At 38.6% G+C, this 66,386-nt stretch overlaps 2 protein-coding genes across 3 annotated transcripts; both read left to right on the top strand.

Moving 5' to 3' along the window:
- The first annotated feature begins 8,785 nt into the window (after positions 1-8,785).
- ccn1l2 (cellular communication network factor 1, like 2) lies at positions 8,786-20,871 on the top strand. Of its 2 annotated transcripts, XR_010897343.1 has the most exons (6): positions 8,786-9,737; positions 11,489-11,702; positions 12,444-12,758; positions 17,701-17,900; positions 20,105-20,219; positions 20,299-20,432. XR_010897343.1 is itself a non-coding variant. In XM_067412441.1 (5 exons), exons 1-5 carry the CDS (start codon positions 9,663-9,665, stop codon positions 20,602-20,604), a joined length of 1,110 nt encoding a protein of 369 aa, XP_067268542.1. In that variant the 5' UTR covers positions 8,801-9,662; the 3' UTR covers positions 20,605-20,871. The 2 variants fall into 2 exon arrangements, 1 of the variants encoding a protein (XP_067268542.1); XM_067412441.1 differs by lacking the exon at positions 20,105-20,219 and having other exon boundaries at positions 8,801-9,737; positions 20,299-20,871.
- A 14,082-nt stretch (positions 20,872-34,953) lies between these two features.
- Positions 34,954-46,688, top strand: si:dkey-90l8.3 (LIM domain transcription factor LMO4). Its single transcript, XM_067412440.1, has 5 exons — positions 34,954-35,255; positions 38,048-38,270; positions 41,590-41,686; positions 44,155-44,304; positions 46,277-46,688. Exons 2-5 carry the CDS (start codon positions 38,056-38,058, stop codon positions 46,283-46,285), a joined length of 471 nt encoding a protein of 156 aa, XP_067268541.1. The 5' UTR covers positions 34,954-35,255; positions 38,048-38,055; the 3' UTR covers positions 46,286-46,688.
- Positions 46,689-66,386: the final 19,698 nt, after the last annotated feature.

Below are 66,386 nucleotides of genomic sequence, written 5' to 3'. Positions count from 1 at the left end.
GAGCGAATCACTTTCCTCACAGAGCGACTCACTTTCCTCACTGCAGCGCGCTGCTGCACACGTCATTATTTAGCTCCGCTCACATGACACCGAATAGCTCGCTCGCACCCGCTCGGCTTTTTTCGGAAAGACTCGGAACAGCGCATCTTTCTTATATAATTATAAAAAAAATAAAGACTTTTCAGAGATATGCAGGATGCAATGCTACTCTATAGGTACTCAAGATTGACATGACACTGACTGAAACTGAGTGTTTCACCCCCCCTTTAAGGAAGAGGATTAGGGCCAAGCTAAAAAAAAAAAAAAAAAAGCACCTTGAGATTAAAGTCATTATAATGCGAGATTAAACTCGTTAAATTTCGAGAAAAAAAGTAGAGATACAATCTCGAGAATAAACTCATTAAATATAGAGAATAAAGTCGTGTTTTGAGAAAAAAGTCATTATATTTCGAAAAAAAAGTCGAAATAAAATCTTGAGAATAAACTTATTAAATATTGAGAATAAAGTCGTTGTGTTACGAGCAGGGGCGTGGGACTGGGGGGATAAAGGGTACTGAGTAACCAGGGCCCGAGGCAGGGGGGGGGGCCTTAGAAGTCAGTTTTCTATATATACACATACATGGTACGGGGGCCCAGCAAGATGGTTTGTACCCAGGGCCCAAAATTTGGTGCTACGCCCCTGGTTACGAGAAAAAAAAACTCGTTCAATTTCGAGAAAATAAAGTTTAAAATGAAATTTGGAGTATAAAGAAATCGATCAGTGTATATTGCCTCTTTAAAGTTTGAATGCTAATTATAGCCTAATTCTGTCATAATTAGCAAATGTTGAGAGTATTTCTTTGTTACTGAAAGAAAGTCTGAATAGCTTGACTAAGTGATTCAACTCTGCCATGTCCTATTATATATAGGCTATGCAATGAACACTGATCAAATTTGTTAGTCTCAAGATTTTATTTTGACTTTTTTTCTTGAAATTTAATGCGTTTTTTCTCAATATTTAATGAGTTTATTCTCGAGATTGTATCTTGAAATTTAATCTCAGATTATAATGACTTGAATCTCGAGATGTTTTTTTTAAAATTATTATTATTGCTTGACCCTAATCCTATTTTGTAATTCATTGATTCTAGAAAACACTCTGAAGCGTCAGGTTCTCTTTAAAGTGCACTTAAATGGCCTTTTATTTCTGTTAACTGCAAGGACAGTTTTAAAAAAATATTATTATTTTATGATTTGAAGTTCACTTCAAGTGCACATTCAATACAATTAAGCACAAGGGATCTTTAAATATAAAGGTTGCCCTCACGATAAAGATCCTTTAGTAAAGACTGGTCTAAGGTTTCTGAGGTGGCTATATTTGGTTCCTCAGATCATTGTTTTGGTTTCTGGGCTCTTTACTGCACTATAGCACAGATATTTTCTTAAGAACTAGACAATAGAGAGCATATTATTTAACCCGTGGAGGTGTGCACTACATAACCTTGTCCACCTTTGGAAATGTTTGTCTGGTCCAGGAACAATGGCTGGGATTGGGCCAGACTGTCCAATAGCAAATGTTCACAACACCCTCCCTCTCTCCAACCCTGGTTTTAATGTCCTCTTCTCTCCGTCATCATACAGCGTGAGAGGGCCAGTGCACATATCCTGCTTTTGTGGGACAGGAATCTCCGGAATTCTGACCACCTCCTTCTCTCTTTCTTCTTCTTCTTCTTTTCTCTAGGCTGACACACAGCTTTCCCAAATAGTGGAAGAATTACTGAGCTGACCCTCCTTTCCTCCATTCTTGCTATGTCTGGGTATTTGCGTAAAGGGCTGCATGTGCAGTGCATACCACACACACACACACACATACACACACACACACACACACACACACACACACACACACACACACACACACACACACACACACACACACACATGTTGGTCTATGTGGTTTACAGGGACTCTCCATAGGCGTAATGGTTTTTATACTGTACAAACCATATTTTCTATCCCCTTACACTGCCCCTACCCCTAAACCTACCCATCACACACACACACACACACACACACAGCCCCTAAACCTACCCATCACAGGAAACATTCTGCATTTTTACTTTCTCAAAAAAACATAATTTAGTATGTTTTTAAGGCCATTTGAATTATGAGGACATTTTATATGTCCTCATAAACCACATTTATAGTGTAATACCCATGTAGTTATACAAATGTAATACCCATGTAGTTGTACACACACACACACACACACACACACAGATCATGTTTGGCTTCACTCCTCAGCTGTCTCTCAAAGTTACTCACTCACATTTCTCGCCCTCTCATGATTAATTCCAGAGTATCCAAACCCCACCACATTGAATTCAGCTGGTGACTAGTATTTATTTATTTAATTATAAAGTATGGTAACAGCTATGATGCCAAGCACCTGTTTAGTTAGTGCAAACCTATAGTAGAGGCCAACTATTAACCTTAGTGTACAAGATTAACCCTCAAATGCATGAATACTTCACCAAACATTATTACACAATCGGGTCTTTAGCGACCCGGATCTATCTCTAACACACATGGATCTTTATCTGCTCCAGTGGTATAAAACACTCCTGATATTTAAAAAACAATTACAAAATAATTAAATAAAGCACATTTTATTACCTTTTTGATTTTCAAAGGCAAGGGAAGGCAAGGCAAGTTTATTTGTATAGCACATTTCATACCCAATGGCAATTCAAAGTGCTTTACATAGAAATGATTTAAAATAGTGGTAACATATGCATGAGTGTAAATTAAAAACAAGGATAGTTAACACAGTTGTAAAGATAATTTAAAAAATAAATAAAATAAAATGGTCAGATCCACAATAGTTGTCTGAAATAAAAATAAAACATCCTTCAGTTTACATCCTACAAATATGTACCATCTCAATTAAAACACCTCTCCTTCATTTCTTTCTCAAACACGTTCATAACATCCATTCTAATCACCATTCCCTGATTTTTACTGAAGGACCTTCAAAGGGTTCAATTTGAGCAGATGCTTTTTTACCATCATCACTGTCATCGTCAGAGTTCATTTTTCTGGTACATACAGCATCTGGCTCATATTTGCAATCTCAGAAATATTCTCAAAAATATAAATTTTCAATGTTTTTAAAATCAGTATTCTATTGTTAGTAAAATGTAGCAACATTTTTGAGTTGTGGTGCTTCTAAAGAATTGATTCATCCAAGGGAATCAAGAGTTGACTCATACGTATGAATCGATTCCACAAGACGGGTTCGTTCAAAGTTCCTTGGTAAACAAACTTCTACATATCCAAGCGAAGTCGAAACAGCACTTTTTAAATGTACACTATTTTGCCAAAAGTTTTGGGACGCTTGCCTTTACATGCACATGAACTTTAGTGACATCCCATTCTTAATCCGTAGGGTTTAATATGGAGTCGGCCCACCCTTTGCAGCTCTAACAGCTTCAGCTCTTCTGGGAAGGCTTTCCTCAAGGTTTAGGAGTGTGTTTATGGGGATTTTTGCCCATTCTTCTAGAAGCTCATTTGTGAGGTCAGGCACTGATGTTGGACGAGAAGGCCTGGCTCTCAGTCTCCGCTCGAATTCATCCCAAAGCTGTTCTATCGGGATGAGCTCAGGACTCTGTGCAGGACAGTCAAGTTCCTCCACACCAAACTCCTCATCCATGTCTTTATGGACCGACGCTTTATGCACTGGAGCGCAGTCATGTTGGGACAGGAAGGGGCCGTCCCCAAACTGTTCCCTTTAAGTCGAAAGGATTAAATTGTCCAAAATGTATTGGTAAGCTGAAGCATTAAGAGTTCCTTTCACTGGAACTAAGGGACCAAGCCCAACCCCTGAAAAACAACCCCCCACCATAAACTTTACACTTGGCACAATGCAGTCAGGCAAGTCATGGGAACCCCCAGACCCAGACTCGTCCACGGGATTGTCAGACTGAAGCGTGATTGGTCACTCAGAGAACACGTCTCACTGCTCTAGAGTCCAGTGGCGGCTGCTTTACTCCACTGCATCCCACGCTTTGCATTGCTCTTGGTGATGTAAGGCTTGGATGAGCTGCTCGGCCAAGAAAACCCATTCCATGAAGCTCTCTACACTGTTCTTGAGCTCATCTGAAGGCCACAGAAGTTTGGAGTTCTGGAGCTGTTGACTCCGCAGAAAGTTGGCGACTTCTGCGCACTGTGACCCTCAGCATGCGCTGACCCCGCTCTGGGATTTTATGTGGCCTATCACTTCGTGGCTGAGTTGCTGTTGTTCCCAATGGCTTCCTCTTTGTTATAATCCCACTAACAGTTGAGCGTGGAATATTTAGTAGTGAGGAAATGTCAGGAATGGATTTATTGCACAGGTGTCAGCCTATCACGGCCCCACGCTTGAGTTCACTGAGCTCCTGAGAGCGACCCATTCCTTCACTAATGTGTGTCGAAGCGTCTGCATTGCTTGATTTTAGTTCTCATTCTGTCGGTTCACTCAGTGCAACACAGGACTATGGGATACTGTGTTCTTGCTGCACCCGCTGAAGACATTATTCACAAGTGAAAGGCCAATGACACATGTTGACTTAAGTGGATCTACCCATCCACACCCACACCATTTAAATACGGCAATATGCGTAATTGCCCTCGTTCTTCAGCTCTTCACTTTTTCAGCCCAAGTTTAGCACAGCTAACACAGTAATACAATTATTTTGTGAAAAAAGAATTGCCCCTGTGAGTGTTTATTTTCAGACGAGCATTAAATATCTAGTTCACCCGTGAAACTCTACATGGGACAGACTAATAGGTCTTTATATGAAATTTGCAATCACATCATTACTGCATTGCACAAGCTGATTGGCCTCTGCTAATCCTGCAGCCAAGGAGATTGCTTGCTAAACATTTAAAAACTCTAGTATGGGTTTTGCTGTAAGCTAGTTCCTCTGAACCCCTCCTCCTCCCCAGCTCCACCCGCCTAGATCTTCTACAGGATGTAATTCTGTCTATTCATGCAGCAGCAACATATATCCTGCATGCTCACATCAGTGTGTCAGTGCATCTAGCAGTAGCAAGTTCATACTTTCTCTGCAGCAGCGGTATGTGTAGCAGATCTGGTGTTAAGACCAAATTCCTAACACTTTTTAAATGATATGAAAGCATGAACTGCAAAAAAAGATAATCATTTTAGTGATAAAAGACCTTAAAGGTGGGGTGTTATTTCAAAAACTGTTTTACAAAACGGACTCCGGCCGAGTCCAATAACAAACTTGTGGCCAATCAGCAGTAAGGGGCGTGTCTACTAATGATGGTGACAAGAGCGCGCTCAGTGCACTTCATTATTAAAAACACACGACGGACATTAGCCGAGAACTAATATATGCTGCTTTTGCTTGACTATGCTCGTGTGTCATGTTCGCTTGTTTTGTCCATTTGCGATCGTATTGTGTCTCACTTCAGCGATGATGAAGACCCGTTCATTTCCACACCGTATGGAGCATCTCACTGTCTGTTTCAAGATTAGCTCACTAAATGTGTCCGACAGGTAAGATACTATACTCCTAATATATGTTTGTTTCCTCTTTTCATGATCTATATAACCCTTATCCGGTCATAATTGTAATATGTCGTTAGCTGGACTGTCGCTCGTGTACTATTGAGTTGTTCATGAGAACGGTTTGTGTTTTTGTGATCGCTATAACTCTAATCTGGTCATAATTGCAATATGTCGTTAGCTGGACTCGTGCTTGTGTACTATCGAGTTGTTCATGAGACTGGTTTGTGTTTTTGTGATGGAAGAAGTGACTTTTTCATTGAATATTCGACCTGGATTAGTAACACACAGATTCTGCCGTAGTCGTTGCCTGGGTTACGTATGTGTGGAGCGGAGCGACCCTTTTGGGGGAGGGGCATGTTTGTTTTGGTGATTTGAAATATTAACAACAGTTACCAGAAAACACTTACCTCACCTTTAAAAATGCCATGGTGAAAACCTGTTAATTTATCAATGGTAAGTTAATATATATGGTGAAAAACTGTAATGTATGGGGCATTATACAGTAAAATACTGTTAAATGTACCTTTTTTGGAAGTGAAAAGGACATCTTATAATTTACAGGGAACAGCATAAATTGACATTCCCTGTGTGATATTTGATGGTTTTTCATTGACATAATAATGATGTTTCTTCTTAATTTCTCTATTTCTTGGGTTTTATGTTACATCTTATGTTGATAAATAAATGTACAGGGAGTGCAGAATTATTAGGCAAGTTGTATTTTTGAGGATTCATTTTATTATTGAACAACAACCATGTTCTCAATGAACACAAAAAACTCATTAATATCAAAGCTGAATATTTTTGGAAGTTTTAGTTTTTAGTTTGAGCTATTTTAGGGGGATATCTGTGTGTGCAGGTGACTATTACTGTGCATAATTATTAGGCAACTTAACAAAAAACAAACTTATACCCATTTCAATTATTTATTTTTACCAGTGAAACAAATATAACATCTCAACATTCACAAATATACATTTCTGATATTCAAAAACCAAACAAAAACAAATCAGTGACCAATATAGCCACCTTTCTTTGCAAGGGCACTCAAAAGCCTGCCATCCATGGATTCTGTCAGTGTTTTGATCTGTTCACCATCAACATTGCGTGCAGCAGCAACCACAGCCTCCCAGACACTGTTCAGAGAGGTGTACTGTTTTCCCTCCTTGTAAATCGCACATTTGATGATGGACCACAGGTTCTCAATGGGGTTCAGATCAGGTGAACAAGGAGGCCATATCATTAGATTTTCTTCTTTTATACCCTTTCTTGCCAGCCACGCTGTGGAGTACTTGGACGCGTGTGATGGAGCATTGTCCTGCATGAAAATCATGTTTTTCTTGAAGGATGCAGACTTCTTCCTGTACCACTGCTTGAAGAAGGCGTCTCCCAGAAACTGGCAGTAGGACTGGGAGTTGAGCTTGACTCCATCCTCAACCCGAAAAGGCCCCACAAGCTCATCTTTGATGATACTAGCCCAAACCAGTACTTCACCTCCACCTTGCTGTCGTCTGAGTCGGACTGGAGCTCTCTGCCCTTTACCAATCCAGCCACGGGCCCATCCATCTGGCCCATCAAGACTCACTCTCATTTCATCAGTCCATAAAACCTTAGAAAAATCAGTCTTGAGATATTTCTTGGCCCAGTCTTGACGTTTCAGCTTGTGTGTCTTGTTCAGTGGTGGTCGACTTTCTGCCTTTCTTACCTTGGCCATGTCTCTGAGTATTGCACACCTTGTGCTTTTGGGCACTCCAGTGATGTTGCAGCTCTGAAATATGGCCAAACTGGTGGCAAGTGGCATCTTGGCAGCTGCACGCTTGACTTTTCTCAGTTCACGGGCAGTTATTTTGCGCCTTGGTTTTTCCACACGCTTCTTGCGACCCTGTTGACTATTTTGGATGAAACGCTTGATTGTTCGATGATCACGCTTCAGAAGCTTGGCTATTTTAAGACTGCTGCATCCCTCTGCAATATATCTCACTATTTTTAACTTTTCTGAGCCTGTCAAGTCCTTCTTTTGACCCATTTTGCCAAAGGAAAGGAAGTTGCCTAATAATTATGCACACCTGATATAGGGTGTTGATGTCATTAGACCACACCCCTTCTCATTACAGAGATGCACATCACCTAATATGCTTAATTGGTAGTAGGCTTTCCAGCCTATACAGCTTGGAGTAAGACAACATGCATAACGAGGAAGATGTGGTCAAAATACTCATTTGCCTAATAATTCTGCACTCCCTGTATATTGCATTATTATCTTTTGGGAAAAGTATGATAAAAATGAAAATGTTAATATTAACCAGGTACAATTTGTAGGTTTTATGGCTTTTCAATTTGTAGGTTTTAAGGCTTGACAGTACAGTATATATACTCATACCGGTAAATATAAATATAATTATTATTTTATTTTAAACTGTAAATCCATAAAACCTACACTGTAAACTCGAATAAATTGGCAAACCTCAAATCTGAGGCAATCTGTAATATAATTAAAGGGGTGATGAATTGAGAAATCAACTTTCTCTTGAGCTTTTGATATATAAAAGGTCATAGTAATATAAGAATATCCTGCAAGTTTCGGAGCTGAAAATGTCCTTGTTAGTCAAAGAAAAGCTTTTATAGACACCAGGCCCAGAAAGCGAGAGCTCTGAAATCAGTGACGCATTAGAAGGGAAACGCCGCCTCTACAGAGAATGTAGCAAGATAACTATAATTAAAAATGAATTCAAAACCATTTACATATTACTTAATCAATTAGTTAATAGTCATGTGCCCCAACAAGTAAAGTCATAACATAACGATACCTTTATAAATCATTAGCTAATGATGAATTAAAGCAGACGACTGGAAGTTGTAATGCATGGCTTTGACCCGTTGTGGTAATTAACACATTAATTTACGCTATTAAGGAATTAATACATTATGACTTATTTAACTAATAACAATATAATGATAACTTAATCTATTAATCATGTATAATCTTCATTAGTTGCTGATGCAGTTAATAAATGGGTTAGTTCACCATTAGACTCATGATTATCTGTGCATTAATTAAGTATGAATTAATGCATATTAGTGCACCCGTATTGTAAAGTGTTACCGAAAGATCTCTACAGAAATGGCACAGAAGTTCTCGGGCGGTTGTATGAATTCTGTGAAAGCAATCTCTGGAGATCATCCTGCCTTCCCATGTTTCTCTTCCTGGGTTTCATAACACAGACCCGAGGCCCAGCGGAGAGCTCTTCCTGCCACTCAATAGAAAACACTTTTCATGTCCTTACAGGATGACAATGAGAATGTTTCGTTTTTCCTACAAAAACACTGGGACCTGTGTGAACGGCCGGCTTTCCTGAACTGTAGGAAACGCTTGGAGGGAGTGAGGAAAGTGCAGCAGGAAGCACTCGGAGCAGGGGATAGTAGAAAGTGTTCGGATACGTGTGTGTGAGCGGAGTTGTTTATGGGGATTTTCCTTCGCATCTGCATCAGGACTTCCCATCCAAACGGAAAACGGCTGGAGTTCCCTTTCTCAATTGTTCCACTATTTTAGCAATATTTTTATGCCCTCCAGTATGGCTTTCGCAATTAAATTGTGTGGTCAGGTGAACACCCTACATGAATGTGTTTGTTAGTTGTATTAAGTGTCTTTGTGGTTTCGTTTCATTTCATTGTCATTTGTAATGTACACTACTGAGACTTGCAGTCTCGTTTTGCAGCTTTGCATTCACACCCTGGTCCCTAGAGGCCCCGCAACACAAATAAGGGACCCCCTCATTATAAAGACACACTCCCACTGCTCTGATGTCAGAGACCAGCTCTCTCTCTCTCTCTCTCTCTCTCTCTCTCTCTCTCTCTATAAGGTGTCCTGCCTCTTTGGAAAAGCTCTGTAAAACTGACAAGCATCTGAGTTTGAGTCCTGCTGTACCTTTAGTAACTAGTTCGACTGATGCGCTCTGTAGCTGCTTGAATCGCTCACTTAAACAAATAGACAAGCTGACACCCTCTGAGATCTTCGGAGTTCATTAGAAAGTGGATAAACCTGCTTTTTGCATTGGGGATTTAAAAAAAAAAACTTTTTTTGGTATTGATTTTTGGGGAGAGCTTGGAAATGTGTTCTGGCAGGAATCAAAGGACAGTTATTTGCATCGTCTTCTTGTTTGTTTTATGCTCATCTAAAGGAGATGTGAGTAGATTTGATCAATTCACAGATATTGCATAAGAAATCTGTTCATCTTTGATGGTTGTGTGATCCCAAAAATGTGTCTTTGGGAAATTACAAACAGTCTATTATTGTTGTAGTTGTCCTCTGATACGTCCTAATGCTCGTTTATTTCTCTGTATTGAGCATAAAAATGTGACCCTGAGCACTTCAGCAGTCGTGCGTCTCACGGGTATATCTGTGGCAATAGCCAACAATACATTGTATGGGTCAAAATTATCCATTTTTCTTTCATGCGAAAAATCAAAAATTGTTCTATGAAGATATTTTGTAAATTTCCTACCGTCAATATATATCCAAAGTGTATTATAGTTGTAATCTGCATTGCAAAGCACTTCATTTGGACAACTTTAAATAAAGGAGATTTTCTCAATATTTTGATTTTTTTGCACCCTTAGATTCCAGATTTTCAAAAAGTTGCATCTTGACCAAATATTGTCCTATGCTAACAAACCATACGTCAATGGAAATATTATTTATTCAGCTTCCAGATGATGTATAAATCGCCCTTATGTCTAGGGTCACAAATTACTGAACAAATATTTTAGCGAGTCAGTCTATTTGCTCTATTCTCAGACATCCTAAAAATATATATATGAATATATACGAGTCCAAAAGAATGCATTTCATGTGGTACAGCTACATTTTATGTGATTCTATTTTTTATGCTTTTAGATATTTAAAGTAAAAGAAAATATACACTTCTGTTAAAAAGTTTGGGGTCAGAAAGACAGAAAATTAATTCATGCTTTTATTCGGCAAGGATGCATTAAATTGATCATAAGTGACATTTCTATTGATACAAAATATTTCTATCTCAGATAAATGCTGTTCTTGAAGAACTTGAATAATCCTGAAAAAAGCATCACAGTTTCAACGAAAATATGAAGCAGCAGAACTGTTTTTATCATTGATAATAATCATCATAAATCTTGTTTAGCAAATTCTCAAATGATAATGATTTCTACCCTTACGAAACAAAAATATATTGCAGTATATTGGAAAATATCATGCAATACATTAGGCAATATATTCACATATATGGGATTTAATATTTATATTTTCCAATATATTGCAATATATTGAAAGCGGCAATTATTTTTATATTTTGCAATATATTACATGAATATATATTATATTTTATAATACCATCAATATATTATTCCATATATTTACAATATATTAAAATATATTTCAGGTAAAATATTGGTAAATATATTTTCCTTTCGTAAGGGTGAAGGGTCATGTGACACTAAAGACTGGAGAATTGATGTTAAGTTCAGCTTTGATCACAGGAATAAATTACATTTTACATTTATATTTACAATAGAAAATGGTTCTTTTAAATTGCAATAATATTTCACAATATTACTTGGTGTGCAGGCTATACTCAAAAACCTTATTAAAATATAAAAATTTCAAACTTTTTTAAGTATAAGCATGACCTTTTGACTTTAGGCTGCATCAGGAGAATATTTCTATGGAGATCACATCAGAAATAGCTCCTAATGGTAACAACGGCTCAGTTTATCTTACACTGTATATTTATGATTCGATTCTTTAGTCACATTTCAAACACAGACACCTAAGCGAGCGTATCTTATAAACACAGGCTGACCCACTCATACAAACTCACGAAAACATTGGCCTGACAACACTTTCTGCTGAAGTGAGTGTGTGTGGCTGAGTCTCTCATCTCATGCTCGTTCCCGCAGCGCTCCCGCGGCTGCTCCCGTCCGTGCTCGTGCCCGCCGTCTGCGCCGTCCTGTCCGCGCGGGGTCAGCTGGGTCCTGGATGAGTGCGGTTGCTGTAAATTGTGCGCGCAGCAGTTTAACCAGGACTGCGGCCCTGAGCGACCCTGTGACCACATCAAGGGCCTGCACTGCCACCTAGGGGCCGGAGGGGACCCTCGACGGGGACTCTGTAGAGGTACATTTACATTATATCATTTAGCAGACGCTTTTATCCAAAGCGACTTGCAAAAAGAGGAGAGCAATAGAAGCAACGGTCACTTGTTGTGTCTATTTTGCACTCTTGATATTATAGTGTCACCCCTACATTGCTATCCCCTTTTTTTGTGGTTCATGGCTGATTTGTGGTTTGTATCACCAAAAGATTCCCTGAGATTTTGTGTTTTTGCGTATTTCCCGTACCTTTCCTATGCCGGTCATTTTTGACCGCGAGGGAGACAAGTGTGACTATTTTTTTTACGACCATTTAACATATTCGAATCACCTTCAAAATATCTTCCCTTGTGTTCAGCTGAAGAAAGAAATTCATACAGGTTTGAAACAACTTGAGTTCGAGTAAAGGATGACAGAATTATCATTTTAAAGTGAACTATCCATTTAATTGAGCTTTGTAAATAAACTTGCCCTGCCTATCACTTACCTAGCTATTGTCATGTATTATGAAAATGTAAATGTGTGCATTGAGAAGCTAAACTGATTAAAGTGTGATGGTAAAGCTGATTCCATCATCATCACCCAGGCTTTTAAACTTAAAAATTAAAGAGAACTATCCCTTTAAAATAAAATGGAATCCAAAAGTGATTCACTTATTTTTATGTGATATTAAATAATTTGCACAGAGTAACTCCATCCGAGACTCTTGACTAAATGACTCATGAGCGCTGTTGTGTGTGTGTGTGTGTGTGTGTGTGTGTGTCAGCTGAGGCTCAGGGCCGTCCGTGTGAGTTTGGTGGGCGTGTGTATCAGCACGGAGAGGACTTCCAGCCCAGCTGCCAGCACCAGTGCAGCTGTATGGACGGTGTGGTGGGCTGCATGCCTCTGTGCCCACACAACATCCCTCTGCCCGGCACACACTGCGCCAATCCCCGGCTGGAGACGCCGCCGGGCCGCTGCTGTGAGGAGTGGCTGTGTGACCACGACAACAGCATTAGGGAGGAGCCGCCGGACCCCCGTCCCAAACACAGCCCGTCCAACCGCATCAGCAGACTCCTGCCCAGGACCGGCTCCTTTCAAGGTATTATATTCACGTCCGAGATGTAGGTGTGTTTGTTTCTTCAGGAGAACACAAATGAAGGTTTTTAACTCAACCGTTGCTCGTATAATGCGTGTCAATGGGATGTATTTCTATGAGAGTAAAAAACACACAGACATACAAATCCATATTAAACCCTGCGGCTCGTGGAGACACATTGATCTCTTAAGACACGAAACTATCGCTTTCTGTGAGAAACACAACAGTATTTGTGTTATTTTTTACCTCATATCAGACGAATCTCATTTAGTGTTCCCAGCGGCATTACTTCCCCCGGAAGAAGGTAAAATACTGGCGCGGTCATAGATACAGTATTGTTCAAAATAATAGCAGTACAATGTGACTAACCAGAATAATCAAGGTTTTTAGTATATTTTTTATTGCTACGTGGCAAACAAGTTACCAGTAGGTTCAGTAGATTGTCAGAAAACAAACAAGACCCAGCATTCATGATATGCACGCTCTTAAGGCTGTGCAATTGGGCAATTAGTTGAATTAGTTGAAAGGGGTGTGTTCAAAAAAATAGCAGTGTGGCATTCAATCACTGAGGTCATCAATTTTGTGAAGAAACAGGTGTGAATCAGGTGGCCCCTATTTAAGGATGAAGCCAACACTTGTTGAACATGCATTTGAAAGCTGAGGAAAATGGGTCGTTCAAGACATTGTTCAGAAGAACAGCGTACTTTGATTAAAAAGTTGATTAGAGAGGGGAAAACCTATAAAGAGGTGCAAAAAATGATAGGCTGTTCAGCTAAAATGATCTCCAATGCCTTAAAATGGAGAGCAAAACCAGAGAGACGTGGAAGAAAACGGAAGACAACCATCAAAATGGATAGAAGAATAACCAGAATGGCAAAGGCTCAGCCAATGATCACCTCCAGGATGATCAAAGACAGTCTGGAGTTACCTGTAAGTACTGTGACAGTTAGAAGACGTCTGTGTGAAGCTAATCTATTTTCAAGAATCCCCCGCAAAGTCCCTCTGTTAAAAAAAAGGCATGTGCAGAAGAGGTTACAATTTGCCAAAGAACACATCAACTGGCCTAAAGAGAAATGGAGGAACATTTTGTGGACTGATGAGAGTAAAATTGTTCTTTTTGGGTCCAAGGGCCACAGGCAGTTTGTGAGACGACCCCCAAACTCTGAATTCAAGCCACAGTACACAGTGAAGACAGTGAAGCATGGAGGTGCAAGCATCATGATATGGGCATGTTTCTCCTAATATGGTGTTGGGCCTATTTATCGCATACCAGGGATCATGGATCAGTTTGCATATGTTAAAATACTTGAAGAGGTCATGTTGCCCTATGCTGAAGAGGACATGCCCTTGAAACGGTTGTTTCAACAAGACAATGACCCAAAACACACTAGTAAACGGGCAAAGTCTTGGTTCCAAACCAACAAAATTAATGTTATGGAGTGGCCAGCCCAATCTCCAGACCTTAATCCAATTGAGAACTTGTGGGGTGATATCAAAAATGCTGTTTCTGAAGCAAAACCAAGAAATGTGAATGAATTGTGGAATGTTGTTAAAGAATCATGGAGTGGAATAACAGCTGAGAGGTGCCACAAGTTGGTTGACTCCATGCCACACAGATGTCAAGCAGTTTTAAAAAACTGTGGTCATACAACTAAATATTAGTTTAGCGATTCACAGGATTGCTAAATCCCAGAAAAAAAAAATGTTTGTACAAAATAGTTTTGAGTTTGTACAGTCAAAGGTAGACACTGCTATTTTTTTGAACACACCCCTTTCAACTAATTGCCCAATTGCACAGCCTTAAGAGCGTGCATATCATGAATGCTGGGTCTCATTTGTTTTCTGAGAATCTACTGAACCTACTGGTAACTTGTTTGCCACGTAGCAATAAAAATATACTAAAAACCTTGATTATTCTGGTTAGTCACATTGTACTGCTATTATTTTGAACAATACTGTATATATTTACATCCGATCCGCGCAGGCACTAATGAGGATAAGCAGATAAACATCACATTCTCATTTTTGGGTGAACTATCCCGTTTAACAAGACACACCTGAAATCAATGAACCAATGAGAACGCGACCCATAGAACAGGGAACCAATCAGAACATGACACATGAGGCCAGAGGAGCAAATGACAGGATCACATGATGGGATAAGCGAATCACATGACAAAAAGGAACCATGACTATGAAAACTACGAAAATAAAAGACATGAAAACAAACATGAACCAAAACCAAACGTGACAAATAATAATTTAATGATTATTTTGTTTCAAGTAAGTGAATAGTTTTTATGATTATGGTTTTAGTTTTAGTTAAAGCTGGGGTAAGTGCTATCTTGAAACCGTTGTTGATATTTCAAATCACCAAAACAAACACGGCCCTCCCCCAAAAGGGTCGCTCCGCCCCACACATACGTAACCCAGGCAACGACTACGGCAGAATCTGTGTGTAACTTATACAGGTCGAATATTCAATGAAAAAGTCACTTCTTTAATGACAAAAACACAAACCGTTCTCATGAACAACTCGATAGTACACAAGCACGAGTCCAGCTAATGACATATTGCAATTATGACCAGATTAGAGTTATAGCGATCACAAAAACACAAACCGTTCTCATGAACAACTCGATAGTACACGAGCGACAGTCCGACTAACGACATATTACAATTATGACCAGATAAGGGTTATATAGATCATGAAAAGAGGAAACAAACATATATTAGGAGTATAGTATCTTACCTGTCGGACACATTTAGTGAGCTGATCTTGAAACAGACAGTAAGATGCTCCATACGGTGTGGAAATGAACGGGTCTTCATCATCGCTGAAGTGAGACACAATACGATCGCAAATGGACTAACAAGCGAACATGACACACAAGCATAGTCAAGCAAAAGCAGCATATATTAGTTCTCGGCTAATGTCCGTCGTGTGTGTCATGTGTTTTTAATAATGACGTGCCCTGAGCCTCTCTTCTCACCATCATTAGTAGACACGCCCCTTACTGCTGATTGGCCACAAGTTTGTTATTGGACTCAGCCGGAGTCCGTTTTGTAAAACGGTTTTGAAATAACACTTACCCCACCTTTAACTATATAGCCCTGGTTCATAACCCTCATGTTCTCTTGAGATTAAATTTACTGAGAATAAATTCAAGTAAAGATTTAATAGTGGAAAAATAAAAGATTATTATATATTATAACATTATAAAATCATTTATAAAAAAAAGACTTAATTATTTATTACCTATAACAAAAAACAGAACAATGTCTAAAAGCTGATATGTGATGGTGTACAGCAAACAAGCTAAAAAAACACAGAAGTAAGTTTTTATAAGCTGCCGTCCCCAAAAAACGAGCATTTAAGGAGACAAAAGTGCATACAGGCAATTAGACGTGAAGCTACAGCAAGAAGAATGGGTCAATTTTGGGATCCTGACACTCAGTATGTCTCAGTATGCCTACATGTGCAGTAAACATGCTGTAAAATATCCAAATGTCAGTTTTATATATGATATTTCTTGTTGCTGGTTACGTTCCCCTCCAGTGTGTGTAGTTCTCAGAGTAATATAACATGCAGCGCTCTGTCTCAATCACCTGTATCCACTTTTGTGTCCTTAAACGCTCGTTTTTTGGGTTGTTGGGTTGTCGAAAAAAACAAAGTTCTGTGTTTTTTTAGCTTGTTTGCTGTACATCTTGTCACATATCAGCTTTAAGACATTGTTGTGTTTTTTATAAACAACAATGACAAAGAGGCCGCTTCATGAAATACAAAGTCAATGGAGAGCGTTTGCTTGTCCAACACCCGGGCGGGCGTTGTTTTCAGATTATGACGCATGTTGCTCTGTCTCTATCCCAATTTGCATACTTATGCACTTTTCTGTGTCGTTTTGTAGTGTAAATAGTGTGAGTTGTGTGTTCACACTGAAAGTCCAACAAAAAAAATGGCAGTAAATGGCTAGCCACCTGTAACCACGCCCTTAATTATGCAGAACTTCAAGGCTTTATATAACGTAAAATAATGAGTTATAAAAAAATCACCCCCCTCACAGTTGTCATGAAGGTCAAAATTAGCCGTATAGGCCAAAACCACAATTTGTACCAGGCTATAAACATGTTTTTTTCTGCTGTAAAGTTGAGAATTTTAACATGGGGCTCAATGAGATTCTGCTCCTTCTGGAGCCTGTGTCTAGTGGCCAGTCGAGGAATTGCAGTTTACATTACTTCTGTATTGGCTTCAAGAGAGATCGCCGGAGGTTGCCGCTTGTGTATAACCAGTGTTGCCACAGTTACTTTGAAAAAGTAATCTGATTACTGATTACTTAGTTAAAGTAACTTAGTTACTTTACTTAGTAACTTAGTTACTTAGTTTACTTAATACTTAGTTAAAGTTAAAGTAACTTAGTTACTTTACAGATTACTTGATTTTAAAAGTAACTAAGTAAGATTACAAGTTACTTTATTAGTTACATTCAGCAGTTGCCGACAGCACCCCTGCCGCCTCAACACAGAAATGACAACCGGTTTTGGCAACACTCACTTTATTGGAAGTGCATTTTTAACAGTAACGTCAACAATGTATCTCCTGACATTTTAAGTTTAAATTAAAAAATATTTCCTGAAAAAATACTCTCCCCGAGACACAAGAAGAAAGCAAAAATATATATTTTTATTTTTTACTAGGGAAAATGACTAAAATAATAACTCACAGTGACTTGGATAAGTTGTTTTAATCTGATTACTGGTTTGGAAATAGTAACGCATTAGATTACTCATGCTGGAAAATAGTAGTCAGATTAGAGTAATGCGTTATTAAGTAACTAAGTTGCTGGCATCACTGTGTATAACACCGTACACTTAAGCAACATTTAATCTAGAAACCACAAAGGTGAAATGCTTTCTTTATGGTTGTCTTTTTCCATTAACCCTGCAGAGTGGGCGTCTGTGCCGGTGTCTATGGTTCCTTTCCCATCTTCCGAATGTTTCCCACAGACCACCGACTGGTCAGAATGCTCCACTTCCTGCGGGTTTGGCATCTCAAGTCGTGTGACCAATAGCAATGCACAGTGCAAGCTGGTTAAAGAGACACGCCTTTGCCAGATCCGAGAATGTGACATAACTCCAGCTGTGAAGGTGAGATATATGTAATGAGTACACATACTGTACATTCAATCATCTATACGTACAGTTTATACCTATATGGTCCTAAGACTTCCACAGAAGATATATGTGACCATGGACCACAAAACCAGTCACAGGGGTCAATTTGTGAGATTTAGACATCATCTGAAAGCTGAACAAATTAGTTTTCCATTGATGTGTGGTTTGTTAGGATAGGACAATATTTGAAAATCTGAGGGTGGATAGATGATTGAGGCGCCATCTTCTGCTCAGACGCATTCGCCAAACAGTGCATTATGGGTATTCATTAAGTGTACATCAGTTGTAGATGTTATTGCAGTGCATTGTGGGATTGATTGAGTGCACTCAATAACGCCCCTTAAGGTTTTGGACATAACTACTAATGCACTGTAAAGTGCATTAGTAAACTATTAAACTAATTAGTAAACTAACACTGTAAAGTTGGCAAAACTCAAAAAAAAAAATTTCAAAAAAGAAAAAGAAAAAAAAGAGAGCAATCAGTTAGATACTCACGGAACTCATCTCTTCCGTGAGCATTTAATCTTACATTAATAATAAAAAAAAAAAAAAAATTTCCCCCTCTATTTCTCCTTTCTTCTTTCCTTTTCTGGTCTTTGCTACTCTGAGTAGTATACAAATCTTGGTATTTAGGGCACTTTTTGTGTTTCGTTGCCTCTTCTTGACGGATCGCTTCCTGTTCTCCTAAGTTGTAAGTCGCTTTGGATAAAAGCGTCTGCTAAATGCATAAATGTAAATGTAGATAAAATTTAGGTTAAAGGGCTTAACTAAGCAGACCTTGCAGATGTTTATTCTGTACTCATACCCCCCCCCCCCCCCCCCCCCCCCATATAACCCAACATAACAGAAGCTCTTCTAAACTAATGAAACAAAACATCAAACACTACAATATCTCCACCTCAACTCTAATCATGCACAAAAAAAGCATGCTGGGAAATCGAAATCCCAGCCCAGTTTCGGTTAAATTAAAGTTTATAAAACTCAAACAAACAGTTCAGATTACTTGAAATGTGTCAGTTTTGAGAGAAAAAGAAGAAGTACTCAAAAATTGAACTAATTTGTTTAATTTGAGTTTTGAGTTGGCTCGACTCAAACCAATTCTTTATTTTAAGCGTAAGAGTTTATAGTGTGGCTGTTCCCTCAAATAGTGCCCTTTTTAGGGGGCATAGGGGGCAATTTCGGACAGTGTTCGCATTGGCTGATCTAGCCTGAAATTGCTTTTTAACACTATTTGAGAAGAAGATGTGAGCAGTTTTTATGATTACAGGATTTCTCCATTCAAGTCGATATGGCTTGAATGACCGAAATTACTGTCAAGGAGGCGTAGCAAATACGGCCGCCGAGAGAACAGACTTTCCTTGGCAAAACCCACTCCAAACTATCTTACATTTACATTTATGCATTTGGCAGACGCTTTAATCCAAAGCGACTTACATAGCATTCAATGTACACATTTTTTTTTTTTTACATTATTGTAAGTTCTTACTTTCCCTGGGAATCGAACCCATGACCTTGGCATTGCTAGCGCCATGCTCTACTGGTTGAGCTACAGGAAAGCTAGGAAATGCATCTTTGAGCATGAGAAATTGGTGTACCTTAAACCGTGATTACATATTTGTATGAATGTATTATTAAAGTGATACTTCACCCAAAAATGAGAATGTGATGTTTATCTGCTGACCCCCAGTGCATCCAACATGTAGGTGTGTTTGTTTCTTCAGGAGAACACAAATAAAGATTTTTAACTCAACCGTTGCTGTGTGTCAGTCATATAATGGGGTGAATGGGTAACAATTCTATGAGAGCAAAACAAACATGCTTAGACAACAAGCACAAAGAGCTCTGTGGCTCATGACGACACATTGATATCTTAAGACACAAAGCGATCAGTTTGTGTGAGAAATCGAGCCGTATTTATATATTTTTTTACCTCAAATAGAACGCTTTGGCTCGTATATCCGCTCGAGCAAGAGCATGGATATTGACCTTACCGGAAGTGTGTGCGTTCCAGGCTGTTGGATATAGCGTTGTATTCGAGGTAAAAATAAATATATATATATAAATACGGCTCGATTTCTCATTTCTGATCGTTTTGTGTCTTAAGATATCAATGTGTCGTCATGAGCCACAGGGCTCTTTGTGCATGTTGTCTAAGCATGTTTTTTTTGCTCTCATAGAATTGTTACCCATTCACCCTATTATATGACTGACACACAGCAACGGTTGAGTTAAAAATCTTCATTTATGTCCTACTGAAGAAACAAACACACCTACATGTTGGATGCACTGGGGGTAAGCAGATAAACATCACATTCTCATTTTTGGGTGAACTATCCCTTTAAGCTTATTAATGGTTTCTTATGTCGTTCAGAGAGGAAAGAAGTGTCGACGGACAGTGAGGTCTCGGGAAGCAGAGCAGATGACGTTTGCCGGCTGCTCGACGGCTCGCCGTTACCGGCCTCGCTCGTGTGGCTCGTGTGTGGATGGCCGGTGCTGTCAGCCCTCCACGGCCCGAACGGTGCGTCTGCGGTTCAGCTGCCCCGACGGCGAAGACATCACACGAAACGTCATGTGGATCCAGCGCTGCCGGTGCAGCAAGAGCTTGTGCAGGGTTCAGAGAGAGCGCTCCTCGCCCACCGTCAGCCTTCATAACGACATACACACCTTTTCCCACTGAACACACAACGCGCCATCATTGCATAATGGCTAAAACTCACTTATTTGACACTCAAAGGACGTTCCCCGTTCTCAGGACTGTAGAATAGTAATCTTCCCTTCTCTCAGCTGCCGCATTTCTGTTCTAGATTTGTATACAGTTATTGCACTTTATGTATTTCTCTTTTGCTTTGGCCTGTTTTCGTGTGAATCTCACACTGCAAAAAATGCTTTTCTTACTTAGTATTTTTGTCTTTAGTCCAAACATCTAAAAATTCTTAAATCAAGAATAATTACTAGACAAGCAATATTAATAGTCTTGTTTTGAGAAAAAATAACTCAAAATGAAGAGAGTTTTTGCTTAAAATAAGATAAATAATCTGCCAGTGGGGTAAATAAAATAATCTAAAAACAACATTATTTTACTTACCTCACTGGCAGATTATTTATCTTATTTTAAGCAAAAACTCTAAATTTTGAGTTATTTTTTATCAAAACAAGACTATTAATATTGCTTGTGTAGTAAATGTTTCATAATGTAAGAATTTTTAGATATTTAGAATAGAAACAAGACAAAAACACTAAATAAGAAATGCATTTTTTGCAGTGCATCTAAGCATGTCCAGGTGACATTTCTTGACAGGTTTCGTGAGATTTGCCCAACACTCTCCTCATAGGCACCTGGACATATACTGTTTGTAAAATCTTTCTGATTTTATTTATTCTGCTGTTTTTAGCTTTTATATCTTCAAGTGAATATATTTGGCACTCGACGGTTAAGAAAATGCACTAGTAATGATATTAGGAGTTACCTGATTAAGGGATAAACGGAAGATAAGACTTTTTTTGTTGTTGCTTTAAACTAATATATATTTTCTGTCCATTCTTTGCAGAGTGTTTACTCTGTATACAGATGTCTTTAAAGAGTTTATGTGTGGAAGAATGCAGGATGTGTGTGTGACGGAGACTGGCTTTGTCTTCTGTAAAGTGTACAGGCTTCACTACCGGTGGAGTGACTCTCTGAGACTGCTTCATTTTTCGGGGCATACTTTAATTTCTAGACGCTCTCTTGTATTGGAGTTGTTGGACAACGACTGTTTGTATAGTTAAGATGTTGAATATAAATTACTTTGCTGATCAGTTTGTGTCACAAAAAAATAAAAGGTTTTCAGGAAAAATGCATGTTTGATTGATTCTGTGCTTGCCTCAACAAACTTAAGAATGACTTAAAATATTTAAATTACGTAAGTAAATGAATCTACTAACTAATTGTGGACTAGGCAATGATTTTGCCTTAATTCAATTAGGACATTGAAGGGGGTCATGAACCGCATTGTTTTATTAATTTTCCCTGGGGTGCACAGTATGATTTTTACATCAACTTTTTCATAATTTAGAAATAAAAGGCATTTTAGCCTCTGCATTGAGACTGCACTGCTATCTCATCATTGTAACCTGATTTCTGCACACTAACGAATGCCTTCATCGTTACTAACAGTGCAAACACAAAGTAAATAAGAGATTTGTTGATTATTGGGAGTTTTGACACGAGTCCAGAACTCAGTCTCTGATAAACCAGAGATTGTAAAGGAAGAGTCTTTGATAGTTTTCTATATATAATTTAATCAATTTAAATAACATTATTTTCATCTACTAAGAGAAACGATGTTAAATTGAGCGGTTTGATTTACTTATACACAGACAAAGAACATCTGACTGTACATGATTGCTCAGATCAGGCGTTAGAATGAACACGGTTACTCTCATGTTGTGAGTACTGTCGAGATCATATCGTAAAAGTCTGTTTGCAAAGCCAGTGCCGAAACTGCGTCTGATTTCCCAAAGAATCCACAGTGAAATGAAGCGAATGCAAATAAATAAAGCTCAACTGAGACTCACATTGATGAAGATGAAGAAGCTCATTCCTAGCATTAGGATCCTTTGGAAGGTAATGTTATTTTCAGTCGCTCTTCTCTTCTCGTCATCTCACTAACACTCCAGTGGGCGGGGCCAAAGTTGTGATGATGAAGTAGGCGTTGATCTTCTTCTGTCCTTCACCCAATGAGTCGTTCTCTGGGCTTGGGGACAATAAAAGCTGCTTTTGGACTAACAAGGAGGTTTTCAGTTCTGAAACTTACAGGATATTCTTATAGTATGATGACCTCTTTATGTGTCAAAAGCTCAAGGAAATTTTGATTTCTCAGTTCATGTGACCTTTAAATAGCTTTTATAAACGTACCCTAAAAAACATTACTGATGTGCATCTTGAGACAAAACAATGGCACTGGCATTTAAGATATCTCAGTGCAAGTTGCATTCAGTTAAAACAACTAAAACATGTATTTTAGAGAGAGAGAGAGAGAGAGAGAGAGAGAGAGAGAGAGAAAGAGAGAGAGAGAGAGAGAGAGAGAGAGAGAGAGAGAGAGAGAGAGAGAGAGAGAGAGAGAGAGAGAGAGAGAGAATGACGATTGGTCGAGGTCTCACACTCTCTTGGCTTTGCAATACAAACATCACAGCCGGCTTTTAAATTCCACACTCTTCTCTGCCAAGCTGTTCTTCCTCCATATATCCATATGCATATTGCCCTCAATCATCTCTTTATGCAGTTTAGAGGATCACTTAAACCCAAACCACATAAAGGCCCGTTCACACTAAAGACGATAACTAATTATTCTAAATAAAGAAGAACAGCAGTCAAGCACAACTAACGTCACAGAGGAAAGATAGCTTATTGCTGGAAACACTTTCAGAATGTTTTTTTTTAGCTGATGAATGATAAAAATATCAGCCAATGAGAATCCATTCTGCTGTAACAAGCTAGAGCAATTAAAAAGATAGAAGATAAAACTGCAGCGCACTTGGAAAAAACAAGACAACATCATCCGGCGGTGTGGACGCTAATATAGTTATATCTTTATCTTTATGGTAATGTGAACTGTCTGATCGTTCCCTATCCCCTATATAGAGCACTGTCTGATCGTTCCCTATCCCCTATATAGTGCACTGTCTGATCGTTCCCTATCCCCTATACAGTGCACTGTCTGATCGTTCCCTATCCCCTATATAGTGCACTGTCTGATCGTTCCCTATCCCCTATATAGTGCACTGTCTGATCGTTCCCTATCCCCTATACAGTGCACTGTCTGATCGTTCCCTATCCCCTATATAGAGCACTGTCTGATCGTTCCCTATCCCCTATATAGTGCACTGTCTGATCGTTCCCTATCCCCTATACAGTGCACTGTCTGATCGTTCCCTATCCCCTATATAGAGCACTGTCTGATCGTTCCCTATCCCCTATATAGTGCACTGTCTGATCGTTCCCTATCCCCTATATAGTGCACTGTCTGATCGTTCCCTATCCCCTATATAGAGCACTGTCTGATCGTTCCCTATCCCCTATATAGTGCACTGTCTGATCGTTCCCTATCCCCTACATAGAGCACTGTCTGATCGTTCCCTATCCCCTATATAGTGCACTGTCTGATCGTTCCCTATCCCCTATATAGAGCACTGTCTGATCGTTCCCTATCCCCTATATAGTGCACTGTCTGATCGTTCCCTATCCCCTATATAGTGCACTGTCTGATCGTTCCCTATCCCCTATATAGAGCACTGTCTGATCGTTCCCTATCCCCTATATAGTGCACTGTCTGATCGTTCCCTATCCCCTATATAGTGCACTGTCTGATCGTTCCCTATCCCCTATACAGTGCACTGTCTGATCGTTCCCTATCCCCTATATAGAGCACTGTCTGATCGTTCCCTATCCCCTATATAGTGCACTGTCTGATCGTTCCCTATCCCCTATATAGTGCACTGTCTGATCGTTCCCTATCCCCTATATAGAGCACTGTCTGATCGTTCCCTATCCCCTATATAGTGCACTGTCTGATCGTTCCCTATCCCCTACATAGAGCACTGTCTGATCGTTCCCTATCCCCTATATAGTGCACTGTCTGATCGTTCCCTATCCCCTATATAGAGCACTGTCTGATCGTTCCCTATCCCCTGTATAGTGCACTGTCTGATTGTTCCCTATCCCCTATATAGAGCACTGTCTGATCGTTCCCTATCCCCTATGTAGTGCACTGTCTGATCGTCCCCTATCCCCTATATAGAGCACTGTCTGATCGTTCCCTATCCCCTATATAGAGCACTGTCTGATCGTTCCCTATCCCCTATATAGAGCACTGTCTGATCGTTCCCTATCCCCTATATAGGACACTGTCTGATCGTTCCCTATCCCCTATATAGAGCACTGTTTGATCGTTCCCTATCCCCTATATAGAGCACTGCACTGTCTGATCGTTCCCTATCCCCTATATAGCGCACTGCACTGTCTGATCGTTCCCTATCCCCTATATAGCGCACTGTCTGATCGTTCCCTATCCCCTATATAGCGCACTGTCTGATCGTTCCCTATCCCCTATATAGCGCACTGTCTGATCGTTCCCTATCCCCTATAAAACGCACTGTCTGATCGTTCCCTATCCCCTATATAGTGCACTGTCTGATCGTTCCCTATCCCCTATATAGTGCACTGTCTGATCGTTCCCTATCCCCTATATAGTGCACTGTCTGATCGTTCCCTATCCCCTATATAGAGCACTGTCTGATCGTTCCCTGTCCCCTATATAGTGAACTGTCTGATCGTTCCCTATCCCCTATATAGTGCACTGTCTGATCGTTCCCTATCCCCTATATAGAGCACTGTCTGATCGTTCCCTATCCCCTATATAGCGCACTGTCTGATCGTTCCCTATCCCCTATATAGTGCACTGTCTAATCGTTCCCTATCCCCTATAGAGTGCACTGTCTGATCGTTCCCTATCCCCTATATAGAGCACTGTCAGATCGTTCCCTATCCCCTATATAGAGCACTGTCAGATCGTTCCCTATCCCCTATATAGAGCACTGTCTGATCGTTCCCTATCCCCTATATAGCGCACTGTCTGATCGTTCCCTATCCCCTATAAAGCGCACTGTCTGATCGTTCCCTATCCCCTATATAGTGCACTGTCTGATCGTTCCCTATCCCCTATATAGTGCACTGTCTGATATTTCCCTATCCCCTATATAGAGCACTGTCTGATCGTTCCCTATCCCCTATATAGTGCACTGTCTGATCATTCCCTATCCCCTATATAGAGCACTCTCTGATCGTTCCCTATCCCCTATATAGTGCACTGTCTGATCGTTCCCTATCCCCTATATAGAGCACTGTCTGATCGTTCCCTATCCCCTATATAGTGCACTGTCTGATCGTTCCCTATCCCCTATATAGTGCACTGTCTGATCATTCCCTATCCCCTATATAGTGCACTGTCTGATCGTTCCCTATCCCCTATATAGTGCACTGTCTGATCATTCCCTATCCCCTATATAGTTCACTGTCTGATCATTCCCTATCCCCTATATAGTGCACTGTCTGATCGTTCCCTATCCCCTATATAGAGCACTGTCTGATCGTTCCCTATACCCTATATAGTGCACTGTCTGATCGTCCCCTATCCCCTATATAGTGCACTGTCTGATCGTCCCCTATCCCCTATATAGTGCACTGTCTGATCGTTCCCTATCGCCTATATAGTGCACTGACTGATCGTTCCCTATCCCCTATATAGAGCACTGTCTGATCGTTCCCTATCCCCTATATAGAGCACTGTCTGATCGTTCCCTATCCCCTATATAGAGCACTGTCTGATCGTTCCCTATCCCCTATATAGTGCACTGTCTGATCGTTCCCTATCCCCTATATAGTGCACTGTCTGATCGTTCCCTATCCCCTATATAGAGCACTGTCTGATCGTTCCCTATCCCCTATATAGAGCACTGTCTGATCGTTCCCTATCCCCTATATAGTGCACTGTCTGATCGTTCCCTATCCCCTATATAGTGCACTGTGCACTGATAGTAAATCTGTGAACATATGATCGATTTCAGTCACAGCTCTAGCGTCTGTTTATAATGTAGGGGGCGGGGCTTCAGATTCTAGAGAGCAGTTGATTGGACAGAAAGACCGTAAAGAAAACTGCGGTCTTAAAAGAAGAAAGAAGTAAATGAAGAGATGTCACACCACTCAGCTCTATATTTCTTCACGCCCTGACGAAACTTACCAATTCACAAGATTAACAGAATGCATAGCTGATATAAAAAATTGGATAACTAGTAGTAAACCAGATTATGGACCTGCACCTGGACATGACAAATGCTTCCCTGAAATATCTGCGTGTCAATTAAACTCCCCCTGTAGATGCCGCATCGACACGACATCCTCATTAAACCCGTCTCCGGCGTGACCACTCCAATCTTTCGAATAATCTTACGAATATCTATTGATCTAATATGACTTCTGACCTGTAATGTTGCCAGAATCGTAATCACAGACTGTTTGTTCGTCGGCCAGAGCAGAGCTGAGCCTGGTTTCTCCAAATGTTTTTTCCTCCATTCTGGTCCTGAAGGAGTTTTGGTTCTTCCCACCGTCGCCTTTGGCTTTTGGTTTGCTCTGTTGGGGACACTTAAATTTCAACGATATTACCGATCTGCCCTCATTGACCCTATATGATCATTGACATGAGCTGATAACTTCACCGTTTTCTCCAGAGCGGCTGTACAGCCGAATCAGATTCTCTTGCATTATTTTCCAGTTAACACTGTGAAGCTGCTTTGAAACAGTCAGCATTGTAAAAGCGCTATATAATAAAGGGGACTTGACTTGGACAGAAAATCTGATGAGAAGCTGAAGTGCAAAGTGATGTCATCAATATCATTAATCCATATCCAAATGAGAGACTGTAAGTTTTAAACGCTTATATCTTCAAAATGTGAATTGTGTCATTGTTTTGAGCACACTAGCTTATAAGAGTAACATATTTATACTAAAAGCCAAAAAACTTCCATTTTGATTTCATGGGGACTTTCAGTCTGCAAACACTTGCTTACTTAGAAGGTATAGTATGTTGAGGTCACCGCGTCAGTCGTGAAAAACAGTTGAAACATTAACAATCTTAACAATATTTAGAGGTTTCTATTCAGGACATGGAAAATGAATTTTAAGCATGTTATAAAAATATGTTTTTTAATAAATTAAGGTTTGTGCTTGCCATCGCCATGGACACTAGCCTGTCTGGATTGCCGACGTCATCAGTGATGTAAAATGTGCCTGAGCTGTTTGCTTTAGGGGCCTCACATTTCCCCAAAGGAACTTGTGTGCCAAGTCGGTGTAATTGATAGAGACTGTTCTTAGAAGCATTGTAAACTTTAAGATATGTACCCTGACAACAACAATCTCCAAACAAAGAGAAAAGACGCAATAGTAGCACAATTCATGACATTAAACAGCCGGGGAGGGACCTTTGGGTTTTAGTGTCATGTGACGCAGGAAAGGATTCACATTAGCAGCACTTCCCATGAATAGTTAACATCCGAGCTTGAAACTCCTAAAAGTGCACTTTTTTCCCCACAATAAGAGTTTTAGAAAATGTTGTTCATCCACCTCAGGTGGTCAAACTAAATGTTTTTATATGAGCCGCTTTGTTTTCTATTCATGCTATGTTTTCTACAATGTCTACAATATTCCATTTAAAAAATAAATATGGGACTCTCTAAACTGGCCCAGTGTTATTAACTAAAATTATCGTAAAAATTAACCCAAAAAATACTTAATTGAAATTAATCCTGTGTCCAAAATTGAATACTTCCCTACTATATACTCGCATATGGCCATTACCAGAAGCCAGTGATTATAGTTTATAAAGTTAAAAATACGGATAATTTTATTATATATTTTTAACAAACATTGCCTTAATCAATAGTGTTCATTAACTTCAGAATTGCGTGGTACTATTTCAAAGTGATTTCCGTTATTTTGACAGATAATAAAGAAATAAAGTGGACATAGGACGTACTTTAACAGTCACAAATTCAAATGTAGTACATACTCAGACATACTCAGCTGTGTTAACAACAGAAATATTACACAATTTTTTTTAGAAAATTAGAAATGTTGCCTTGACAACTAACTGAAATAGGGCTAAAATAAGTTAATGTTTAAGAAGAAAAAAAACCTTTCTGATTAGTCAGATCAAAATGGTTTTGGGTGCCAGAGTGAAAGAGGAAGATCCAGGTCTGGTGCAGATCGACTAACAGCGAGATGTGAGTTTCAGCACAGATCTGACAGAGGAACTGGAAGTATGTCGGAAACCAGAACATAAGGCCGCAGGTTTACAGGCTAGCTCACACATTTAATATGTACCACAATAAATAAATCAAGAATCGTCAGGTTAGTTAGCATATTGATAGGCCTATCCTTAAACAGGAAAAACGATATTATATAATCTTACATCTGGATAAATGAAGACTTGGTGAAGCTGTAAAAGTAATTCAAAAATTGGAAAGAAAAAATGTTTAACAATGTTTGTCAAATAATATTAACATTAAAAATCTACTGGGAGATGACAAACTGATTTACTTCGAGTGGTTGAAAAACCAGCACTGCGTCCCAATTTATCATAAATAGTATTATTTAAAGGTGCCCTAGAATGATTTGAACGATGTTAAATTGTTCTCTGATATCTACAATGAGGGTATGTGGCTTATTTAAGGAAAAAAAAATGTCCAGATACAGTTTTGCAGGTCCATTTACAACCCTATAAATTGTCCCTAGGATGTGATGCTCTGTTTTTGCCTTGTTTGGAAGAGTCATGAAAATTAATTTTGAGCTCTGCTTTGATTGGCTTATTTCAGCCACTCACAGCTCACAGCAGTTGAGTAAAGCCACTTGTGAGTCCTGACCATCCTGACACAACACAAACCGACTGAATGACACTTTAAGCAAAGCATCTCAAACAGAGATTGATAAAATGCAGCTTACTTGTTTATTTGGTGTTTTCAGATCAGAGCTTTTCTGTGAAAAGAAACCCTTATACACTCCGGTTTTTATCTAAACATGTCCAATCTGGCAACCATATGCACAAGCTCACTCTCTCGCTCACTGACGATCTGAAAACATTATTAGGATATTGCATTAGTCACGTAGTCACAATGTAGGCTAACGTTACGCAGTGACTGTGATGTAGCCTAATCTGAAATACAAATAGGCTAAAACATCATGGGAAACACCATACTTCAGTTATCAAAAATATAAATATATAGCCTAATATATTTTTACAAAATGAATAGCCTTGTCAAATGACTGTCGTTTTAACTTATATGGTGGAAAAGGTGACGTTTGCTAGAAGGATCGAGTGAATGATCTAAGCAAAGTATCCACGGATGTATTTTGTAATAATATTACCCTTTGTCATTAGACACACTATTTAGTTTTGTATGGTTCTTGGAGTTTCCTATAGTTACTGTACTAGCATCTTGGGTCATCTAGACAATGCTGTCTCTCTAAGAAACTTTCAATTTAATCAGAAATTGTTTAAACAGTCAATAAGTGGATAAATCGCTACTTACTGCTTGCAGGAATACAGTCGCCACTTTCTTCAGTTTAAGACGCTGAGCGAAGCTTGCTTGAAATCGGCCGAACAAACGAACGATCTTGAATTAAATTGTTGTGGTATCGGATTATAAACATCAACCATGACTGTTGACATTTTTTATCTGTGGGAAGGATATGTAAAGTCCTCAGGTCTCCTGAACAGCCTGGAACATTAGTGTGTCCATGCGAGTAGCTTGGTTTGATGATTTGCGCATTTCCGCCTGACAATGCACATGTTTGGTTAGATGCAAATGTTGGGGGTGTGCATATAAATGATCCCCAACGTTTGCGTCATGGTTGGGCTTTATGTTGAGAATCACTTTTTTTCCGTTGCGTAATGGATTCACGAGATTTACATAAGAAGTAGGAGGCAATGATGTTTGGGACTCACAGTATGTGATGTCCATGTTCTGAACTCTTATTATTTCACCATGGCAAGGTTAATTCAAATTAATTTCATTCTAGGGCACCTTTAAAAATCAGAATTGGTGTGTCACAAATCATAGTATGTTGAAATCATATATTCATGCTGCCTTCACGTGCTATCGGAATTAGAGTAAATACGAGTTTCCGAGGTAAAAATTGCACATGAACGCCCTCTGGTGTCGTGTTTACCACTGGGAAGTTCGGAAATAATATTGATACCCAAGTTCCCGAGATGGGCGTGACATAAACGTTAAAAATGGCGGATGGGAGACGAATTTCTGCTGTGGCAGGTGTTTTATTAGTTTTTTCCACAACAATTTCATTGTCTTGTCTTGTTGTTAGAGTAGTACACATAAATTAATAATCATTTGAAGCATATATTGTGTATTTTAAACCAATCGAAAATCGCATCTATTTGACCATCATTCCAGAATAGTGAGCAAGCTGACTATCTAGATAGTGTGGTAAAAGTAGCTATACAATAGGATCAGGTATGGCTGAAAACTATTGCCATTTTAGTCTTTAAGCTGCCTTTATTGTCTATTATGCCTTTATTGTGAATGTGATTATAAACAATATGCTTTCGTGTTGTGCTGCTAGTGTTTGCCAGTGAGTCTATGATTTTCTGAAATGACTGAAATGGTTATAGTGTTAAAATAATATTTTCCAAAGACGCACAAAAGTATGAACCTGGCGTCCTCCATTCTTCCCGACAACAAAGCGCCTGAACACAACAAGCTCACGACTTCTGAAGTGGGAAGTAGGAAAACTTCCGATAGCACGTGAAGGCAGCGTTAACACGACTTCTCACCTCGTGAATACCGACATCCCAGGAGGACTTAAACGCACCAAGCACACGGATAAAAGAAAAGGGTTCAAAAACTACAAATATGGCCGATGTGCTCGAGGTTTAGGTGATTGAGTGTAAAAGCATCAACAGGTACTTTCAACAGATCAATATCACTGTAGTAGGCTAATATCTATATTATATAACATATGAAACAGTAAGAGATTAAATTAAATTAAATTAAATGTGGAGGATTTTAACTTCGACAAGATTGACAGGGCAGTTTAAACAGTGACAGGAAACACATAGGCCTAACTATAGCGACAGAGCAAGACGAAGTAGTGTGACCACTCTTCTCATACACACGCAAAAGTAGGCTAGGCTATGTAGGCCTACTTTTTTTCACAGAAACAGTACACTTTCAGGGCACAGAATAGGTATTTAAACTCAGACAATACTGACATCTAGTGGTGCTCACAAGAACACATAGGTGCAAAACCATAATAAACAATTAAATATGACCCTCTTGCTGTCTTCTGTGAAGAGTAGAGCTCATGTTTTTAAATCGTTCTTTTATATAATCCTAATCTGAAGATTTGGGAGTCAATAGGCCTAATGATGATCGATGGGGCGATTAAGTAAAGGATACTTTAATATGTTGCAAAACTTGATTGTTTTATTAGCAGAGTTGGTTTTAATAAATAGCATGTTGGCACAACGTGTTAAGCAAATTATATTCGGGTTCTAAACGACTTTATGTTTTTGAGATTAATCATGACTGCAATAAGGACGCATGAAATTACTGTAAACACCTTTATTAATAAAACGTAATTGATTTAGCCTACTGGTTCTCAAGGGTGCCGGATGACTTAATATAAAAAATAATTTTAATATTAATACATTAAAAGAATATTACTGTTTTAGAATCTCAGCTAAGGAACATATGATAGGGCCTAACGTAAAACGCCCTGACGTAAAATAATATATTTTTGAAATAAGAAAAAAAGAACTGAGTCCAAAAAACGAGGCGAACTTCCCGATTCAACCGATGCTTTGCATTTTCAGAATGAGTTTTTCAACTTGAGCTTTATGTGAGTTTGTCCTCAGGGAGAATACTCTACTATATGCAAGCAACTTTGGTCTAAGTCAAAAGTCAACACACTTTTATTTCGCTATATGGCGCGGCTTTGTACAATACCTTTTTCAGTGACAACAGGAAACTAATGCATTTTGGCTGTTGTCCAGCTAAAGTTCAATGTTGATTCAGTTCTGTTGTAGAGAGATCATAAGGGATAGTTAAAATAAGCCCATGATTTACTCTCCCTCAAGCCATCTAGGTGTGTGAATGTTAGTGGAAGTTAGAGATCACAGTTTGTAAAGTTTTAAATATGGATATCTTTTTTCACACAAACGCTTTTATGATGGATAGATGCACTTTGATGATGGATAGATGCTTTTTTATGATGGATGGATACTCTTTTATGATGAATAGATGCACTTTTATTATGAATGGATTCACTTTGATGATGGATAGATGCACTTTTATGATGAATAGATGCACTTTTATGATGGATAGATGCACTTTGATGATGGATAGATGCACTTTGATGATGGATAGATGCACTTTTATGATGAATAGATCAGGGGTGGTAAGTAATCAAGTAAAAATACTTTGATACTTTACTTAAGTATTTTTTTCGGGGATCTGTACTTTACTTGAGTATATTTTATTTGCATCTACTTTTACTCTTACTCCACTACAATATTAAAGGCAAAGTTTACTTTTTACTCCAATACATTTCCCCATGCCCGCTCCAAGTATTAAGTATTTATCACACTTGATTTCCAAACCGGTCTGGTCATTCATGGATGATCCAGTCGGGTATAGACTTAGAAAAGCTGACAAGTCAGGTTTGCCACACTAACGTTAGCTCAGTGTTTCCCCAACTTTTTTATTTTGCGGCACACAATTTACTATGAAAACATCAGTAACATTTTACGATACAGGTGCACTATTATAATTCATGCCTAACTAATGCACAGATAATCATAAGTTAATGTATTACTAATGAAGAACTAAACCATTTATTAATGATTACTGCATCAGCAACTAATGAACATTCTATATGATTAATAGATTAAGTAATATATGAATTGCTATTGACATCATTAATTCCCTAATAACATATTACATTAACTAATAATGTAAATTCATGTAGGCTATTCAAAGCCATGCATTCCGACTCTCAGTTGTCTGTTTAATTCATCATTAATCATAACAATTGGCAAAATTATATTATGACTTTACTTGTTGAGGCACATGACTATTATCTAATTGTTGAGTAATATGTCATTGTGGTTATGGCTTTTGAATTAATGTTGAATTAGTTAATAGTATCTTGCTCCTCATCTGTTTTATGGAGCTAATGTTATGGAACGTGTCTATGTTAAGTTTAACCCCTATACTGCGTTAAGGTGCTTCATTGTCTCTTATTAATTGCAAATCTAACAAATTCTTAATTGCAGTATCTAATCTTATCATTTGTTCAATTAAAGCATTGCAGATCAGTCCCAAAAGATTTTATCTGCTTAATTATTGATATTTACAGTTAATTTGAATATTTACTTTTTACTTTCGGTACTTGAGTACGTTTTAAATCTGATACTTTTGTACTTTTACTCAAGTGATGTTTGAATGGAGGACTTTCTACTTTTACTGGAGTATTTTTTTATTTAGGTATATATACTTTCACTCGAGTATAACTTTTGAGTACTTTTACCACCTCTGGAATAGATGCACTTTTATGATGGATAGATGCACTTTGATGATGGATAGATGCTTTTTTATGATGGATAGATGCACTTTGATGATGGATAGATACATTTGATGGACTTCAAAACAGAAACAGCCATTCACAACCATTATAAAGCTTTGAAGAGCCAGGATTTTTTTCAATATCTGTGATTGTATTCGTCTGAAAGAATAAAGTCATATAGCCTACACCTAGGATGCATGGCTTGAGGATGAGTAAATCATGGGGTCATTTGAATTTTTGGGTGAACTAACCCTTTAAATAGTTAATTTCACCTAAAAAGCATTTCTGCAATTAAAAAAAAAAATAATAATAATAATTAAAAAAAACACTATTACTATTATATAGATATTACTATTATGTATATTATTGTTGTTACAACTACTACTATTAATATTGTCATTATTAGTAGTATAATTACTAATTCTACTACAACTGTATTACTATTTTCTTACTTGTTTTGCTGTTGTTCTCTTTTCTGCATGTGTATGTGTGCCATTGATCTCTTACCATGTATAAGATACTGTTGTGTTAATTTGTAATTTTGCTCAATAAAAACAAAAATCATCATCCATCTCAGTTCTATACAACAGTCAGATCAAAAATTGTTAAATATTAAGTGTTTTAGTGTTTACTTAATTACAGTGAACTTTCATTAGGTTTATTGATAAATCCCTCGTTTATAATATCTATCTGTTTCATATGAGAATAAAGATGCATTTTAAGGGATAGGTGTTCAGAGTTTCCGTAGACATGTGACAGACAAATATTTATTAGGCTATGCCACGCCCCTAAATAATCAACCCTATCAAGGTGACGTATTCTGCTCTGTTACGTCACGCCAGCGATAAAAAAAAAGCCCCGCGGCGGCTCCGATCAGTCGTTGAGCTTCACGCGACGCGGCTCTGCTTCATGAAGTCGCTCACGGAATAACGCGCGCTCTTGTTTTGGACTGCTGTCTGTCTGCCGCTCGGTGCACCGGAGTCAGTAACTTTCGCACACGCGGTTAATTCCCCTTCTAACAAAGCGACCTTAATTAGATGGCAATGTGCGCGTGAGGAGGAGGAGGACGAGGACAGTCACACGAGCGCGAGGTCCCGCGGCGGATAACTTTACACTGATAAAGTGTGTGTGAGCTCAGGGGTCTGAAGCTCATCGAGGTGAGTCGCCCTTCTTTATGTGCACATGCGCCAAACTGAGCGGATATATTAATTTGCAGTATTTAATTTAAGTTGACGAAGTTGCAGTCATGCAGTGTATGAGCTGAGAAATTGAAGTTTAAAATCCACAGGATTCATCAGCGCATGTTGTGTTTATAAGTTAACTCTTCTTGTTCCGTGTTCACTGCATTACATATCTTACGGCGTATAAGTTAGTTGGATGGATAAAAACAAAAAAACAAACAGTATTTTATTTAATTGTATATTATTATTTGTATGTATGCATTACACACACACACACACACACACACACACATATATATATATATATATATATATATATATATAAATAAAATATGTTTGTGTATTTATATAAAATATATTTATTTATATGCACATATACACACATATATATATATATAATGCAAACATACAAATAATAATATCAAATTAAATATAAATATAATCATATAAACATGTTTTATAAATGTATAAATATTTTGTATATTTTGTTATATCTTTATACGTATTTATGTATGAATTTTAACATATTTTTTTTACAAACGTATAAACATATTATATATATATATATATATATATATATATATATATATATATATATATATATATATATAAATGCATACACATATTTAATTTATATATACATATATATATATATAAATGATATACATATAAATATAAATGTATGTATGTGTGTGTGTATTTAATAAATATATTTTGTATAAATATTTGTTTCATCTCGCTGACACTCGTTTTGTAATGTAATTTGTCTGCCCTTTTTAAGTTTTATTGTTTAAGTCTATTGTTTGATTATGGAGAATATAATGCATTTTATCGCATGGTACTGGATTTGAGATGCTTGGATATAAAATGTCTTTTTTTTCACAGTAACTTGTCATGAGATGCAGACAGACAAAAAGTAATATTTTTGTCAAAGGAAGCAACTATTTCTATTGTCTTAAATCGATTTCAACTCATTTTTTAATGCAAATGTAATGCATTTCATGAAAGTGATTTGGTTCGAACATATAGAATATCCCCATTATGCTCTATATTAATGTTGGTGCAGTGTACAGTAACTGTGTGGTTTAGCTGTACTGAAGGATTATGCTGCTCGTGCATCGCGTGTTTATTTAGCATCACAGACAACAAATATTTAAGATCTCCTATTGAGGGAAACCCACTGTGTTGAGTATTGTGAGGGAAATGTTGACTTTTAGGGTGCTTTCACTCTTGCCTGGACCGAACCCGATTTCAATTGACCCCCACTTCCCGAAATGCATAGGGTTGCTCCCGTCACTTTTATATTTTTGTTTTTGACCCGTTGGTTTTGTTACCAAAGCTTCAGTACGTAATGGCACTTGCGTCTATCTGCTGCGAATGCACTGCGAATGCTGTAAAGAACGCTGAAGACGAGCAGAAATGAGATCTACAGCTCTCTGCTTGCAGTATGTCAGAGACGGTCGTCAGGTAAATGAGTGAAACGAACACAAAACACACATTTTTATCATTAATAGCGGTTTACTTTCTGCGATTTAGTACGATTGTGTTCACATCAGTAGTGAACCATACCAGAGTCAACATGAACCAATTCCTAGACCACCTTTTTAAGCGGACTCAGGTACGGTTTGCGGATTTGCACCCGAGTTCGGAAGACCGCGTTCCCATCATCCAAACCAACCGAACTCTGATGCCAATCGAACCCGGGTGCGCACCAAAAGTGCTAGTGTGAAAGCCCCCTCAGAGTCTGCGGTGGTTCTGGCCCTGTTCCCGTCACATCCATGGGCGTCGGAAGAGAATTAAAAGTGGGTGGGTCCTCTCTCTCAGATTTTTTTTTACTGGAGTAACGTTAGATGCCATTTACATTAAATACAAATATACCGCTGTTTACTAAACAATTGTAACAGACAAAATTATGGAAATCACTGAGTTATTTACCATGGCTATGGTGTAGGGTTAAGACGCATGTCATTTAAGTTTTGAGGCAAATCAACCAGAGGTTAGGATCTGCCTTTTGCCACACTCGCTCTACTCCCTTTTCCCATCATGTATAATAACAATAATAATAATAATAGATTTTATTTATTGTGCACTTTTCATTCAGAAGAATCTCAAAGTGCAACAATGGAAAAAATAGCAAAAAAATGAATAAAAAGATAGAATAATACAAACAATCAGCCAACACATAACAGTTAAAAGCTTTTCTGAACAGAAAACCGAGCTGATGGTGAAGTCTGTACGCTTCACAGAACACCGTAGCAGATTGGAAAGGCTTTTTTTTTTGTTATAAAAATTGAGAAAATATTAGACAAGTAGAAATAAAGCGTGTAACGTTTTTAGTAATACGTGTTTCTCAGTTAGGGGCAGGTAAACAGACATGTGCTGAATTAGAGACGATAAAAGTGAGTGGCTCCAATATCATTGGTCGTAAAACGTGGGGGGTCTTGTCCCACACACACGCAACGGTTCTGACACCCATGCCAAACAGTTTTTGTGACTGAAAGTTAAAGACACCCAATACACACACTTTTTCAGTGTGCACAGGCTCATTTATTAATTCATACCTGCTCCTCGTCCAGGTCGCAGCTGAGCAGCTCCAGCAGTCTTGTCCCACACACACACACACACTCACACACACACACACACACACACACACACACAATGGTTCTGACGCCCATGGTCAATTCAATCAAAATAATTCCTCATATCAAAACAACTGATTTGCACCCCGTACAGGTGTTGGTTATAGTCTTGTGCTTTGCCTCCTTCAGCCGGGGCTATGGTGAACAGCCAGGTTTCGGGCGGTGCGTGCGTGTCCAGGTCGTGTGCTGGCTGTGGGGGTCGAATCGCGGACCGCTTCCTGCTCTTCTCCATGGAGCGATATTGGCACACTCGCTGCCTAAAGTGCTCGTGCTGTCAGGCTCAGCTGGGAGAGATCGGATCCACCTGCTACAGCAAAGGAGGAATGATCCTCTGCAGGACAGACTACATCAGGTCATGACCTTTTTAATCCAGCAATTAATCATACTGACATAATCTGATGGTCAATTTATTGTAGTAAATCTGGGAACACTTTACTATAAAGGGTTAGTTCACCCAACAATGAAATGTCTGTCATTAACTCCTCACCCTAATGTTGTTCCACACCCGTAAGACCTCCGTTCATCTTCACACACAGTTTAAGATATTTTATATTTAGTCCGAGAGCGTATGCAAGTGTATGCACACTATACTGTCCATGACCAGAAAGGGAATAAAAACATCATCACAGTAGTCCATATGAGACATCAGTGGGTTAATTAGAGTCTCTTGAAGCATCGGAAATACATTTGGGTCCAAAAATAACAAAAACTACGACTTTATTCAGCATTGGCTTCTCTTCGGGGTTTGTTTTAAATCCTCAAATAAAGATGTGAAAGGTTATGAATCACCGGATTGATTCAGATCGCCAATGTCACGTGATTTCAGCAGTTTGACACGTGATCCGAATCAATACGCTGATTTTTATTCCCTTTCTGGACATGGACATTATAGTGTGCATACACTTGCATACGCTCTCAGACTAAATATAAAATATCTTAAACTGTGTGTGAAGATGAACGGAGATCTTACGGGTGTGGAACGACATTAGGGGGAGGAGTTAATGACAGACATTTCATTTTTGGGTGAACTAACCCTTTAAGGCATAATTAATGCATTATAAAAGCTTTATGTATCTTATAATGCACCACACTTATAATACTTGCACCCTTAGAGACTATAATGCTTTAAAACATTACAATCAAGCAGTTTCAGGTGTAACATGGAATTTGCATTTTAACTTTAGTTATTTATTTATGAGAAGATATCATGCATTCTTATGCACATTATTAATACTGTTTATAATGCATTATGCATAGAGGCTTTAAGACAGTGTTAACGTAACATCTCTTTAATTATTAACTAATTTTAATCACTAAAAAAGCAGTAACACTGCTTTTATATATGATGCTTTATAAAAGTTTATTAATGCATTAAATATGCAATGCAATGTATTGTCTCATAAATAAGTAAAGACTGTTATAAAACATTATAATACTTGTCTATTCATTATTACGCTTTTAGAAAGTATTAAAACATGCAGCAAATATCCAATTTCTGCTGTAACAAGGAATCTGTAAATATTACAATGCATTTTAACTTTGGAAAGTTATTTATGAAAATATAACATGCATTATAAATACTTTTATAATGCATTATACATAAAGGCTTTAAGTAAAGTGTTACCAAAAATGCATTCAATTAATTTTATATATATATATATATATATATATATATATATATATATATATATATATATATATATATATATATATATATATATAATTTTTTTTTTTTTTTTTTTTTTTACCAAAAAACAGTATTTATCCCTGGTTTCTGCGATCTTGTGTTTTTAGCAATAAACAAAACCTCAAATTTAAACAAAAAATACAAGAAGTAATCAGACTAACACAGTAAATAATAAGAGTAGACATGGATACGAGTGACAGGGCTGCAAATGAAGCCCAAAGCACGCTGTAACTCCATTTGGACATTTTCCAAAGCATAGTATTTATTTATTTATCCCAACTATTCCACCGTTACCCAAGTTTTTGTGAACAAACACATTTTTATTTTTATTGGGATCTTTTAAATAGATTTCTCACTTATTGCAAACCAGCGTTTGGTCCCGTACCAGCGGATCCTACAGCGTTATAGTGTGATTTAGGCTTAATTTGCAGTGTTTCCATTTTAATGTAATTTTTTTTTTTAATTGTGTAAGTCTGATTAATTGTATTGTCTGTTTAAATTTGATGTTTTGGTTATTGCTATAAACACAAGATCACAGAAACCAGGGTGTTTAGACATAATCTTAGTAACAAGGTTGAAAATAACTTGCCTAATAGAATCTAATTTCACCGATCAAGCATAAAAATGCTACTTATATATTATTCAAATGCTAACTAAACCATAAATTCACCGGGTACTTTGCAAAATTTACAAACGGCAAAACTCATCTTGCACTCTTGAAATACCATGCAGTTTTAACAACTAATAATGAGTGTGAAAAAGGCTTTTATCTCATAGAGCCGTATTTTTTTTCACCTCCACAGTTAGTAGTGACCAAAAATCTTAATCATTATAACAAAGACGCAAGTCGATAATGAGACCGTTTGAGGCAAGAGTCTCCACCGTCATTTGCAATTCAAAAGTTGTCTGAAGCTGTAGTTGTCGTGCTATGCTGACAAGCATTTTGTTCTTGTGTTGATTTGCATTGGTCTCATTTGCATCCACCGGGTGTTGATGATCTCTGCAGATGCATTCTCTCCCACGGAGATCATCAGAGACGCCGTGTGCTGTCGTAGATGCGTCACACACTCTCGTTTAACGTTAAAGGGTTAGTTCACCCAAAAATAAAATGTCTGTCATTAACTCCTCCCCCTAATGTCGTTCCACACCCGTAAGACCTCCGTTCATCTTCACACACAGTTTAAGATATTTTATATTTAGTCCGAGAGTGTATGCAAGTGTGGCAGTACAAAGGGAGAGTTAGAGATTTAATTCAGCGATTACGCCACCCTGGAAATTCGCCAGGGACGATACCAAGTAAATTCTCTTTTGTTAAGACACCACAGGTTCGTTATCCATATGGTTGAAGAGACGAAAGTCGTATGTATAAGAAACTACCACTTTATTGTATCAATGCTGAATAAAAGAAGACAAACTTCAGAGCAGGATTCGCCAATCTGAATCCAACACACACACACACACACACAAAATACAAAATGGAAGGTTATGAATCAGTGTATTGATTCGGATCTGAATCATGAATCAATACGCTGATTCATAACCATTTGAATCTTTATTTGAGGATTGAAAACAAACCCGGAAGAGAAGCCAATGCTGTATAAAATCGTAGTTTTTGTTATTTTTGGACCCAAATGTATTTTGGATGCTTCAAGAGACTCTAATTAACCCACTGATGTCTCATATGGACTACTGTGATGATGTTTTTATTCCCTTTCTGGACATGGACAGTATAGTGTGCATACACTTGCATACGCTCTCGGACTAAATATAAAATATCTTAAACTGTGTGTGAAGATGAACGGAGATCTTACGGGTGTGGAACGACATTAGGGTGAGGAGTTAATGACATCAGTTTCATTTTTGGGTGAATTAACCCTTTAAGCCAGTGTGTCGACACTGCTGAAGTCATCTCTGCACTCCTGGAATAAAGCAATTCAATTTGGGAAGGATGTTCACTGTGTTTGTTCTACCTCCTGTGTTCCAGGTTGTTTGGGCACACGGGGGCTTGCAGCGCATGCGGTCAGTCCATTCCCGCCAGTGAAATGGTCATGCGGGCACAGGGCAACGTCTACCACCTCAAGGTCTGTTACATGAAGCGTTGTAAAGGGATCGTTCAACCCCTTTCATTTACTCACCCACGTCTCTCCAAACCCTGAATTAAAGGAGTAGTTCACTTCAAAATGAACATTTCCTGATATTTTACTCACCCCTCCAAGATATTCATGTCTTTTTTTTTTTCAGTCGAAAATAAATGACATTGTTTTTTGTTTTCAGGAAAACATTCCAGGATTTTCCTCCTCAGACTTCAATGGCAATCAAAATATTGAAGGTCCAAATCACTGCAGTTTCAGAGGAAGGGCTTCAGAGGCTCTGCACGATCCCAGACGAGGAATAGGGTCTGATCAAGTCAAGCAATCGGAAATGTAAAAAAATGTAGTCTAAATGAATATACCTATTAACCTGAATTGCTAATCTTGCTCTGCTCTGTGTCAGTGATTGCGCAATCACGTCATAAATGTCACACTAGACGAAGGCAGAAGCACCACACCTAATACAAGACTATGATAAACATGATTTAGCAAAAAAAGGTAAAACAATGATGTTGGACAATTTTGAAGTTGAAGATGGAGTGTTTTTTGGTAAAGGCTGTTTGTATTAGTCCTCGCTGGTTCGCTTGGGGCGGTACTTCTCTACGTCTAGCATGAACTTTCCGCCGTGATTGCGCAATCCATGGCACGTTGCAGAGCAGTGCAAGATGAGCAATTTAGGTTAAAAAGTATATATATATATATATATATATATATATATATATATATATATATATATATATATATATATATATATATATATATATAATTTGACTAGCTCAGACCCTATTCGTCGTCTGGGATCGTGCAGAGCCTCTGAAGCCCTTCCTCTGAAACTGCAGTGATTTGGACCTTCAACATTTTGGATGCGATGGGGAGAAAAATCCTGGAATGTTTTCCTCAAAATGTATTTGTTTTCATCTGAAGAAAGAAAGAAATGAACATCCTGGATGAAATGGGTGTGTGTAAAATATCAGGATTTTCATTTTGAAGTGAACAACGAATAATCCTCTTCTGCGGAACACAAATATTATGTTTTTCTCCATACGATAAAGTCGTTACACTTTATTTGGTAAGAATTTGTTTTAGTGTCCCCATGTTACATGTAGTTACTGTAGTAATAACTACAAATTTTGCATAATTACATGCAAGTAACCCTAAACCAAACCCTAATCCTAGTTAATTATTATTACTCAGTTTTTAAATGTAGGGTTATACTTTAGTTTTTTTAAGTGTCCTTGTTATAGTCAAATTTTACGTTTAAGTACTGAGTAATATTAAGTGACAACATACACTGACTATAGGCTTAGGAGATGGTTTGGTTTGGGGTTAGTTGCATGTACAGCTCCACGTTTGATCGAAATATCACAAATGTACATATCGTGATAAGCATATTGTAACGGGTTGTGATAACGGCATGATTTTAATACTCATAAATATTTCAAAAATTCCCAGGTAGATAGTAGACTGGACACATGCATATGTGTGATATCCTTAAAGGAACATACCACTATTTTAGAAAATAGACTCATTTTCCAACTTCACTGTTTTTTAATCCATATTTCGAAGAGAATGGTTCCTAGACATACCGGTCTAGAAAATCTCAACTTTTCATTTTCCGTTGGTCTTAGTATACGATGTAACTACAGAAGAGTCAAGTTTAAAATAGGAAAAATATTGAAACTCTTCTCGGTCTAATCAGATTCAATGATCTATGCTAAAAGTGCTACCGCCAGACCCGGAAATCGGCTGAATGGATTAGAAAATGCTAAAACTCAACTTTTTAACTCTTGGGGAGTTGTAAAATTAGCCTATTTTCAAAAATAGTGGCGTGTTCCTTTAAGCGCTGTACTCGCGCGCACAGGAACCGCCTCACAGGCGGCACATAATGCCAAATGCAGTTCTCTTTTCTCATTTTAAGCAACAACTCACTAAATTTTGAGTTATTTTCCCCTAAAACAAGACAATAACTTTTGCTTGTCTAGTAAATGCTGCTTAATGTAAGAATTTTTAGATGTTTGGCATATGACAAAAATACTAAGTAAAAAAAGCTTGTTTTGCAATGTTGTTTTTTGTTCCACAGTAGAAGGAAAGTCATACAGGTTTGGACAACATGAGGGCGAGTAAATGGCAGAATTTCTAAATAGCAGATGCTCATTAGAGCTGAATTAAATGTGTTAATCATCATTTATTTTTGTCACTTAATAGTATGGTACAGTACATCTCTGGATAAAGCCTAGCTAAATTACAGCTTCGCATTCAGTGTTCTCGTCTAATAATCTTGTTGAGTCTCCTTTGTTTTCGAATGGAACTGACCTTGGTTGCATGATGGTTTACTTATTATTAAAACAAATCATTGTGAGCACTGAGCCAAGGCAGTTGCATACTTTAATAAAATCCATTGTCAATAATTCAGCACTTAAAAGGGATAAATGTACTCATCCCTCTCTCATCTGTTTCAGTGCTTCTCCTGTGCGACGTGCAGAAACCAGTTGGTCCCCGGTGACCGATTCCACTATGTAAACGGCTCCATATTTTGCGAACACGACCGGCCAGGAGCCGCACTCCTTAATACACACCTGCAGAGCAACCCGGTCTTACCCGACCAGAAAGTGAGTGCATGCTTTGATTTTACTCTTTAAGGTCAATATGGTGGTCTTTTGTCTGTAGGCCATAACAGGGCTTGACATTAACACTCGCCAGCCCACCAAATGCCTGTGTGTTTCAGTAGTGGTGTGTAACGCAGTCACTCTTACTGGCCACTTTGGCAGGCTGAATTTTACATATAATCTATACATTTTCTCAATTGTAGACTTAAAGGGCACACTGCAAAAAATGCTCTTCTTAGTATTTTTTTCTTGTTTCTATTCAAAATATCAAAACTTTCTTACATTAAGAGACATTTACTAGACAAGTAAAACTTATTGTCTTGTTTTGGAAAAAAATACTTAAAATTAAGAGTTATTGCTTAAAATAAGAGGAAGCAAAATAATGTTGTTTGAAGATAATTTTTCTTACCCTATTGGCAGATTATTTTGCTTATTTTAAGCAAAAACTCTTAATTTTGAGTAATTTTTTCCAAAACAAGACAATTACGTTTGCTTGTCTAGTAAATACTTCTTATTGTAAGAATTTTTAGATGTTTGGACTAGAAATGGTCCATAAATCCTCACATAAACCCATAATAATAATACATTTTATTTGTACCTGTGCTCTTCCTGCCTGTATAACAACTTAACAAGTAGGAAATATACATCAATTGTTATCAGTTTGCACTGCATAAGTTATGAATTATATATAGATTAATCCTTATTAAAGGTACTGAAGTTATTTAGTCCAGAGCAGAGCATATTAAGTGAGCAATTACTTTTGTTCTTTACATTGTCATTATAAGAGGTTACTGTCACTTTAAAAGATCTTCCGCTGTCGCACATGATGCGGATGTGAGATGCTGAAGTCGCAGTTACAAAACTTACCAAACGCGTGACTGTCCCCCACCTGCGGAATAAATTCGCTGTCCCATTGATCACGGTATTTACACGAGGGTTTGGTTTTTTTGGGGCAGGAGTGCCTTCCGTCTTACGTCCATCATCCGTCTCTGTTTTGTTTTTCACCGCGTTGTCACTCGTCATCTGACCTCACACACTAACCTCACGACAACGGCCACTACCGTACTGTAGATGCCAGTTATCGCGAGGCTAATTACAGAGCTCAGATTGAAAATGTTTTAGTTTTATTACTCCGGTATAATTATCTTTTAATAACACAGGTTAAAATACGGGAGATTTACGGGAAAATACTAATACGGGAGGTCTGCGGGAAAGAAGGGTAAAATACGGGACTTTCCCGGCCAAAACGGGATACTTGACAGGCATGGCATTGCTATTGTGAGGAACTGAAAACCACTGACCAACCCAAACCTGCTCTAAAGTCAATAGCGCAGTATTTCTGTGTTATTTAAAGAGTGTGTACATTAGTAATATGAGCCTATAGGCGGAGCACAACGAGCGTACACTCTGCTTATTACACACACACAGACGCGCAACACCACACTCACATTTTAAAATATTAAAATTAAAAGAATTCCTCTCTGGAGAAGCGTTCAGTCCATGTAAATGGTGCAAATGGCTTTTAAAGGGAAAGGGAGATTCTGATTCGTTTATTGCACGTTACACCCAAAACACACCCATGACTCATTAAGAGACGAGGGACAACACTTTAGCACCTTGCGTCTGGTGTGCTGACCTCTTTTCCTGTCCTTAAACTAGCAAAAGTGGATTTGGACATGCCCTAAGTACACCTGCACCTTGAGCTTCAGACCATGAGCTCAGATCGCTAAAATAGGCTTCTAAAAGAGACCGCAACCTAATGTTCCTGCTGCCAAATCATGAGATATTTTTAATATGATCTATTTGGCAGTTTGTCCTCGTTGATATCGATGTGAACTTATGTCTAGTAACTTTGGAAAACCACCAGCCACAAGTGGCTACTGAGCAAAAAAGTTAATGTCAAGCCCTGGTAATGACTATTAAAGTGTGTCATAGTGGATGAACATTCAGTTTGAACAAATCTTGTGTTTTGTAGGTTTGCTGAAGGGCTCCCCATCGCCTTCCTCTCTCCATTTAGTGTCCTTCTCATCCAGACACTGATGATGCACTTACAGTTTCACAGCCTACATTGACTTTCTCTGAGAGGGAGGACGAGCTCGGGATGAGAGCGATGGAAATGTGTCTGCGTTTCTGACTGCAGTATCTCTGATGGAGATATTGTGGCTTTCTCACCCCCCCGAAAACAGTCTATTTTCTCACAGGATATCCTGTCTGTCTCGCATCGAACCTCACAGAAAAGGCTTCATCTGAAAGCAATGTACACTTCTTTTAAGTCAACATGAAACTGCGTTCACAACCTATTTTTCTTCCATGATATTCATCAAGGGAAAAAATGTTGGGCAGGACTTTTTGGAAAATAAAGAAATGCTATTACAATCTAAAATGGAGGAAGGATGGAAAGTAAGACTGGTGATGTCAGCTGAAAAGAAATGTTATTATTTTGCTTTGTTTTCTTCACACTTCCCCCTTTGAAAGGGTCAAAAAGCTCTTTTTCACATCCTTATTGAAGGGTAAAACCAGGCTTTCCTCCTTTGCCCACCAGTCATTTTAACCAAGTACTAATGATATTAGAAGACCAAATTCAATATATACCTTATTGATGATGCATACTATATACAGATGAACCTAGACTATGCAGTTTCCCTTGAAAGGTTTTCCCAAAGAAAAGGCCTAACCATTCGGCGGGTTGTGTTCATATTCTGTGCTCATCTGCTCGCCTGCATATGCATCCTCAATAAGCTGCATACTGAATTTGATCTTTTAATATCACTGTTTTAAGGCACTTTAAGTGTTTTTCACGAACGCCCCGCTGTTTTTACTGACTGAAATACTGCAGAAGGTCCTGGATATGGATCACAAGGCCCGTTTTGGTCTCATATTGTTTTTCTTCTTTTTGAGATGGAAAGCTAAAAGTCCCGTGCTGCAGTTCTGAGGATGGTTTGTCCTCCAGGTCTGAAAAATATGAATTATGTATAGCACCGATCACGCAGAAATCGCTTTAAAACCAAGAGGCTTTCTGTTGGTGAAGGCAAAGAATATGCGTGAATTCACACAGAAATGACTATTGCTATTGAAATGACTGGACTTCACTGAGCGACAAATGGGATCGCACCTCAACACCTGAAAAGTGCATTAACAGGGTTTCAGCAGGTAATCTGACCATCCACAATTTAAGGCATTAATGTCTAAATCGGAACAGAAAGTCTTAAATTCACTATCATGGCATTAAATTAGTACCCTATGATTTTTGTGATGCAGAAAAAATGGAATTTACTGTATAATGAGGAATGTCACAGAATTTGTCATATTTTAGATGAATAAATCAGAAGTAGGTCAGATCATTTAAAGGGACAGGTCACCCAAAAACCATCCTGTCATCATTAACTCGCCCTAATGTCATTCCAAACCCATAAGACTTTCATTCTTCATATAAAGCCATCGAGTCTTCAGAAAAATTGGAATAATTAAAGAAAACTCAAAACAATATATATATATTATAGGGCCCTACGTTTAATCGCAATATTGAATTGCATGCACTCCACTGTTTTCCAATGCTAATTCAAAACATCCTTAAATCAAGAGACATTTACTTGACATGCGGAATGAAGAAATTAAGTCTTGTTTTCTGAGAAATTAAGGAAATTTATGCTTAAAACAAGAACAAATATCTGTCATTGGGTATGCAAATGACTTGTATCACCCAATGGGTTCATAAAAATCAACCGTATTCAAATATTTGTTCTTGTTTTAATCATAAAATCACTTTAACAAAATTTATTTTAGAAATATCGACATGTTCTGTTCCCATCACTTTATTCCTTCAATGTTCTCTAATAGGTCCTAAAAAGGTCTTAAATGTGAAGCCTGCAGGCTGTAAAAAAAATATTGTTGGTTTAACTTTAAAAAAAGTAAGTAACCTGGTTGCCTTATAATTGTGAGTTCATTGAAATATTTTTTTTTTATTTGATACAATGAAGGAAATTTGTTTAATAAATAGAAACTCAAAATCGTATTGTATCTGAACCACATAAAAAAAAATGTGATAAATCATGAGAATAGCACTATGTGGCATGTTTCACTAAGTCATCACAAATAAAACACACACCATTACACAATATGCTTACAAAATCTTTTAATAATATTTGAATAAAGGTTGTTGATTCTCAAAAATGTTAATTGTGTTAACTAATTGTTTTTATTTCAGTGAACTCAATATTTTAAGGCAACCAGGTAACTTTTTTTGTTTCAATTTTTTTTACAGTGCAGAAACCCTGATTAAGAAGTGGGTCAATTGATTTCATGTTTTGTAGAGTTGTAAATATGTTTTTATACCAGTACTCTGTAACGGTTGAATTATCTGCTCAACATGTGATCTCTATTTAAGGTGTAATTATCCAATAAATGGGAACTCAACACAACCCAGCCGTCCGTGTTTGTACCACCATCATCCAGATCTGACTGTTCATTGTTTTCTGGCTCTTTCTGCTGTCGTTATTAGCGTCGGTCTCTGTGGCGCAGACCTGATTACCCGAAGGCTTGGTATGAATGGGGCTCGAGCTTGGACCATTACAGAAGCAATTAAATGTGAGCGTGGAGTGTGTAAGTTGGTGTTGAGCGCCGTATCTGTGCTGCTGTAGCACTGGGGAGGCTGAACTCCGCTCTGATCCTGTGTTTGAATTTAATAAGGCCTAATCTGCCGCCTCGTTAATTAAGAGGCTCCTTTCCGTTCGCCGCCTCAAAACAATCACACACGTTAAATGTTTACCGTGTCGCAATTAAAACACACAGCAGAACTTTTCCACCCCTGTCTCCCTTCACACAACCTCCTGCCCTTGAGCTGCTTCTAAACTAGTGGCAAATCACTTTTCAAACATTGAATTGGCATTTATTATCCTTTATTTTACCAGGAAATAATCCCATTGAGATTCAAAATCTCTTTTTCAAGGGAGTCCTGGTCAAGAGAGCAGAAAAATAATAATAATAAACAAACGAAAAAATAAAATACATATAGGCCTACATATACACACAAATAACCGAAAGAAGACATTTAACACTTTAACATCATCTCAACAAAATCACCAGCAGCACTCAATAACATCACATGTGCAAACGCAAATAGGCCTTTATCCTAGTTTTAAACTGTCATCAAATTTGAGCTGTTTCTGCGACTTATACCAGGAAAAAGGTGCAAAAACTTTAAAAGCACTTTTACCGAAAACAGTTCGCTTTCGTGGGATATCATACATGATTTGCCCATATGACTAAATTTTGTTGTTGTTGCAGAAATAGACATTTTGTGGAGTTTATATACCGTCTTGCTCTGGATGGCACGTTTATTGTGCACTATTTTTGTGTTTTTCACATCACAGATTTGTTTTTACAGTAGTAGGGCAGAGCTACTACCAGAGCTCAACCTGACACTTTCTGACTGTCTCAGTTTGTGTAAATCCACTTTTGGTATTTATTTTTTCCCACATTCATTTGACACCTTACATGTCTAGTAGCCTACACACATGTGATTTTGATTCATTAATACAGTGTATACTTTTTTTTTCTTGATTTACCCTGAAAGAATGGAAGTGAAATGTGACAACATGCCCCATAGGAGTTCATTATAACATGAGCATATGACAGATCAAAATATTAACTTTTTCGAATAAAAATAACGGCTTGTTTAATCATTAAAAATAAACGCATTTTTGAGTTTGACAACAAACACACCACAAAACACAGCTATACAGTATATAGCTCAAAACATCAGAATATTTAATAACTTCCGATCATTGACTCTGTCTTTACCTCATGGTTTCTCAATAGAATTAATAAAAGTATAGAATATCTATAATCATTTTAACAGGGGCTGATTGTGTAACGCAGTGTGACAACATGCCCCGCCTGCGGCTGGAGTCTTCTGCTGTTAGATCAGCATTAAACAACATCTCAACTGTTACATTACAGATATACGAGCACAATAATATCACATCTGTTTTATTTTAAATAAACACACACACACACACACACACACACACACACACACACACACACACACACACACACACACACACACACACACACACACACACACACACACACACACACACACACACACACACACACACACACACACACACACACACACACACACACACACACACACACACACAAAACATGAAATTAACTTAAAGAAATTTACTTTTGCTATAGTTAAATAAATGTTCAGTGATATCTTCCAAAGATTTATTCATTTTGATGCATTTTTTTCCTCTAAATAGTGTTGAAATGGCATCTAGTAAATACACAAAGTTTTGTCAACCTGGCATGTGTGTAAAGTTTTAAACCATGTGTGTTACAACTAACCCTGGGTTAGGTTTTCCCTCATTAGTCTCCTTTATTTCCACAGGCCATTGCAGTTTAAATGACAATAAGTTGACTAAACAAGTTATGTTATTACACTGGCAGAAAGAGATTTAATTTGGGGGTAAATGACCAAAAGTAAAACGAATTTGTAAATGTATGAGACCAGTGTAGTAATGATGATAAGATCACAGGAATAAATTACATTTTACTGTACACTCACATAAAAACAGCTGATTTACACTGGAATCATATTATAAAAGAAACAAATGTTTTTTCTGTATTATTGATCAAATAAATCAAAAACAAAAATAGTAATGTTTGTTTTAGACACGCGCACGCACGCACGAACACATACACACACACACACACACACACACACACACACACACACACACACACACACACACACACACACACACACACACACACACACACACACACACACACACACACACACACACACACACACACACACACACACACACACAAAATGACTAATCTGCATTAGTCTTTTTAAATGTGTTATATTTGCATTAATACATTTTAATGTCTCATGGCAGCAAAAAGCACCATGAAATTCACAAGGGCTGAATCTTGTAGCATAGATGCAGCGATACGTTCTTCAAATTAGTGAGCTCCAAAATGGCACCTTAATGCGCTTAGTTTTGAAGCAAAAGTCCCCTGATGTCGGTGTAGGTGCTGATACGGCATCAATTATTTATTTCACATTCGATTGAAAAGCATCAAGCAAATTCATTAACGTATGCAAATGATCACAATTGCAATTATCTTCATATCTTGATAAGTAAGGAAATCAAAACCTCGGCACAATTTGAATCCCACCGTGCCTCAACTTACACTCTGCATTCAAACCAATCAAGCCTCATCTGCATATTCCTAATTAACCACGCATATTCACATGCCAATTAGAGGGGCTGAGGAAAAAAGCCTCTTAGTCAACAGGCATTATCCTCGATCAGGAAAAAGTTTGCAGGTGTGTGAATTGCTATGCTGCTTCTGTCATGGAAAAAGTGTTTATACTCTCTAATTAATCATATTAACACATGCAAATGAGTCTAATTGGCTGAGTTTCCATGCCTCACGCTGGGAAAAAGTGGGAAAGAGAAGAGCATTGATATTTTTACCAAGAGCATTTAGGAACGCTTTGTTTTTCTTCTCACCACTGTCTTCCATTTAATGCACTTTAAATTTAACTATAACTAACATACTTATATAACCCAAGTTGTGTCTGTGTGAGATGACGTTGCAGGGATTTCCAAAGAAACAAGTGAACCATATAGCATCCTCTTTTTTACCTCCTAACTTTTGATCAAAACTGACACTATACAGAAGAGAGGAAATGATGTGCAAACATAAAATGGCATGTACTCATATTCTCATTCCCCTCATTAGCACTATGCATAAACGTGCGAACAACACCACGCTCACATGACTTCATTGCACCACTGTTATACTTCCGACAACTCTTTCAGCTTTTATTTAAAAACATTTCCCTGAAAGTTTGATCTAGAATAGTGTGATTATCAACACAATGAGGCTGTGAAAGTTCACCTGTTCGGCTGATGGTGTTTAATGTCCCATAAAACCTCTGGAGTCCCATTAGGACACTTGTTAGCAACCGCTTTTACAAGACGAGTAAATGACATGAGCTGCAATCAAACCTACACTGCAAAAAATATTGTTGGTTTAACTTAAAAAAAAGTAAGTAACCTGGTTGGCTTAAAAATGTGAGTTTATAGACCCTTTTACTGTTTGTATACAATGATGACGTAGCAACGTATGCGCGCGCATTTTGGCAACAAACTGGGGCGAGAATCAGCAGCATGTCAAGCTACGTGAGCGGATTAAGCAACACAAACCGAGAAAGTCATTTTAAAAAGTTGACTATCAAATGGTATTCGGCTACCAGATCCGTGTACTATAGTGGAGTGGATAGAAGACGTTAGCAGATGGCCAGATATAACTTAGTGGTCGGATATATACGTATTGAGAAACCGAGCGTGTAAGTTACACCCGAGACACGCATATAAATCAATGGATGCTTATGAATACGTTGTCTGTGGGCATGTACAGAATGTCCAATACAATTTTCTACATTTATCCTTATTCTTCACACCGACATACATTTATCCTTTCCTTACATTTTATGTCATTGATTCATGTCGACACTTCTGTTTAAAGTTTAATTTTGTAATGCTATAGTACTTTAATAGCAACTATGTTGCTTGCATACATTTCTCAGATGGTTATTTTGCAATTAAACTATTAATAAAATCATTACAAATGAAATTGATAAGTACTGTGATTATTGATATGATAATCTGGGGGTGGGGGGTACATTATACACACCAGTGGCAGCCAATGTTGGGAGGTTTATTATAAATAATTAAGTTTCAAGTGCAGTAAATGTTTTACAAATGATTTTTTTATGCGAGCATTTTTATGTCCTCGTTCCAATCAATGCATTTAATCGCCTGCGTACCGCCGGTTCTTCTGAAACGGCCGTGATCCTGTCGGAATCCTATAAAACTTAAGCCCATTGGTGGAATAGCGATAAGTGCAACCAAAAACGCAACAGCCAGATGCTGGGAATACATTTTGATGCTGGGAAACCGTTTTGATAAACATTCGGAGTTGCTCACACGTTAGAACCACTAGGGAACAACACCACTTCCGTTGCCAAAATGCGCGCGCAACTCTTTGATCACGTGGGCTGTAAAAGGGTCTATTGAATTTAAGTTATTTGAGTTGATACAATGAAGGAAATTGGTTTAATAAATAGAAACTCAAAATATTATTGTATCTGAACCACATTTTTTTAAAATAAATAATTAAAAGAGCACCATTTGGCATGTTTCACTGCGTCATCACAAATAAAACACACAATTACCCAATGTGCTTACAAAATTTTAATAATATTTGAATAAAGGTTGTCGAATCTCAAAAAATGTTAATTGTATTAATTTCAATGAACTCAATTTTAAGGCAACCAGGTAAATTATTTTTTAAATATTTTTTTACAGTGTTAAGTACAGAATAAAGATGTGGAGCATACTACCGGCCTCAAGAGCAGTTTTCAGTCCTGCAAGATTTTGTCTCACGTCCGCTAAATATAAGGCTCACTTTATATTAGATGGCTTTAAAGGGATAGTTCACCCAACATTTTTAATTATCCCATAATTGACTCCCTCTCAAGCCATAGGTGCATATGTCTTTCTTCTTTCAGCCAAACACAATCAGAGTTATATTAAAAAATATCCTTGGTCTTCCAAGCTTTATAACTTCCTAAAAATTCTTGTTTTGGACTTCAAATTCGTGAAGGGTGTTTTGTTTTCCCTCTATCCTCTGCACTCGTCAATACGCCATGGGTCAGGTCAGAGGTCACTCTTCCACTGGCACTACTTAAGTACGACCGTTACCAGAAGCCAGGGATTATATCTTTTAAAGTTATAAATATGGATCTTTTTCTTACACAAACGCATGGATTCGCTTCAGAAGGCCTTTATTAAAGGTGTCATGAACTGGCTTTTTTATATTTTATGCTGTTGTCTGAGGTCAACTAATGACGTTTGTGTGTTTTTCACATTTAAAAACATCATAACTAATCAGTAATAGGCTATTTTCTACACTGGGTTTGAGGCTCTCTCCTGAACGCTGGGGTTTGATGGGCGTGTCACTGGAGACTTGGAAGTAAACGCCCACGGCTAGGATTGGATAAGATTTGCATATTTAATGAGCTTCGGCACCTCCGTCAGTACACGTGAGGGATTGTTTTGAAAGCACCAACCGGAAATATTCAGCGAGCCCGCAAAACGTCTTTATCAAACAAACACAATGATTTATCTCTCATCCACCCGCGATTAATTGGAATTGTATTTTTTTAATACTTGGCTCGCCTAATCGGTGATATAACCGTGAACCGTGCATCAACTAACACACACACACACACACACACACACACACACACACACACACACACACACACACACACACACACACAAGGCAAGGCAAGGCAAGGCAAGTTTATTTATATAGCACATTTCATACACAATGGCAATTCAAAGTGCTTTACATAGAAAGGAATTAAAATAGGGCTAAAAAATGCATAAGAAAAAGAATACAATGTAAAGAGAATTAAAAGTAATAAAATGATGATAACCAAAGAAAAGAACAGGTAAACTAAAACAGTTATAAAAAATTATTTAAAAAATGATGCATAGATAAGGTGCAATCAGTCGGACGTACAGTGCTCAGAGCTCATTCAGTAAATGCACAGCTGAACAGATGTGTTTTGAGTCTGGATTTGAATGTGGCTACTGTTGGAGCACATCTGATCTGTTCAGGAAGCCGGTTCCAACTACGGCTGGCATAATAGCTAAAGGCAGACTCTCCTTGCTTTGAGTGAACTCTTGGTATTTCTAACTGACTTGATCCTGCTGATCTGAGTGATCTGTTGGGTTTGTATTTAATCAGCATATCTGCGATGTATTGAGGTCCTAGCTCATTGAGTGATTTATAAACAAGTAATAGTACTTTAAAATCGATCCTAGATGTAACTGGAAGCCAGTGTAAAGACCTGAGGACTGGTGTGATATGGTCATATTTTCTGGTTCTGCTCAGAATCCTGGCAGCAGCGTTCTGTATGAGCTGCAGCTGTCTAATGGTCTTTTTGGGAAGGCCAGTGAGAAGGCCATTACAATAGTCCACCCTACTGGTGATGAAAGCGTGAACCAGTTTCTCTAAGTCTTGCCTGGAGACAAAACATCTAATCCTTGCAATATTTTTCAGATGATAGTATGCTGATTTAGTTATTGCTTTGACATGACTACTGAAACTCAGGTCTGACTCCAAAATCACACCAAGATTCCTGACTTGATTTTTTGTTATCAGACCTTTAGCCTCAAGATACGCGTTCACCTTGAGAATTTCATCTTTGTTTCCAAATGTAATGATTTCGGTTTTGTCTTTGTTTAACTGAAGATAGTTTTGGCACATCCAGTCGTTAACTTCATCAATGCATTTGCACAGCGAGTCAATGGGGCTGTAGTCATTAGGTGACAGTGCTAAGTAGAGCTGGGTGTCGTCAGCATAGCTGTGGTAAGCAATATTGTTCTTTTTCATTATTTGGCTCAGTGGCAGCATATACAGGTTAAACAGGAGAGGTGCTAGAATTGACCCTTGTGGGACTCCGCATGTCATGGACGTCCACTCAGACTTATGGTCTCCTATACTCACATAATAACCTCTCCCTTCTAAGTATGATCTGAACCATCTGAGGACCATCCCAGAAAGCCCGACCCAGTTTTCCAGCCTGTCTAGAAGTATGTTGTGGTCAACAGTGTCGAATGCAGCACTGAGATCGAGTAGAACCAGAATTGATGTTTTGCCTGTATCAGTATTCAAGCGAATATCATTTATAATCTTTATGAGCGCTGTCTCTGTGCTGTGATGCGGTCGGAAACCAGATTGAAAATTGTCAAAGAATCCGTTTGAGTTTAAGAATTTGTTTAGTTGATTGAAAACAACTTTTTCGATGATTTTGCCTATGAAGGGGAGATTTGAGATTGGTCTGTAGTTGCTCAGTATGGAGTTATCTAGATTTCTCTTTTTCAGAAGAGGCTTAACTATTGCAGTTTTAAGGGCGGTTGGAAAAGTCCCGTAGAGAAGTGAGGAGTTCACCACTTCTAGGAGATCTGCTTCCAAACAGTTAAACACACTTTTGAAAAAAGAAGTGGGGAGTGTGTCTAGGGCACAGTTTGATGTTTTAAGATGCTGTACTGTGTCTTCTAAAATTTTACCGTCAATTGTTTTGAAATCAGACATAGTAATTTTCCGAGGGTTTGGTCTGATCTGACTGACCCCAGAGCAACTAGAGGATGTGCTGATCGCCTTTCTGATATTTTTGATTTTCTCCGAGAAGAAGGAAGCAAACTCACTGCATTTGCTGTCTGAGAGCATTTCTCTGGGAATGTGACTCGGGGGGTTTGTTAGTCTGTCTACAGTAGCAAAAAGAGTGCGCGTGTTGTTTATGTGTTTGTTTATAATATTTGAGAAGAAGGTCTGTCTAGCTTTGCCTAGTTCAACATTGAAAGCATGAAGGCTGTCTTTATAGATGTTATAATGGACTACAAGTTTTGTCTTCCGCCACTTTCGTTCAGATTTTCTGCATTGTCTTTTCATTATTTGAACTGCTGTTGAGTTTCTCCATGGTGCCTTTTGTTTGCCACTCTTTTTCCTGACTTTCAGAGGGGCAATATCATCCATTACACTCTTAACTTTTGAGTTAAAGGAGTCAAGGAGAAAATCAACAGAGTCTGCAGATATGCTTGGTTTTAGAGATAAAGCCTTCATAAACAGCACATTAGTGTTCTCATTTAAGCATCTCTTTTTGACAGAGACAGATCTAGCTTCAATGGCAGGAGTGATTGATATGTCAAAGAAAATACAGAAATGATCAGACAGTGCCACATCCTTAATAACAATCGATGAAATGTTTAGACCCTTACTGATAAGTAAATCTAGGGTGTGTCCACGATTGTGTGTGGGTCCATTTACATGCTGTGTCAAATCAAAAGTGTTAAGAACAGTCATGAGCTCTTTTGTTGTACTGGATTCAATATTATCTATGTGAATGTTAAAATCCCCAGCAATAGCAAAACAGTCAAACTCTGAGGAAATTATTGATAACAGTTCTGTAAATTCCTCAATAAAGGCTGGTGAGTACTTTGGAGGCCTGTAAACAATGATAAGCAGGATGCGTGGAGAACCTTTTAACACAATACCCAGATATTCTAGAGACAAATAGTCACCAAATGATACTTGCTTACATTGAAAGACATCTTTAAAAAGAGCAGCAACACCCCCACCTCTCCTAACAGCTCTGCAAACACTCATAAAAGTAAAGTTAGGAGGGGCTGCTTCATTTAGGACTGTTGCACTACAGTTTTCTTCTAACCACGTTTCATTTAGAAGCAAAAAATCTAGGTTGTTTGTGGTTATTAAGTCGCTGACTAGGAATGATTTGTTCTTAAGTGAACAGATGTTTAAAAGTGCTAACTTAACAGTATTAATTTTTTCACCCACATTAGTCTTAGTTTGACAGGTAACAGGCAGCAGATTATATTGGTTTGTTAAACGGCCTGACAAGGCCTTAGACTTTCTTTCACGTAACAGAACAGAGATAGAGAAAGAGGCAGGCACACTGGGTTCCCACTTGTTTTGTAAACATTTGATAAAGGTACTGTTATCATAGCGGGGACCCAAAACACATCACTGAGAGCTGGAATCAGTTGTTTTTGGTTCACCTACAACAGATGGAGGCGGGTGTGGGCCCTGACGTTGTGACCGAAGAAATCTCACTGGAGGAGGGGGAGCTGGGCCCACAGGCTTTGGTGGTTGTGGGGCTCGACGCTTTTTGGTTGATATCTGGGGGCTCGCAGCAATCGAGTGTGATAGTCTAGTTCCAACAAAAATCAGCTCCTCCATTTTCTCTGAGAAGCCCAGATGCGGGGATGCTGGAGAGAGGAATGACATGTCTGGTGAGAGGGGCTGTTGCTCTGGTGTTATCGGAAGTTGAAGTATGTTGTCCTGGCTTTGCTGTCCATTTTCAAGAAAGTCATCTTTAGGTGCTGAATCTTGGAGCAGTTCTAATCCTTCACAGTCTGTCTGTAGTGAGCTCTGTGGGCAGGGCTCAGCTGGGAGTGTGTCCATGAGCAATTGTTGTGGCTGTGTGGAGTTCTCATTGTCCTTGTGGGATGTGTCAGCCGAGTGTCCATTCAGGAGCTGAAATGAATTCCTGTGGTCGTCCATACTCTGTATCAGGTTGAGTGGGTTAAAACACACAGCTGAAGGATGATGAAGGGAAAAATAAATATTGTCCTTTAGCACTCTTGCACCAAGTTTGTTTGGGTGGTGGCCATTTGATGTAAACAGTTGTCTCTGACTCCAGAAGAGATTGAAGTTATCAATGAAGTTCACTCCATTCATGTTACAGGTTTTTTGCAGCCATGTATTAAGCCCAAGCAACCGTGAGAATCTATTTGTTCCTCTTGCTGGCAGTGGTCCACTGATGAACGGCTGAACTTTCAGTTTTCTAAGTGTTTCAAAAAGTTCATTGAAGTCCGACTTCATGAGTTCTGACTGCTCTCTCTGAATATCGTTCTTCCCCACATGAATGATTAGTTGATTTGCAGTCTTATGTTTCATCAGAATGTTCTCAATTTCCCTGTTTACATCAGAAATGGTTGCTTGTGGAAGGCAGCATGTAGTTGTATCTCTGCTGCGAATGTTTCTGACTGTAGAGTCACCCACTATCAGAGTCCTTGGCTTGGCTGCGCTCTGAGCTGAGGGCCGCTGTCTGCTCGACCTTGAGCGCCTGTTAGCATTAGTGTTAGCTGCGGGCTGATGCAATCTGTGTTCGTTCATATTCATCACGTTTGGGGATTCCTCACCCACATTCATTAATACTTCAAATCTGTTTTCGAGATGTATCGATGGTGGTCGGAAACTAGAGTTTGCAATCCTTGTGTCTGGGGTAGAGCATGCAACGGCAGCAATATATGAAGCTCGTGACAATCTGATGTCTCGAGTGCGCTTGGGTCTTGCCCCCTGTTTGTGCCATCGATTAGTGTGTCGATCAGTTTCTTGTTTCTCTATCTGTTGAGTAGCACTAAATTTATGGGACTCACCGGCTGTGTGCAGAGGGCGTTCGTGATGAAGCTCTGCTGTGTGATTCGTCCGGTTCGGTGGTTCCGCAAATAACTTTGTTTCAAGAACTGCAATCCTTTGTAAAAGTCTGTGGCAGTTTGTGCAGCAAGAAGATTCCTTAGCTAGAGGAGGCATTTTCTTATCCTTTCGATAGTAGGCAGCTGTGTTTTCCCTTCCGGAATGTAAGCTGATGGCAGCGAGAGGCTGGTCAGATGAAATGTTCCACTTTTTTGTAGTAATCCAGTCAACAGAGTTTCTAGTTTTATCGTTGAAGTCAAGCTTTGTTGTTTGAGCGCTGTGTTGATTTGCTGAAGTTAAAATTATGAGATAAAATATAGAAGCGATAGAGCAAAGCGCGGAGCAGTAAGCAAGAGCGTCCGAACAGTAGCGAAGCAGGAAGTATTACCCACACACACACACACACACACACACACACACACACACACACACACACACACACACACACACACACACACACACACACACACACACACACAAGCCTCACTGCAGAGTCAGAAAAATCAAAGCATTATCAAAACATCCACAATTGCATTTTTCCAATTCAAGTCAAGAGAGAGTGAACAACACACTTGGTAGCCGGTCTGGAAAACACATTAACCGGGACGTTGGGCTTTGCGAGCTCTGCCCCATACATGTCCAATCTGATCAACATTCACGAATCGCAGCACAACACCTCAAATAAAGGATTCTCCAGCCTGTGACAGCGTGCTGAGTTATGTTCAGTTAGACACGTACAAAACAATAGATGTCAAACGATCTGTAACAATGCAATACTATCACATATAAAAAAACATTTTACTCACATTAGTGTGTTGCTTCATTCATTCACGTAATCTCATCCTGTCTGCAAATCCAGTCTCATTTACATCCGTGGTGAAATGAAGGAACAAACGCGTAATATCTTCCCCACGTGAGCTGAATACCGGTATTCATTAAAAATAAAATTCATCCATGCATTCATAATACTGGAATCTGAATGAAGCTTTTGTGGCATGTTTATTGCTTGGAAGTTCCATCCGGTTTAGCTCTAGTTAGGCCTGGGTTATTGATCTATAACGTCGGTGGGCGGGGCTACAGAATCAGGCGTTGTTCTTCTTCTGTTGTGCCGGCGTTTCACCACACGGTGACGTCAAAGCCTGGCATATTCTGAAATTGATCATTTTCTGGGCCTGGTGTCTATAAAAGCTTTTCTTTGACTAACAAGGAAGTTTTCAACTCATAATCAGTTATGTGTACAACACCCACCCCCCAACACGCGCGCACACTCACACACACACTCACACACACAGGTTGCAGGTCCACTGACAGAGAGCGCCTGTTCGGATGAAAACCACTTCAGTGAGCTCAATTATAGTTACGCCGCATTTTATTCTCAGTAACGGTAACGGCATTGTAACGGGGGAAACAGTAATTCGTTTGATTACTCATTAGTTTTTCTGAAAAAATGAGTTAGCAACACCGTTTATCTATTACACCGTTATTCCCATCACTGCAAATAAATAAAGCTCAACTGAGACTCACATTGATGAAGATAAAGAAGCTCATTCCTAGCATAGGATCCTTTGGAAGGTAATGTTATTTTCAGTCGCTCTTCTCTCCTCGTCATCTCACTAACACTCCAGTGGGCGGGGCCAAAGTTGTGATGATGAAGTAGGCGTTGATCTTCTTCTGTCTTTCACCCAATGAGTCGTTCTCTGGGCTTGGGGACAATAAAAGCTGCCTTTGGACTAACAAGGAAGTTTTCAGTTCTGAACCTTACAGGATATTCTTATATTATGATGACCTCTTATATGTCAAAAGCTGTCAGACCCCTTTAATATAACTCAGATTGTGTTTGGTTGACAGAAGAAAGTCATATACACCTAAGATGGGTTGAGGGTGAACTATCCCTTTAACTATGTACTAACATTTACTGTGAGGGAGTTTGAGGTTTCAGGTTAAGAGTTAGAGGGCTAGAGTTGACGGTTTTGGGGTAAGGGTTGGGTTGGGTTATGACTAACAGTGTAACTACAAATGTTAATTAAATACACATACTTTAAATTAAAATTAAAATTCAAGTAAATTGTCGCCTATAAAGGCCACCTACACTTACACCTACAACAAATTAATAAAAAATTGCTGGGTTCCACTAAGATCCTTTCTCACTTTAGTGTCCATAGTCCATTTTTTCAATTCCCACACAAATAAGGACGACGACTCTAAAAAATGCTTTTTGGGTTGTTTTAACCCAGCGGTTGAGTTGTTATAACCCCGCAATTGGGTTGTTTTAACCCAGCGGTTTGGTTAAATGTTGCTTAAGACAACCCAATTGCTGGGTTAGTCCATTTTCAACCCAACTTGGGTTGTTTTTAGTCTAGCATTTTTAAGAGTGCTCCCTTGCTGTCACATACAATGGAAAATCATTGAGATTAGCCAACCATGTGCCTTTAAACCATTTATTTTTGTTGCACAATAAACAAACATTTGAGCAAAATTTGGGCTTTTTTTTTTTTTTTTTTTTTAGTCCCATGATGAGTTATTTCCTCCTCCCGCTTCCCACTCAGGAATGTTAACCCCAAGTCCACTAAATCTCATCTCAAGTATTTAGTTTCTGGCACATTTATTGATATTGATTATTACAGTAGAGAACCGGAAAGCTCAACACGCTTGCTAAACACTAGGCCACAGATCTCAGAGCATTCGATAGTCTCACAGTCTCGACGTTTTGACAAAACACTCGTGTCAGACTCTTCGCTTCGTGATCCTACATGTAATATCAACTCATTAGACTTTCATATCACAGGAGGGTGCGGTCGATTGTCTGAGCTCCCTCAGGTCTCCATCAGATCGCTTTCTAGAACATGTCTGCTCAGTGTTAGCTAGTAATGAGCCACTTGTGCAGTGAATCAGTAGGGCCTCTGCGACAGAGAGACAGACTTGACAACTGTGAACTTCCCAGAGCAGAGAATGTCAGAGAAGGAGAGAGGCAGGGGAAAAAAAGGCAGCTCCTCGTCCAATCAGAGCGCTTTGAATAATTACGGCGATCGGCTTAATTAGCTCAATTACGTTAATTTGACCACGGAACATGGCCATATGGTGAAAGGAAACAAAAGAGGGGGGAACTAATTAAAAGTAAAATAATGAGGATTTTAATTAAGCTTTTCCCCAGACGTCAGTGAGAGGGGATCTGGTGCAGGAGAGAGTAATTAAAGTAGTGTAGCGCTGGCAACATTTCTCTCTCTCTCTCCGTTGCTTTTCAGTCACTCTCTCAGAACTGTGAGGGCTCAATCGGTCTAATTAAATCTGTAAATAAATTAGCTACATGGAAGCCTGCTTGAGTTGACACCCCACCCCCAACACAAACACTCACCCACACGCCTCTCCTATCTTTATCTCCATGGCATGACTTGCGGGTGGGGCGGAGGTCTACCTCAGATTTGTTTCCACCTAAATATTGCATGCGAAAGTTGTGAAATCTTTGTGCTTTGAGTATTTTTACTTGTTTTGACTCCTTCAGTTTCCATCAAAATACCATTTAAAACTGTCGCAACTTATTAACAACCACTGTTTTCAAAAGAAATTACTTAAAATCTCTGAGATTCCATATTCATTTACTATGATTTAACAGTAAATACTGTGGTATTCTGACAGAAAGCTTGGTTACTGTTCTAGGCAATATATGGCAATAAATGCAAAATATGATTTAAAAAAAAAATGCAAACTAAGTAACCATGTAAGGTTTCTTTTCTCAAGCATATTTGTTTCTCCTGCGCCTAATTTTCACCCTATCTGAACAATCAACAACGGATGCAGTTCTCATTTTCACGACTAACTTCATGTTGTTTAAAGGGGGGGTGAAACACTCAGTTTTAGTCAATCTCATGTCAATCTTGAGTACCTATAGAGTAGTATTGCATCCTTCATATCTCCGAAAAGTCTTTAGTTTTATTATATTTGTAAAAGAAATATAGGCTGTACCGAGTCTTTCCAGAAAAAAACGAGCGCCTGGAGGTGTATCGTGTGGGCGGAGCTAAAGAATGACGAGCGCAAAGCGGTGACGTCCTCAAGCGTGGAGAAACCCATGCTATCGATCTCAGCTAATAGATATGATCCAGAATCTAATTCGGAGGCTGAAATAGAAACAGCAACATCAGGACGTCCGTCTCTGTGGTATGGACTGTATTTAGTGGCCTCAATATTTGTCTTTACTCTCAGTTTATGAGGACATGATTCAGTTTATGGACTATTGTATGCGACCAAACCTTAGTAGCAAGCAAAACGGTTTTGCACACTAGTGTAACGTTATACAGAGAACAGCAATGAAGTCCGTTAGCATTTGAATGACGAAGCACGCGATCGTGTCGTTTACTGATGTTTACTCACGCGACGATAGCCAACAGCACAGACATTTGAAGCAGTTTTACTCACCGGCTGCTTCCAAAGCAGGACCGAACCTTTATCGCTGGGACCGCTCCGTCAAAAACACACTTCTTGGAGTGTGGAGATCCACTTTGCGATGCGACTGAAGCATTTCTGCGTTCAAATCGGTTCAAATGCAGCGCTGCCTTCCCGGAATGCTGTGCTGAAGCGTTGAAGTCGCTTAATGTCAAAGTGGAGGAATGAAGTGGAGCGCAGCGCGGACTATAACCGACATTAGTGTTCACGGACGACTGGATCTGCAGCTGAGAGCAGTGTTTACGGGCGTGCATTTCCTCTCTCGCTCTAGTCACGCGCGCGCACCCTACCGGGAGAAGAGCCCGTACGGCCCGTACAAGGAACTTCCGTTCTTTTTACGTCAAGTCGACCCATACTCGAAAAAAACTCTCCGAAACTTGTGAGAAACCGGAAGGAGTATTTTTAACACAGAAATACTTCATCAAACGTCCAACATTAGTTTTTGAAACTTTGTCTATGTTTAGGATGGGAATCCAAGTCTTTAACAGTGTAAAAAGCTCAGTATGCATGAAACAGCATTTCACCCCCCCTTTAAATATCAAATGCACTGGCGCATCTGTTCACCCATCAGTGTGTGTGTGTGTGTGTGTGTGTGTGTGTGTGTGTGTGTGTGTGTGTGTGTGTGTGTGTGTGTGTGTGTTCCCCCATGGGCTTCTGGTCTGAACACCAGGTGTGTTCAGGAGCATTGTTGGAGCGTTGCTATTGTGAGGAACTGAAAACCACTGACCATTGACCAACACAAACCTGCTCTAAAGTCAATAGTGCAGTATTTCTGTGTTATTTAAAGAGTGTGTGAGTAATATGAGCCTATAGGCGGTACACAGCGAGCGCACACTCTGATTATTACACACACAGACGCACAGCAGCACACACACAGACACACACCAAATATTAAAAATGAAAGGATTCCTCTCTGGAGAAGCGTTCAGTCTTTCCTCATGTCGATAGTGAATCCGCCGGTGCGAGCACAACTGGCTTTTAAAGGGAAAGGGAGATGAGACTCTGATTGGTTTATTGCACAATACGCCCAAAACCCACCCATGACTCATTAAGAGACGAGGGGCAACACTTTTAGACCATGCGTCAGCGTGTTTCTCCTGCCCCTAACTTCGACCCTATTTTAACAATGTGCCTATGGTGACATTTTTGCAAACTATTACACTGCTTGTTGCACGTTTTGTGACACTTTTAAAGTGAAATGTCCAGTGGATGGCGCTAAACGTGTGTTCAATTTTATCTGAAACAGATGAACATAAATCGGGCAACATTTTAGTAGGTTGGTTGTTGCATGAATCGCAGCAGTTCGGAAATGAAATGCCAGGTGAGTGGCGCCAAAGTCCCTTTGAAGGAAAGTCTGCTGCCATATTTGCAGCTATTTCAGGCATATAAGACCAAGTCCTATCTATTTGAATAGGGAAATCCTGGAATCTCAAAAACTGTTTGCTGAACTCAAAATTAAATAACATATTTCAAATCAGCAACAAAATCTAACATGAACTGTCACATAAATGTGGTTTCCTATTATCAAATAGAGTTAAAAGCTTATTTTTCGGGCTAAACGAGCCAATGTGCATGAGTAATCCTAAGCACGAGTCTCAGGAACCGGAGCTTCTAACGGCAGCTGAAGAAACACGATGACTTTACCAATCAGCGATTATCTCATTTACTTTAGAAGGCGGGACTATTCCGCCATATTTCACAAATGTGACATAAAAATACATTTGCTTATGTAAAAAAAATACATTTCTACCAAAGTGCTTATCATTGAATGTGCAGTGTTGTCAGAAAAGCCATACATATGGATCTGGTTATGCAACGCAAATGTCAAAATGCATATAGTTTACAAATCATGCACTATGGTAAAAGTGTTTTGAGGTCATTACATAATATTGTTAAAAGGAACTGTGTGAAAATAGGTCTTTCAAATTAAAAGAAAAGGTGTGGTTACATTTGTAAAATATTTTGCCTTTGCACACAAGGCCCAATCAGGGTTGCCAGGTTTTCACAATAAAACATGCCCAATTGCTACAAAAAACTAGCCCAAAACAAGCCCAATCGCATTTCAGGGGGGTCCCCCAGTAAAAAATCAACAGCCTTAAACCCTATTCTGACTGGATTAGTTTAACATGGGGATGTGGGGGTAAAGTAATTATTACCAGAGGTTCTTGGTGATTTTAGTCCCGTCCGAATGTGCCATCTCGGTAATCATTACGGACAACGTCAGTAAAGATTACCGAGACTTTTACCTTCTGTAAAAAGGTCTGGAAAAATGACCTCGGGTAATACTAATCCCGTTCGAATAGACCTGCTGTAAAAATGTATGGTAAAATTCCGTCATTTCCTGTTTAAAAGTTTTAAAAAAGCGCATTTTGCGACCTTGGAGGCGCTTGAAGCATTCGGTTGCATTGTAGGTGGTGGAACAAATCTGTGGAAAATGTCCAGTATTTTCCGCATATCATTTAAAGCAAAAAGAAGATCAAAAGCACTTATTAGAGGCACAACACATTTTAGCTCTAGGAAAGTGTCTATTACCAACATAATCCAAT

Source organism: Pseudorasbora parva, chromosome 13, assembly GCF_024679245.1.
Source record: "Pseudorasbora parva isolate DD20220531a chromosome 13, ASM2467924v1, whole genome shotgun sequence".
In the NCBI taxonomy this organism is placed as follows: Eukaryota; Metazoa; Chordata; class Actinopteri; order Cypriniformes; family Gobionidae; genus Pseudorasbora; species Pseudorasbora parva.
This window is presented reverse-complemented; position numbering and strand designations above follow the sequence as displayed.

Excerpts from the sequence above, each read along its gene's own strand:
- ccn1l2 (XM_067412441.1), top strand. The coding sequence starts at position 9,663 with ATGTGTTCTGGCAGGAATCAAAGGACAGTTATTTGCATCGTCTTCTTG. Across the intron at positions 11,703-12,443 it reads TCGACGGGGACTCTGTAGAG|CTGAGGCTCAGGGCCGTCCG; the intron begins GTACATTTACAT and ends TGTGTGTGTCAG. Across the intron at positions 17,901-20,298 it reads ACATAACTCCAGCTGTGAAG|AGAGGAAAGAAGTGTCGACG; the intron begins GTGAGATATATG and ends TATGTCGTTCAG.
- si:dkey-90l8.3 (XM_067412440.1), top strand. The coding sequence starts at position 38,056 with ATGGTGAACAGCCAGGTTTCGGGCGGTGCGTGCGTGTCCAGGTCGTGT. Across the intron at positions 38,271-41,589 it reads TGCAGGACAGACTACATCAG|GTTGTTTGGGCACACGGGGG; the intron begins GTCATGACCTTT and ends CCTGTGTTCCAG. Across the intron at positions 41,687-44,154 it reads GCAACGTCTACCACCTCAAG|TGCTTCTCCTGTGCGACGTG; the intron begins GTCTGTTACATG and ends CATCTGTTTCAG.